Source organism: Phragmites australis, chromosome 2 (genome assembly GCF_958298935.1).
Source record: "Phragmites australis chromosome 2, lpPhrAust1.1, whole genome shotgun sequence".
In the NCBI taxonomy this organism is placed as follows: Eukaryota; Viridiplantae; Streptophyta; class Magnoliopsida; order Poales; family Poaceae; genus Phragmites; species Phragmites australis.
In genome coordinates this window covers 8,154,251-8,225,974 of record NC_084922.1, presented here as the reverse complement: position 1 = coordinate 8,225,974, position 71,724 = coordinate 8,154,251, and the positions used below count along the sequence as shown (strand labels likewise).

The 71,724-nt window shown below is 42.8% G+C and overlaps 4 protein-coding genes across 5 annotated transcripts; 1 reads left to right on the top strand and 3 right to left on the bottom strand.

Moving 5' to 3' along the window:
- Positions 1-11,778: 11,778 nt before the first annotated feature.
- Positions 11,779-27,690, bottom strand: LOC133897807 (protein SUBSTANDARD STARCH GRAIN 4, chloroplastic-like). 2 transcript variants are annotated; one of them, XM_062338638.1, is made up of 23 exons: positions 25,621-27,690; positions 24,937-25,135; positions 24,764-24,823; positions 24,416-24,520; positions 24,158-24,298; positions 23,993-24,055; positions 23,053-23,280; positions 22,882-22,965; positions 22,160-22,317; positions 21,542-22,067; positions 19,005-19,175; positions 18,829-18,888; positions 17,145-17,267; positions 16,172-16,447; positions 15,992-16,057; positions 15,726-15,857; positions 14,701-15,522; positions 14,190-14,470; positions 13,547-13,779; positions 13,072-13,310; positions 12,784-12,975; positions 12,260-12,532; positions 11,779-12,175 (listed from the first exon to the last, which is right to left on the bottom strand). In XM_062338638.1, exons 1-23 carry the CDS (start codon positions 27,498-27,500, stop codon positions 12,029-12,031), a joined length of 6,459 nt encoding a protein of 2,152 aa, XP_062194622.1. In that variant the 5' UTR covers positions 27,501-27,690; the 3' UTR covers positions 11,779-12,028. The 2 variants fall into 2 exon arrangements, with proteins under 2 accessions (XP_062194622.1, XP_062194630.1); XM_062338646.1 differs by having other exon boundaries at positions 13,072-13,292.
- A 2,441-nt stretch (positions 27,691-30,131) lies between these two features.
- Positions 30,132-34,207, bottom strand: LOC133897798 (uncharacterized). Its single transcript, XM_062338628.1, has 3 exons — positions 33,550-34,207; positions 30,895-31,144; positions 30,132-30,728 (listed from the first exon to the last, which is right to left on the bottom strand). Exons 1-3 carry the CDS (start codon positions 33,913-33,915, stop codon positions 30,361-30,363), a joined length of 984 nt encoding a protein of 327 aa, XP_062194612.1. The 5' UTR covers positions 33,916-34,207; the 3' UTR covers positions 30,132-30,360.
- Positions 34,208-42,757: 8,550 nt separating this feature from the next.
- LOC133897789 (syntaxin-32-like) lies at positions 42,758-47,314 on the bottom strand. The gene is made up of 5 exons (XM_062338616.1): positions 46,830-47,314; positions 45,730-45,980; positions 45,450-45,619; positions 44,003-44,203; positions 42,758-43,132 (listed from the first exon to the last, which is right to left on the bottom strand). Exons 1-5 carry the CDS (start codon positions 47,080-47,082, stop codon positions 42,973-42,975), a joined length of 1,035 nt encoding a protein of 344 aa, XP_062194600.1. The 5' UTR covers positions 47,083-47,314; the 3' UTR covers positions 42,758-42,972.
- Positions 47,315-69,501: 22,187 nt separating this feature from the next.
- On the top strand, positions 69,502-71,285 carry LOC133897780 (acyl transferase 7-like). The gene has a single exon (XM_062338607.1). It carries the CDS (start codon positions 69,640-69,642, stop codon positions 70,942-70,944), a length of 1,305 nt encoding a protein of 434 aa, XP_062194591.1. The 5' UTR covers positions 69,502-69,639; the 3' UTR covers positions 70,945-71,285.
- The last annotated feature ends 439 nt before the right edge of the window (positions 71,286-71,724 follow it).

The window sequence follows — 71,724 nt, the reverse complement described above, 5'->3', positions numbered from 1 at the left end:
AGGAGATAAATTAGGGCACTTAAAATTAATCGGTTCTAATAACTTTATAAGATAAATCTATTTTAATTTATATCTAAATATGTTTTAAATTTATCTAGTGTGTCTATTTTATTGTTTAAAAATATTTGTAACATATATCTAATCCTAACAAACTATTTAGGAAGGTAACAATGCAAATATAGATTGCAAATATGTAAATACGAAAATATAAAAATAGTAGGTAGAGTAAACTCGGTATAAGAGGTTTTTATCTCATAATATCGATGGTATAATGTTACTTTTAATCCACGTTGGAGCAGCCACCGAGGTTATAACTTCGGAACGACAACTGATCATGACCCTTGAGCCATATATGCCTAAAGTAGGTTGAGCCACCCAAGTCAATGTCTTACCATAGGTTTCTATTTCGGTCACTTGTTGTCGTATTCACTTCGGAGTTTGAGCCATCAAAACAAGAATATTTATGTCCTCATACAAAAGTATTATCGCCACTCCACACCAAATTGGAGGGTTGATAAGCTTGAGTCACTAAGGCTCAAGATACCAATGAGTCAATATGACTCCAAGACGTTGGCATACCACTTGGTACAATATAGGATTACTCATTAATTCTCTCTCTAGGCAGCAACACCTAACAACAACTTTTTCTTGACCTATTAGCACTAATCACTCACTAATCTTGTGTTTAATTGCCTTGGATGATCATGTTTAGCATTTTGCTGACTTAGATGTCTTCTGAAGTGTATATGAGTTTCATTGGATTCTAGCACACTCAAATGATCAAATGGTGGTATTTATAGCCTCAACCCTGCGAATTAGTCATTGCCCCCAACAGTGAAAAAGATTGTGAACACTGATGATCCAGAGTTAATAGCAATACAAACACCGGATCATCCGATATGTACAACAGTAAAAACTAGCCATTAACTTGCTGTTAGAACCGCACTCAAACTCATTATGAACACCGGATATTTTGGTGTTATCTTGAACTCCATCACCGGACTATTCGGTGTATAGAATTGAGCCGACTGAGCCACTTCTCACTGTGCATTTGTTCGACGTGTAAATCTTCTGATCACCGGAACATCTGGCGTGTGCAACCACGTCAAAACTTGTTGTTGCAACATCTTCTGGAAAATGATCTAGCGTGTACAAGCCTCTGAACATAGGACCATCCGGCGTGTTCAAAAACTTTCCTCCGAAGGATTTCCCAGGTTATGTAAAATGCTCTGGCATGTACTCAGTGCCTCAACGCTAGACCATCTAGTGTAATCTTGAATTTTCTCTTCTGAGTCAAAACACTTCGGCATGTACACTTTACTGAGCACCGGACCATCCGACGAATGCAATCTTTTCTGAATTCATCCAATTCAAACTTTCTTGAGTTCCGCTTCGGTGTCTTCTTCATATATTACATCCATGAGACCTACTAAAATATATACTTGACAAATATGTTAGTCTCATTAACTATGTTACCATTAATCATCAAAACTACATATATACCCTAAAAAGGCCATGTTCGCTACACTCACCTCGTTACATTATACGGATATGGAACTAGTTTTACTAATAAAAATAAATGAAAAAATTAGAAGAAAAAATAGCAGATAATCTCCTCTTTCTTTATTGGATCTCATCTGAAATTAAACTATAACATCGCTCCTAACATATGTTCGGCGGCACTTCCTTAGCGCATCCACATCTCTATATCTTGAGTTTGTATTTGATGTTATCATGTTTAATATTTATATTTTTGTTACAACATACTGACACTTAGCTAGTTCAGTTTATTGCCAAGTTGAACTGCAAGTGTCTCTAACTTTTGCTGTGGACTTCTTCTCTCTGTTCTTTTGGGGGGAAATACATAAGTTCAAGGAATTTTTATTGAATTGATGTGATTATGTAGTAAACCTACATGTTGTATATTAGTCGTGCATTGGCAAGCAACAACATAGAGTGGCAGAAGCTTTTGGGTCTTCCTTAGAGGCAGTTAAAATTAGAGAAGGCACTACAGCTCTTTTTATTTGAAATCAGTATTTATACCCCTCTAGAGACGGAGATGGCATCATTGTACTACTTTGATTGTATATATATGTGTAACGTAAGTTGCAACTATCAGTTGTTGGTTGAGCTTACTACAACTGCATTAATTTATGGAAATTAAGACATCGGTTATCATCACCACGAATCTCATTAGTTTACTACAATTATGCTTATCTATTATAGCGACAATAATATATTACTGAATATGGCAATTTCTTGTTACCATATAAAGTGTAGCATAAGGAGACCCAAGTAGAATCGTGATTAAGGATGTAGTTGTTTATAGTACATGTTAGCCCAAAAATTAACTAATCTAATCATTTCAATTTCCAAGTTAATACTAATGTTACTAATTTTGATGTTTTGTCACTACTATTTTCTTAATTTCTTATTGAGCTTTGCTACGACCAACCATCACAATTATGCAAGGCGTCTCCAAAGTCAGTATAAAGTGGGTACAATGTAGAGAGAATGCTTGGTCGCCCTTGAAAGGCATTAGGCCCCATAGTAAGCAAAAAAACATGAAGCTAGCCTCAATCTTGGGAAAAATTCAGGATTTTCCATCCTTATGGGGTGGGTGGCAAATTTTTTGCCACCTTGGGCTACGTGTCAGTGACTCAGGTGATTTCATGTGTCAGTGAGAGCGGAGAAAAGACGCTTCTTTAGGATGGTAAAAAATTAAATGGTCCTCAATCTTGAGGGCTTAGACTACTGTTAGTCAATAATCATAGTGCAACCGAAGAAACAATTGAAGAATCAAAAGGACATTCTACACTAAACCTATGGATGAATTAGATAAAAGCTAGTTGATGTGGTGGCTATAGCATTTGTCATCAGATAATGGGAAAGAAATGTGGCCCCGTGTTGCTCCCAGGGTGACTCGGGAGGCTCCACGCCTCGACGCTGCCAACCCCTCTCGCCTCCTCCCTCGTACCTCGCCATTACCTAAGCTGGCTGCCGGAAGCCCGCACAGTGGCGAGGACAACGGTGGCGAGGCTTCCCCCCGACAGGGTTGCTCCTCTAGCAGCGGTGACTCGTGATGGTAGGGCTTGAGGTCGCCGACCTAATCTCTGGCAGGGCTCGTGGTAGTGGGCAGATACAGGTGGTTGTCTCCTCTCCCCTCCCCTCCCTCTTCCCTCCATTTTCTCTTCTCCAACATTTATGTGCATCACATCTAGTTCTGGACGACGCGCGTGGTTTGGCGTCTTAGTGGTGATAGGATCTGCTCGGCTCCACCGAGATCCAGGCCGTCTTTGCTCGGCGGCACGTGTGGATGGTGGGATCTATGCCCTACCACCAATGGGCGCGTGTGGGTGGCAACTGCGCTCCTCCACCACCACCAGGATGTGCGCCTTCGGTCGGCGTGTTGACTGTCGCTGTGGGCATGCTGTGGTGGCCTGTGTCTGCCTACCGTTCTGCCAAGCCGAGCCACCCCTCTTTGTGTGGCCTGGTGGGGTGCGATGGTGATGGTTGTGGTTGCTAGCAGGCACAATTTCTGCAGAGGTCATGGTTGTGCATGGTGGCACGGTGGGGCGATGACCATGGACGGTCGGGTCTGCGCCCCGCCTCCAGGATCCTTTCGTGGGCGCACGTGGTAGATCTGGCGGCAGGTAGGTCCTGCGCTCCACCGTCGTGTGATGCCTTATTGGTCGGCACGTCTCTAGTTGCAGTGGACGCAGGCACAAGCATGGGTACGTGCCTGCCTGTGTTTTCTGTACTAAGCCGGGCCGCCCTCCATGTGTGACATGCTGGGTGGTGGTGGCAACGACGGCTGTGTGCGCTAGCGGGCATGCAGTTCTGTGGTGGAGGCGAACGCACTTGGCGGCATGGCAGCCAGATTTGCATGCCGTCGTTGTCCTCGTCGCGCCTCTTATTGTGGCTGATAGCGCCGTGATGAATGTACGTAATATCGCCTAGAGGGGGGAGGTGAATAGGTGATTCCTGAAAATTAAAACTTCGCAACGGATTAATAGAATCCGGACACTTCGGTTAAATCCAGAGACTCCGGGATCCAGAGACTCCGAGCTAACCCAGATAGTCTGGTCTGTACAAAAAATTGAAAACTGAGCACAACTAAGCAGGTCTAGTTGGATATAAAGGTTACCACATATTCTAATTGATGTAAAGCTTCTTTTATCCAACCACCTGCAGTTACAACCTCACAAACAAATAGATCGAGACAAACCCCCTAAAACAACTAGAACAAGGAAAACATACAAGAATATAAAGGAGACAAAAATTTGTTTCCTAAAGTTCGGATCAAATGACCATATGTCTCCAGGTTCTGGAGAAGGCAAGAACTGATTTTGAAGATGAAATTCGACGCGAATATTTTAGAGATTGGATAGTTGGACATATAAGATACTTTCATCACTTGTGATCATCCAACAAACAACAATACATAACTATGATTGCAAGTAGCAAATAAGATCAGGTTTTAGTCCCATTGAAAAAGGTTAAAAGAAGTCAACGTCCCTCAAAAGAAAAGAGAAGCGGCATGAAGAAACTCATAGGGTTCAATTTATTTTACTTTTGAATTTGAGTTTAGGAATGTCGTACTATAAAGAGAGATGCATTTTAGTAGTCTTGCTAGTGTCTTACTGCTCAAAGTATCTTGTTAAAACCAAGATTTGAGAGACATAATCACTCACGAACACTGGAAAAAAGGGCAGAGTTATATGAGCCCGGAGTCTTCGGGTTAGACCGGATACTCTGGACTGTGTAAGTGTTCCGGAGTCTCCGAGTGAGACTCCGAGAGAGTCTCTATCTCGCTTCAAAGCCTGAGCCCGTAGTCTCCGGGTTAGCCCGGATACTCCGGATGCTGTTAGTGTCCTGGAGTCTCCGAGTGAGACTCCAAGAAAGAGTCTCTGTCTGCCGAGGGTGCTAAAGCCGGAGTCTCCGAGTTGGTCCGGACTCTCCGGGTCTTGATGCTTCTAGACCTTCTGAGCATCCTCCGAACTAGTGTTTTGGCCGTTTTTCTCAAGTGTTACCCAGAGTTTCTAGGTGAACCCGGATACTCCGAGTCAGTGTAACGGCTAGTTCTGACAAGTTAGGTATGTGTATTTCTGTGCTACCCGGAGTCTCCGAGTGAATCCAGATACTCCAAGTCTGTTTGAAAAGCACAGTAACAGGTAGTTTTTTTGGGAAGAGTATAAATATCTCTTCACCCCCTCCATTCAATATTGTTGAGCTACCTGTGAACCAACTCTCTCAAGAGCATTCAATAGCCCTCCCAAACCCATCTAGTGCTTGATTTTTGCAAGATTTGAGAGTTAGGGTTTGGGGAGTGAGATTTAGAGCAAGAGAGCAACAAACAAACCTTTGAGCATTTTGAGTTCTCGCCAAGCTGCGATTTGCGTTCTTTACTCTTGAAGGTTCGTGCTTCTAGACGGCAAGAGGTCACCCGTAGAGCACCCAATCTTTGTAGAGTGTCACGGGAAGTTTGTATTACCTGTGAATTGAGTAAGAACTCTAGCTCGATCTTTGTGGTCACTTGGGTAAGGATATGGTTCAAAAAGACCCGGCTCTTTGTGAGCTCCTCAATGGAGAAGTAGACACTTCTTTGTGAGGTGGCCAAACTTCGGGAACAAATCTTGTCTCTATTTACTTTCTTGCACTTTACTCGTTCAAATTGTTATTTAGGGATTTGCCTCAATATTGTTGCTTGCGAGTATTTGAGTGCAGGTTATTGTTGAAAGGAGCATATACATCTTATAGAGACTGTGGTAACTCGTAGACTATATTAGACTTACTTAAATTTATTTTGATTTCGAGTTCCTATATAGTCCGAATAATCCGGGTTAACTTGGATACTCTGGAACCCGGAGTATCCGGATTAAGCCAGTGTCTCTGGACACTATCTGATCCACTGCAGAGTTTTAATTTTCAGAAATGACTATTCACCCCCCTCTAGTCGACATCAAATACTTTCACTTTGCAACCGGCATAATCGAAATCTGAATAGCCGATAAGGTTGGTATGAACTAAATATCTAAGAATTCTCTTAATGACCACTAAATGTCACTTTTTTGGAGCGATTTAAAATCTTGCACACATGCACACACTAAGCATAATATTGGGTCTAGATGTACAAAGGTAAAGTAAAGAACCAATCATGAAGTGATATACCTTTTGATCTACGACCTTTCCATCTTCATTGAGACCAAGGTGACCATTTGTTTGCATTGGAGTCTTGATGGGTTTGACATTTTTCATATCAAATTTCTTGAGCATATACTTGATGTATTCGGTTTGACATATGAATGTGCCTCCTCGAGTTGTTTGATTTGAAATCCTAGGAAAAACTTCAACTCCTCCATCATTGATATCTCAAACCTCTTAGTCATAATCCTACTAAAATTTTCACAAAAGAGTTTATTAGTAGAACCAAATATAATGTCATCAATATATATTTGGCAAACAAATAAATCATTATCAACTTTCTTAGTGAAAAGAGTAGTGTCGGCTTTGCCGATCTCAAACCACTTTTTAACAAAAAAAATCCTTAAGGAATTCATATCATGTTATAGGTGCTTGCTTAAGCCCGTAGAGCGTCTTATGGAGTTTATACACATGATGAGGATACTTGGGATCTTCAAATCCGGTAGTTGCTCCACAAATACCAATTTGGAGATTGTTTTATTAAGAAAAGTGTTCCTCACGTCCATTTGATATAACTTAAAATCATGATGAGTAACATAGGCAAGTAATATGCGAATTGACTCAAGCCTAGCTACAGGAGCATAAGTCTCATCAAAAACCAAACCTTCTATTTGTGTGAAACCTTGAGAAACTAATATCTTCTTGTTTCTTGTCACGATCCCGTTCTCATCTTGCTTGTTTCGAATAACCCATTTTGTGTCAATCACATTTTGATTGTGTCGTTTCACCAATGACTAAACTTCATTTCTATTGAAATTGTTGAGCTCTTCTTGCATGGCCATTACACAATCCAGATCTCCAAGTGCATCTTGTATTTTCAAAGGTTCCAAAAAAAGAGAGTAATATTCACAAAAAATTGTAATTTTTGAACGAGTTGTTATCCCATTTTATATATCAACAAGGATATTATCAATCGGGTGATATCTTTGGATGCTTTGATAAATTTTTTGATATGGCACTTGAGATTGAGGTTGAATGTCTTCCACTTCATCATAATCAAGAAATTTATATGTCTTGATGCACCCATACTAAGGTATTTTGCCTCTCATTCTCTTTTTGCAATGCTTGCAAGGATTGAGCATTGGTAGCACAAGTATTTATATCAATATTATAATAATGAGAGGAAATATTACTAGTGGAAGCATTAGAGAGTGAGGTTGCATCATTAGAAGAAGATGAGCTATTCCTAAGGGCATCAAATTGCACTTCAAAAATTTTATGAGTTTCATCCAAATATAAGAATTCTTTTTGAAGTGTAGTATTGCTACCCCTCTATACTAGCAATTGAGACATTAGCCAAATCAAGGTTTTTGATCAATTTCTCAACTTTCTCCTTCTCTTTAGTAAGGAGCTACTCGAGTTCAAGATTTCCCTCCTTTTTAAGGATGAGCAAGTCCTCTTACTTCTCAAGAATCTCCTCTTGACTCTCTATTATTTTTATTAGCTCTTTTAATTTAGACATAGATTTTTACTAAGACCTTTAAGCATATTTTCACAACCACTATCACTGTCACTATCACTATCTAGAAGCTTGTGTTGTGATTTTACCTTCCGCCTTTTTACCATGAGACACTTGGGAGTGTCATCGCTCATGTCACCAAAAAGTAACTTTGTCGGTGTAAAGGAGTGAATGACAATGGTGGCGACTCCATCATCATCGGAGTCGAAGTCGGAGTTAGAGTCCCACTCCTCGCCAATGTGAGTTTGATCCGAATATTTTTTCTTGTGGTTCTTAAACTTGTCCTTCTTGAAAGGCTTATTTTTCTTTCTTCCTTGTCCTTACTCTTCTTTTGTTAGGACAATCGGCGATGAAGTGGCTAACTTCGCCACACTATGTTCTTCTCTTGGCATATCTCTCTTGTACTTGCTATAGCCACCATTCTTCATGAATTTCTTAACGTTTCTTTAAAAAAAATGTTATTTCTTCATCATCCGAGCTCTCATCTTTACTTGACCTTGATTCTTTAACTTGCTTGCTTTGAATGCTACTTCTTCGTTCTTGGAGGTGTAACTTTGCTTGACAAGATTCTTGACTTTATTTACTTCCTCCTCCATGAGCTCATGAGCAAGAATTCTCCTAAGAACATCACTTGGTATGAGCCTCTTGTAATCCCTTCTCTCTTGGATGAGTGTGACCAATGTGAAATTTCTTGGTGCAAAAGATCTAAGCAATCTTCTCATCACCTTGTGTTCATTAAGCTCTTCACTTCTAAGCCCTCTAATCTTGTTCACCAACATCATCATGTGATCATACATTGCTTTAGGGGTTTCATCATCTTCTATCACAAGTCTTCTCAATTTGCCTTCAAGTAGCTCTATCTTAAATTCTCTCACGCTTGTGGTGCCTTCATGAGCAACTTGAAGTGTGTCACATGTTGTCTTAGCCTCTTCAAGTCCATCCACTTTGTTGAACTCCTCAGGACTCAAAGCACCGAGTAACACACTTGCGGCTTATGCATTGCGGTGGAAATTTTGCTCTTGCTTGGAAGCGAGTCCTTTTTCTTCATCCGATATCTCAAAACCTATTCACACAATCTTCCAAACACTTGGATGAAGAGAGATTAAATACAATTTCATTTTATGCCTCCAAGCGGCATAATGTGTACGATCGAAATAAGGTGCGCACCAAGATAGCACAGATATATGAGAATTAGAGACATTCAATTTATCATAATTGAATTCAATTGTGACTCCCTTGCCTTTACTGTTACCCGATGTTGAAAGATCATCTTTCAGACTTTTTGGGCTTGCCGAACCTTTCTTCCCGAACGTTAACATCTTCAAATCCTCTAAGTGGTAAAGCCTTGTAAAAGGTTAAGCTTTGATACCAATTGAATGTACTTGATGTCACTTAGAGGAAGGGGGTGAATAGGCGATTCCTAAAAATTAAAACTTCATAGTAGATTAGCAGAATCCGGACACTCCGGTTCAATTCGGAGACTCCAGGGTCTGGAGACTCTAAGCTAACCCGGATAGTTCAGCTTGTATAGGAAATTGAAAACTAAGCAAGTCTAGTTGGATATAAAGTTTACCACAAATTCTAATTGATGTAAGAGCTTCTTTTATCCAACCACCTGCAATTACAACCTCACAAACAAGTAGATCGAGGCAAACCCCTAAAGACAACTAGAACAAGGAAAAAATGCAAGAATGTGAAGGAGACAAAATTTGTTTCTTGAAGTTCGGATCAAACGACCCTATGTCTCCATTAAGGTGCTCACAAAGAGCTAGGTTTCTTTCAACCCTTGTCCTCACCAAGCGACCACTAAGGTCGAGCTTGATCTTACTCAAGAGTTCATCTTCCCTTGTGGAGGCGAGAAGAATCTTCACAAACTTTCTGGGGCACTCCACAAGCTTAGGTGCTATTCGGGCGACACCTAACCATCTAGGAGCTCCAAGGTCTAAGAGTAAACAACGTGAATCGACGACTTGACGATGAACTCAAGTGCTCAATGAATGAATTTAAGCTCACTAGCACTCAATCTCACTCTCCCAACTCAACTCTCAAAATCTAGCAAGACTTAAAGCATTAGAGGAATTGGAGGGACTATTGAATGACTATGAATGAGTTTGTCTCAATTTAGCTCAACAGCTCAGCATCAAATGAAGGAGGGGGTGAGAGGGGTATTTAAACCCAGCCCTCAAAACTAGCCGTTACAGTACTTTTTATACTAACCTGGAGTTTTCGGGTTCACCCGGAGACTCTAGGTTGGGCACTTAAGCCCAAACTGAGAGCTCGGCTCGAAGTCTAACTCGGAGACTCCGAACTACTGTCCACAATCCGGAGTATCCGGTTTGGGCTAGTATTCGTAGGTGATTGTGTCTCTTAACTTTTAGGTCTAAAAAGGTACTTTTGAGCATTGAGACACCTTCAAAACTATCATCACACATTCCTCTTGATAGTACGATATTCCTAAACACAAATTCGAAAATAAAATGAATTTAAACCTATGAGTAACTACATGCCACTTCTCTTTTCTTTTTGAGGGACGTCAATGCCTTTTAACTTTATCGATTAGACTAAAACATGTTCATAACCTCAATAAACTCATTAGTCACTTAATCTTTTGTCATCAATTATCCAAAACCCACATAGAAGGCCTAGATGCACTTTTCACGTGGTCGTGGTGCTCGTCGCGGGTGCCCTTCTGGCCTCACGGTGTTCGCCATGTCTCGACCTCCTGGTTGATTAGCCTCCTCGCCTTGCCGGTCTATCCTCTACTCCTGCCAGTTTCGGCCCGTGGGGAGACCATTCACCGGTAGTGGCCTTGTGGATGGCACGTGCATGTGGGGTCGGCTGCTGCTGCGTGGGCGGCGGCCTTGGCGTTTGCTCGGTTGTGTGGGAAGTTTGCGGAGGCGTGGTTGGTGCGGTGCGGGGAGTCACGGGCGAAAACCTAGCCTGATTAGTTGATCGGTGCTGACAATGGCGACACCATTGGGCGTCATTCTCCTTCCTGGAGGCGTTGTTGTGGCGACTCTCTCTCCCTCCACCCCTGCGGGACTCTCCAGGTGAAAACCCAGTCCGAGCTTCCAGACGGGTGACGGTGACGTTTTTGCATGGTCACGTCCTTCTTGGAGGTATCGCCTTGAAGGTCCATCTCTGATCCGAGAAGCTCGTTGGTCCGGTTGCATCTCTGGTCGCTCGTTGGTCTAGGCGCTCATCGGCGACGGCTTTCGCCACACCACACCTCGATAGAGGCTCTGGTGTTGTAGATAAGGATGCCGCTTCTCTCATTTCTCACTTTGTGTTCCAATGGTCAGCTGACTCACTGAGAGGAACGCGCGGTGGTGGAGTCAGAGCTGCTACGTTGATGGGGTCCGACTGAGCTCAGCAACAATGACATGAGGCATGTCTCCTTGTGGTGCCAATGGTGGCCGTGGACGCAGGCGTTATGACATCGAGGCAGTGGTTGAGGTACTCTACGGGAAGACGGAGCTGCTTGCCGCTGGAGCGACAAGCTCGCAACATTGACCTACTTTGGACTCCATCTTTTTTGAGTTGATTTTTGAGTGGTGTGCGAGCCGTGTTGTTTTAGTTGTTCCAGCGCTTGTTGTTGGGGGTTTTAGTCGGTTTTCTCTTAAATTAACTTTGCAGTTATAAGATTTTTAGATCCGATTTCTCCATAAACTAGATCAACTTTCTTCTATAATAAAATCGGCAAAGCTATCCTTTTAGGAAAAAAAAGTGGTGGTTATCATGGCAAGCCAGCCAACGAGGAGCCATCATCATTGGAACTTGGCACTGTTGCATCGTAGAAATTGCATAATGCCAAACACCCCAGTTTTCATGCTCTCAAACCTCTCAAAGAGCAAACTTCTTCAAAACTTGGAAACGGAGCCCAAAAGTCTGGGCAAAGCTTAGCCAGACTGGACCAAACCACGCCATCACACAGCCCGGAACCTGTCACGACCATATCATGAGGGTACCTGGTGGCAGAGACCCATTCGTTCGTAGCGACGGGGGAACGATCAGTCATTGTGAAATTTGTGATCTGCAAAAATGGTTGCACGTGTCAAGTCATGAGCGCACGAGCGAATTTTGTAAGCCAACACCACATGGGTGACGACGCAGCAGAGACCGGACAAGTTCATTTATACACGGGTTTCTTTACATCTGACGCTAAGATTGCTACCTATGTGGTATTTACAGCCTCAGAAACTTTTCCGAGAAAGAATTAATGTAGCTACAACAGAGCAAATGTACAGGTACAACTGCTTGTCAAAATTTGCGTTATCTACAAAAACAATTAATCGGGGCACCTAATCTTGTACTATAAGAGAGCTGCTACGCCCAGTTCTTGCTGTGTGCAATGGCAAAAACAAATCAATCTTGCGATGTTGCTGAGTACTCGAAGAGAAGCCTATTGGATGGTGTAGACTGGAAGAGAACCCGGAGCCTACTAGTTAGCTGATATATCAGCGTCCACTGCATTGCCATTTCTGAATCTTTCATTTGCCTGACAACAGAGACCTGCAGTTCGATGGCAGCAATTCAGGTCAGTTTCTATTCGTACATTAGCCTTTCTTTTTTTCTTTTTAAAAGAAGAGTTTATACCCGAAGGCGTCGTCCAAGCTGCACTTCAACCTCTGTAGCAAAAGAGATATTGTTTGCCAGTGATTTAAGTGGATCAACTGTTGGATCTAAAGATAGTAAACTCGGGATCTGAGGAGCATAAACCATCCGCCACCGTGCCTGTCCAAACTCACCCTTGCCTTCAATCCTTGGCATCAAAGTTTCCAGTGTAGCAGTTGCAAGCTTCTTGAATGCAAGCTGTCCGTCACCTTCTAATAGTGATTCTGCAAGCTGAGACTCAAAAACCTTTGCAGCCTAAAAGACAAACAAAGCAGGTTTCAGAACTACACGTGATAGGAAGAGAATGCAGTGAACCAATCATTTGATAACTTTAATCTCCCTGTGTTTTTGTCAAATGGATAGCTAGCAAACATCCAGAAAGAGGTATAGAAAGCATAAGCAGTTTTACCTGATTGAACGATAGTTGAAAATTTGAAACTAAAGCAAGGTGTTATCAGTCCTACAATAAACTCAGCTATATATAACTAGTTATAGAAGTGTCTCACCTCACTAGGTGACAGAACATCCTGGTCCACCGAGCGTGTTGAGGTTACCACCAGATTGTCTTGCCACATGCTTGCTCGACTTTGGATTTTGAATTTCCATTCAGATCCAACAAGAATGAGATCGAGAATGGGATCCAAACCAAGATCAGGTTCAAATTTTGCTACATTTAAATGATCATTTTTAAGTCTAACCTGCAATCAAGTAAAACCATCATAACCATATTAAGTGTATACTCTGTAAAATGAAGATATCCACTCCAAACAAGGGCTCAGGGCAGTTAGGCTTACCTGCGTGGCTACCAAGTTGACCTCACCATTTTCAAATGTTAAGATACCCTTAGGTCTTATGTACTTTGGATGAACCATGCCATTAAGCTCTAGATCACCACTGACTGCAAAATTCAGAATTAAAGGATAAACAATCCTTAATTCTGGTCCCAAGATGAGCTTCAGGTCATTGAGTCGAGCATCAATGTTTGGCTTAAAGCTTCCATGCTCAAGAGTCCTTTCTGTGTCAGATTGTTTTCCTAAACATATTAAGTTGGCTCATGAAGGAAACTAGCAAAATTGCTGGAGAAATATCGCATAAAAAGAAAAGAATGTGCCACTTATTTCACACCAAAACTGACTAGGCACTTCTTGTGACGTGCAACAACTCAATTAGTTTAAGCAAACTATTTTAGCTATTTTCCCACAAAATATTTTGGCCAAGAGAATTTGGCTGCAAAATATTAGCGAAGGTCAAATTTAATGGACTACTTACTGTCTGGCGAAGTTGACAGTGACCCCAGAATATGTGAGGCATCCTGTGAAGTGGTTGATTGGTCAAAACTAGCAGGAAGATAGCTGGACTTGTTTGAAACCAACCTAGTGGCAACAGCACCATTGCCTTTATCATGAGGCAAATATGCTTCACCATGGCTCAACCAGATCATCCCAGAGACATCTGGCCGCAGAATTGAGCCTGTAACCTGCAGTTGGCTGTCTACTTGGCCACTGCAAGTCAACACAAAAACAACATAAATAAATGTTAAAATGCCATAATTCCATGGATGATATGAGATGCATGTAAGGCCAGCCTATTACTGTTAATGAATAAAAGTCAATTTTAATAGATAATCAAAACGATCACACGGTATTACTACACCCAGCCCAGGGTTCTGAAAACCAACTAGGCTGAAAAGCTCGAATTTGGAAATAACTTAGTATTGATTGCATATCCATCTCTTTAATGCCACTATCAGTAAGCAACAGATAGGAGCATTTGGTGGAAAATATTACCCTGTAATCCAGAATGGCATCTAATTGCTAACCAAATAAATGAATGTTTCATTGGAGCGTATACCCTATAACTAAGAAGCAGCCAGTATGCAATCCTGCGTAAAGGATAAAGAAGCAACAATAACCTCAAAATATTTTTTGCCCGTACATCCAGAACTTCACATTTCAACTCAATCTTGTCGTTGGCAGATGGCTCACTATTTTTCAGGGGTAGTGTCCCTTTCATTGACAATCTTCCTTTCCTCCCAACCCTGCTTTCCATGGAACTGATACATAGTCTATTGGATATGACATGAATGGTACCAGCAAAATTCGTCAATGGTGTACGAAGGAAAGGAGAAGTCCCAGTTGCTCGGTGAAATGATGCGGACCCATCAACAACAGGCTGATCAACAGTGCCTTTAACCTTCCCGATGAAACAGAAAAAGCAAGGTATCAACCACACAATTTCATGAAAAAAAAAAGATTAAAACAAAAGAAACGGTATATAGACACAATATTTATGCTTGAATCATTTGATTTCACTATATATTATCACAAATGGGATATGGTAAGCCAAAGTGGGGACTAAATATTGTCCAACTAGTCATAGACTGGCTTAATGAAAATAATGGGAATTAAACAAGAATGGGCTACCTGAAGGAGAACATCAGCATAGCCTTGAAGCCAGTTTGCATAAGGACTCAATGCAGTTATCAACATCATACCCCCATCCTTTATATCTGCATTTATCCTCACTTCACCTGGTTCTAGCATGTTCCAACTTAAACCTTTTAGGCTTTCAGCTAATTGAAAATCCCAGCCCTCCTCCGTCTTGTCTCTCACAATTCTTGCTTCACTGATGTCATTCGATGATCCTCGGTCTTTTGCCCAAACAGGGATTCTTATGATACCTTGTTTACCATCTTCCTCTTCTAGACTTTCCTCTTTGGAGCTGCTGTCTACATAAGTGACTGGGATACTACCTTGAATGTTAACATGCCCACTTTGTATGGTTGGTTCGAAATTCGCATCAAATACAAAACGGCTTGTAGGGGTAACAGAAGCTAATACTTCTGCTCTTCCAAGATCAATGCCTCCAATAGTGCCATCAAGAAGCCTTATTTGAACATCACATTCTGGTTTTGCAAGAGTACCTCTCAAATCTCCCTCCATGTGCAAAATACCTTTGATAGGTGTCAACCATTGCCTCAGAAAGTGAATTGAGTCTGTTGTTGACGATTCTATAGCCTGAACTAAAGCTGGTATAAGACCAACTGGGAAATTAAGCACAGCAAAGTGAAGATTTGTTAGTGGCCCAAGAATTGATCCATCAGCATGAAGGGTGGCATTATCCTTCTGAATAAATAATTTATCAAACCGCAGGCCATCATTATTGCTGAATGAACCAGATGCCAGAACACGCTGGGTCATGTAGGTTCCCCATTCCCAATCTTCACCATTGAAATCAAAATCCACCTGTAGTACATAGGACATTACAAATCATTATTATGTACATGCAGCACATATTCAAAAGAATGTAAAATAAAATTGAACAAAATACATGTGCACTCAAGCCACTTCTCAATTGTTCTAGAAGTCTTAACAGAAAGACCACTATAAGGAGTCCATCAACAATTACTGAGACAAAAATGCAAGAGTCAATTCCTGAACATGCTAACCATAGTATCTCCATTTCCACCTCCACTGGCATCAAGAGAGCCACGCCAATAACCTCTCAGTTCAGCTAAGCCAGGAAGTGTTATATCTTCCATTGTGTCGTCATCCAACCAATCATGATACATTTCTAATGCCTGGATCAAGAAATGTGGTAAAGTTTAAAATAAAGTAGCAGATAATATCATAGTGGGACCATGGGATTAGGCAAGACATCAAACCCTATGCCTGTGGATCAATTTTGCTAAAATCACTAGCTTCAGTACAGTACCTTTCGCTGATCATGAAGGCTTTCAGCATTGAACCCAACAGAGTTCAGACATTGCATAAAAAGTTCCTGAAATAAATGGAGGGTTATATGGCTCTGTCATTTAACAGACCATAAAATACCAACACATACTTTGTCCAACCAAAGAAAAAGGGAACAGCAAATGAGAGACCAAATGTACACCTTTGATCTGGAACGAATAACTGGGTCTGTACTTCGTGAAAGAAGCCTTGCTAAAGGAAGCATTTCAGCTACTTCAGCACCCGGGACCTCTAGTCTCATCCTCCACCTGCCCATCGAAGACATTATGCTACCAAGATGCCCTCCCATTGCTTTCTCTATGAACCCATTACTCTGACTTTCCACAGGAAATCTATCACGTGTTCCGGGAAATACATACTCCCCTTGAACCTCATACTTGCTATTAGCTTGCTCTAGGACTGATTTCTCCAAAGTAATCTGGGTATTAAAAATACAAAGGAAAGGCTAGTAAGTAAAAGAAAAAAAAAGAGATGGTCACTAATTAATGATTAAAATAAGATAATAATCTCGCTAAAAAAAAGAATAACAATTGCGGGAAAAACTTATGGATGCAAAAACACATTTACACTATACACTAATTAGACAGTGGTAACTAATACAAATTACTGTAACTAACAGAAAATCAATAGCATTAAATGAGTTGTTTCTTTGGCGTACATATCAGTATACACCTCTTCCATGAATGTGTTACTACATATTGTCTTGCACTCCAGAATACAATTGTACAGATCCTCCCAGCCCCTAGCAGATAGATCTTCAACTATAAAATGCTGTGTCTAAATAGAGAGGGTTCATCGATCTTGGTTTCAGAACTGAAATAAAAACCCGTCCCACATGGCTTCATTATATATACTACATGATACGAAAAATGTTCTCTGATTTTTGTTTTTGAGAAAATCAAACATTGGAGACACTAGAAACCATAAAAAATGAGTTATAATTATGAGTGAAGTTTCCTCACAGCTACTATTCTATACTCAACAAGTGGCAAACATATGTAAAGCTATGGATACCAATATATCAAACATCTGCTAAAATGGTCAGTACACAGAACGTGATAGTAACATGCTAACCTTAGAAAACAAAGAAAAAAATTATTAAAAGAAAAACTCACAACATCGCCACTCCATCGAGCAGCTATATCAAGTGCTTCGCCAAGCATGCCACTAAATTTGGGACGAATTACTGACAACAAACCATGACCTCTTCTTTTTTGGAAATTAAGCTGAAGTTCTGCCTGTAAGCAAAAAAAATGTTGCATCAGATATTAATAGTAGATTGCTCCACTAGCTTAGCAATTTATTACATTAACAAAGGTTTATGATTTTGAAGTTTCCGGATTGAATCTGGATGTCTACAACTTTTCATTAAACGTAAGAAGGAAAAAACTAGAACTGGATGGTACAAAAAAAGTGACCAAAACTACAAAAAAAACATATTTTGTGATTAATAGACAGAACAGACATAGCAGTAAACCAGAAAGTTGCAGCACTGCAAATACCACATGTCACATTTTCAACTGAGAAGGTAAATAAAACTTTGTTAACATAATCACAACTAGAAAGGTGGCACACGCTAATAGCGTGGCTAGCCTCACTACAATATTTTGTCATGATAATCTTTTATTAAAAATAGTCTCTTTAGTTTTTTATGAGGTTAGTGTCATCTAGTTACGAAACACATAACATTAGAACAAATAAAAATTAAGTTAGTGGAAAAGAAAATTATTTATACTCCAAACTTGTACCCGAATCGTATACACATATTGGTTCAATTTGTATACATTTTGATCAACTGTGAAATCATGTGTCAGGTGTAGGTAGTCCAACTAAAATCAGAATATGTTTGTCTTACCTGCTACCTGCTTGATGTGACGACCTTGAGATAAACAATGCTTCTTAATCTATTATCTTAGTAAGAATTTTGATTTTTTTTTCATTATTTTTTATTATGAATTTTAGCTATTCATTAATTGTATTTTACATGGACTTTTTATTTAGGTATTTATTTTTTATAATAGTTTGATTTTTTATAAGACTATTTGATATGGATCCTTATTTCTTCTATTCTAACCCTAATTTTAATTATTATTAATTTTATTTTATTTGGATTCTTTATTTAGATATTTTGTTTCCCAAACTGTATGGCAATCGAATTGCTAATTTTCCATTTTTTTTAATTCCGAATTTAGGTATTTATTAATCGTATTTGATATGGACTCTTTTGTTTCCAAATTTAGCTATGTATTAATTGTATTTGATACTGGCTCTTTGGTTTAATTTAGACCGTTAGATGTTCAAAACAATGAATGGTCTAGATCATTTTTCTTTTTTTCTGATTAACATGGTAATTTCTTGACCTTGAGAGCGAACGTGATGACTCCTTTTTTCCCTCAAATAATAATATAATAGATATAACATTTTTACAGGATCACATATTGTCAATGGTTCGTGTGACTTTTGTTGGGTTCCATATCTAGCCTGCCAACAACAACCTGCTTGGGACTAAAGGCTTTGTTGTTGTTCTTGTAGTTGCATATTGTTGATGGTTGAAGTAACACAACATAACCTAAGAGGCTAAGACAATATATCTTAGAGAATGTAAAGCACAGCAACCTCAAGAAAAAATGTACCCAAACTTAGATATGTCAGTAATTTAGTTATAAGTACATGATACCGAGCAGCACCAACCAAAGAGATCTAGACAGAAATAATAGAAAAACCATAGTACAAAACCTGCCATAGCATTACCCCAAAAAAAACACAATAGGGCGTATTATTATGCAGAACAAAGGTTACCTTCTGAATAAATCCACGCAATGAAGCAAACTCCAGCTCATCAAGTGGCAAATTCCGAACCTTTAAAATCAGGAAACAAGGCTAAAAAAAATTGATATTGAAATGGCCTTTGTGAAATCTGTAATGCTCTTGAATAATCTGTTGGCAAGCAAAGTACAAACATGCCAGTAATGTACCTCTAGACTAGTCAAACTTTCAGGATGATAACAGATGTTAGATCTGAGCTGCCCCTTTTGGAGGAAAACTGACAGAAGCCTTACATCTTGAATAGCCTTGTTTGTACTGAAAAACAATGGCCCATTCACTTCTATGGAAATTTTTTCATCAGGCCTGCCAGTAGCATTTAACTGTTGACCAGGGAATAGAGATTGTAAGAGAAAAATGGACAGGGAGCACACTGAAGTCCATACAGATACAATACTAAAAATCAACATAAACAAAAATGATTGCATGCTCTAACCAAATTTTGAGAGCAAAACTTCATGTCGGAAACTATCAAAACCATATGCATTCAAGAAGACAAGCTTCATTTCTTGTAGAACCAGTGACTGTGTACATGGTACTAAAGACTATTAAAGTCTTAAAATTACAATGTACCGTTGTTTCAATGAAATCTCTGTTGCAATGTTTGTTTACTTGGAAATTTCTATAGTATTGCTCTTTTCGCGGATGCTTCGTGGTTAAAAACAAACTTGCAGAAGTGTTCAGTCTCTCTTATTCAGTGCAACGGCACTGATTTGGAGGTCTCTCAAGCGGCTCTGCAGTGTGACATTGCCAACTTTCCTTGCAAATATCTGGGCTTGCCTCTCTCTATTACGAAACTTACAAAGGCTGATGTGATGCCGCTGATTGATGAAGTGACGGACAAACTACCGGGGTGGAAGGCATCACTTTTGATGAGGCCTGGTCGAGCAACTCTTGTGCAAGCGATTCTGACTTCAATTCCCATATACCAACTAATTGCAATGGATCTCCCTAAATGGGCTCTGAAAGCCATTGATAAAGCACGTTAGGCATTTCTCTGGAAGGGCCGCAAGGAGGTCAATGGTGGCCATTGCCTTGTCTCATGGGACAAAACTTGCAGGTTGTTGGAGCTTGATGGGTTGGGGATTCATAACTTGGAAATGCTTGGTTGGGCTCTATGAATGAGGTGGCTTTGGCTTAAGAAAACCCAACCTGATCAGCCTTGGCAAGGATTGCAGCTGCCTGTCCATAGCAACTCAATAGCATTTTTTGCAATCTCGGTTACCACACAGGTTGGTAATGGTCTCTCAACTTTTTTCTGGTCGGATAGGTGGCTACATGGGCGTTCTATTGCAGAGCTTGCTCCATCCTTGATCTCCATAATTCCAAAGCGTGCTCTCCGGCAGAGAATGGTTGCTGAAGCCCTTAAGGATCGATGTTGGGTCTGGGACGTTGGGGGGGGGGGGGGGGGGCTTTCCGTGCCCATCCTCATTGAGTATCTACACCTATGGGATTTACTTGATGATGTGGTATTACTACCTCAGGAGCAAGATCAACACTTTTGGATTCATTCTGCCTCCGGACAATTCTCCGCCAAGTCTGCTTATAAAATGCTTTTTACTGGAGCCATCACCTTTGAGCCATGGGAAAGAATATGGAGATCTTGGGCACCACCACGTTGCAATTTCTTTCTCTGGTTGGCCAACTGGAATAGATGTTGGACATCAGATCGACTTCAACATCGAAACCTTCCCCATCCGGAATCATGTCCTTTGTGTGACCAAGAAGAAGAAACGGTACAGCATATCCTAACAAACTGCGTTTTCGCCCGCGAGTTTTGGTTCCATCTCCTTCATCGTGTTGGCTTGCAGGAGCTTGCACCAGCCCAACACAATATTGTTTTTGCTAATTGGTGGAGGGAGGCGTTTGGTAAGGTAGACAATTCTTACCGGAAGGGGTTGAATTCTCTAATCATATTGGGCACCTTGTGCTTGTGGAAACACCAAAATGATTGCGTTTTTAATGGAGCAACGCCACGGATTGAGGTTGTATTGCAAAAGGTTTCAGATGAAGCCAATCTGTGGTGTATTGTTTTGGTCGGGTCAAGTTTTACTTATTAGTGGTGAGTACCCTATTTTTTATGTGTGTGTGTGGGTTTATGTAGTATCTTCGTGCCTTTCCCTCTTTGGGAGGTACTTTTATTTCAAATCAACTCTTTTCTTCTTAATACAAAGATACACAGCTCTCTTGTGTGTTCGAGAAACAAAAAATGGTATTGTCGAAATGTAATTTGTTAAAGTAGTACAAATATTGTAGTAATTAGAAAGAGAAGTATGTTGGTTCAAGAAAGAGAAGTGTGTCAACTTGGAAAGCAAAATATACTTTGAGTGGATATAGACCCCCAAAGCTTACATAAAAATAAACAAATCAAGGATATGGATTATTCAGAAATTCAATTCTTATCATATTTACTACTTGCCTCTTGATTTGTGTTGCAAAATAGATATGGGATATCTTGTAATTGAAAAGGCAAAGTATAGGAAGTAAATAAATATTCTTTATAGAGTACGGCAGATCTGTTTGGCACATAGTACCATTATTGTTTCCAATCATGGTGTGAAGTAAACACAACTAATACATGTGCAATAAGAAAAGAAAAATGAATTTGACTACAATATCATCTACAAGCAAACAAAGTTGAATATGGTGGATGAAAACAACGAAAAAAACTATTTTGATAAGAAATTACCATCATAGAATCCCGTGATATGGAAAGGGAACCAGTAGACTGTGGCGATAGCATGAGTTGGTTTAGTTTTATTCCAGATAGAGATATGTTGCCAACAAGCCTTGACACATCAGTCTCAAGCTTATTTTGGTCAATGATATTTTGCAGGATACCATTCATCTTGCCATCGACTATATTGATAGATTTCATAACTTTTCCTTGAAATTTGACCCTTCCAGATGCTTTCAAATGTAATGGCCGTGGCGAATCAAAAGGTATTGAGGAAGCTATATGAGCAAACTCAAAGCCTCGCATACGTAAATCCAAATCAACACCCTCCACAATTAGTGGCATGATTTTTTTCATTTGATAGGTATCCTTGTTCAGCAAGTAGTCATCAATATATGATGTTTGAACTCGAGTATTTAAATCAAAGGCAACTGATGATGAGTTGACCATAATATAATCATGTGCGATAACAATACTGCCACGTGCATCTGAAAAAGAATCTTCTGCATTTGGGGCAGCCCACTTGATATCAAATTTCCTGTAATAGATTTTTGTTGTTGTTAGATGGTCAGAAAAATACTAAATCTGCTTGGCCATTAGGACTGCAGAAGTTACATCTATGATACTCACGGTCTAATAAAAGAACCAGAAAGTCTAGTCTCTCCATTGAGCTCTCCAATTTTGACTGGAATCAGCTGGATTCCTCCAGGAATGTAACGATGCAAAACCTTATCAAGTAAAATGCTCCCAGACAAATTAATATCCATAGCAGAATCATCACCTCCCCCCTGCAAAGATCTAAATCTGTAACTATATTTTACATAAGGTGATTACTTGTACTCATGAGAAATGGTAGACTATCGATTGGAGTAATATATATACTTGCCTTTCTTAGGAGCGCATTGCTATTATTCCATTTGTTAGGAACTTTCAAAAAAAAAAAATCTGTTGTTGGCAGTTGTTTGGTAGGCTCTCAGAAATGCTCATTTACTGTAACTCCAGAAAATTGAGCGATAGAATGACTTTGCCGGGCTGCAATCATATTTGTGGCATGGCCAAAGTTGTGAACAACATATGGACCTAAGGAATGCCCTTTGCGAATACATTGCATTCTAACATTCCATTGGCATTTTCATTTTATGAGTTGTTATTGTATCACCATCTATTCAGCATAATAAAATAAAAAATCATCCACTTTGTTCTGAGTATTGAGTGCGCAATGAATAATGATTAGGCAATGTGAGGCAAACTGAAGCCACTATGGTAGAAGTGGAAAGAAGTTAGTGTGCTCAAGTTTAACTCAAACATGGAATGTCTGGAAGTTTAAGACTATAAGTATGTAACAACAATACCTCTGGGCAAATCCATGCATTACCAGCCCCTCGAATTTCTCCACCATCCAATAGGCATGCTCTGATACCATATAGATCAGCAACCTGCAGCCAGTGATGGTGACTAAGAGAATAGTTGCTAAATTCATACACTTCCAAAATTGCAAAAATGATGGTTATATTTGTACTCACACAGTTATCGAGGTTGAAAGTGAAATTGGCTGATACATGAGAGAATGGAATATGGTCAAATGCAGCCACTGCACCAGCCTCTTTGTTTTGCATCACAGCTTCAGAAGCTGCAGATGGAGGCATACCAGATATTGAAGGGGACTTCCTTGAGACAATCCCACTTCCAACAAAAACAGGAGCATCAAGGGGTCCTTGACAGTTAAATACAGCAGTAACAGCACCAGCCAACTGAATATATTAGGTTATTGTATCAAAAATCAAGTTTTAAAGGGCAAACAAAAACATGAGGCATAAAGGTGTTCCAACACATCTACACCATAACTAGAGATCATTCTAAATTATTGCTTAAGAAATAAATGTGAAATCCCTAGCTCAAAATGATAATTTAAAATGAACATTTTGCCTTATCCAAGGATAATTCTTTATATGCTAAGAAGCAAGGTGATTTGCATTTTTGAGGTGAAGCACAGCAACCATGACCAGGCAAATAAGTGAATTTAGCCATCAATATTCACCTAAATGGGTTAGTAAGTTAATTAATCTATCCATACAACGAGGCCCATACAAATAGATTATATATATTAATATCTAGCTATTTTTTTCTCGTTCTACAAAATAAGTTAACTCAATTTAGCTAATTCTGTATATGGGATTAGAGGGTAAACTACCACATTGAATTGAGCAGTGCAAAACTAGTTTGTAACATGTTCTTTCTTTACAAAACTAATCAATATTCTTGCCTCTTTTATATTTAACACTAGAATATCTAGAATTGATTTCAAGCACACTATAGTTAAACCATCCATAATGTGTCCAAATATTACAAGGCAATTGAATCAAAGCAAACAAATCCAACTGCATGCAGGACTTGAATATAATACCAAACAAGGCCTGCAGCACCCAAAAGGCCAAAAGAAATCACAGAGAGACTAAGTTGTACCGGGAACATAAGAGATCTCATTTTCATTGTCCTCATAAGTGCATTAACTTCAACGGATGGAACCTGGAAAGAGAATCAAAATTATCAAATAATGTAAGCATTGTTGTTTAGGAGACTTTGTGTATGATATAAACCTATATATGCAATCAGAACATTTCAATATACCTGGCACAACAGATGAAACTCTCCGTCCTCAGGATTTAAACCAAAATCTCCTGAAGCTTCAACTGGAGCATCACCAAACCAACCACTTGCATTATGTAGAAATACTCTTTGACCACGAAAAGATAGAGTTGCAACTATATCCTGAATGTATTCAAGCTTTTTGTTAAAAAGTAGTAACTAAACACTTGAAATGTTTCCAGCACTAACATTTCCAAATACTCTATTCTATATAACATATTGGGTTAAGCATAAACGTACTGAAAATGATGATGGAGCATCTAATATCTGAAAAGCTAGGCCTTTCACATCAAGCTGACCATGAATGCTCGGGAAACTATCACCCTTTGACATACAGATATGCACCTGGAAGAGGAAAAGGCAAAACGCTGTAAGCATTTCATACGTTCAAGCATGGAAAAAGAAATGTTTCATGAGACATGGATGTCTTGATGTAGGTAGCAGACTAACAGTAAGCCCTATTAATTCCAGCCACTCATTGAGTGCATGTGAAAGTCACATCTCAAAACATGTCTTCAAAAATATGAATGTGTAACAATGCGAGCAGTGGGAAAAAGAACATGTAAGAGATCATGCTTAGAGAATTACCTCACCGGTAGTTCTTCCTTTGTGCCAAATAACAGGTATTTGTAGAATCCTTTCAAACAGCTGCACATGAAAACCTCCTTTCAACACAAAAATTAAACTTCCAACATCCTTGTTTTGTGAAATTCTATAATAAAGTTACAATCAAACAGAAATCATAAAAGTAGTTGCATTACCGGAACAAAAGCATTGAGTACATTGAGATTAGCATGCCATGTTTGCTCAGCTATGTCAACAAAAACATCTGTAGAAAGATAACCCCCTCCTTGAGAGGTCCGATCTTGCCTCCACTCCATGCAGTTCCCAGTTACATGCACATGTACACGATTATAACTGTTTTTGAACTTGATGTGTCCATTTGCGTGTTTCATTTCTCTACAATACGGAGGCAATCAGTCCAAACTAAGTAGAGGGATCATTTAAAATGCCATTAGTGGATATTAATATATTATAATCAAATGTGTAGCGCTTTGAAGCTGAAATTAGTTTGGAATTATCAAACTCTATATCCACTGCTGAAGAATTATTCACATTTCAAAAGCCTACAAAATTGTGTTGACAAACTAAGATAAAGTGAAGTGCATGTTGCATACTCTACCCAGACTCTGAGTGCTATGCTTTAATATATTCGCTCTGGAGTGATGACTCCGGGTTATAATATCTAAAAATATGAATTTGAAGGCCTACATTGAGAATATTTATCATTCACAATGTTGAAGGTTGATTGCTGACAAACGGAGCAAATTCATGGGCAGAGAGAAATGGTCACAAAAATATCCCAATATAGACAATGCACTAGAAAGGACAGAACTATATAAGAGCACATATTTGCAATGGAGATGGAAAAGAAGAGGTCAAACCTGGGTTCCTGATCACCATATCCCAGAAGCATCAAGTTCCCTCCATTGAAATAAACAGAATCAAGGGTGATGGGAAGTGCCTGCTGAACACCACCAGGATGGATCTGGCTAACCCCTTCTGAAAGTTCAGCAGAGATGTCTCCAGGACCAATGGCAAATTGTGACTTCAACTTCTGAATTTGAACATCTAGAGATGCACATGGTGCATTAAGACTGACAGGGAACCCTTTTAATTGGAAAGGCCAAAATGATACCCAGTTGTGAGAATGCGTGCATGAACCGAAATTCCCAAAAATGATTTCCTGCTGAGGACCAAGTTTATCTTCGGAACAATTCTCAAATTTTCCCAATACAGGGCACTGGGAGAAGTTGGCCTGACCAAGCTGCAGATCTTCCAAATGGTGGCACACTAACCTGCTGCTATCCAAATTACATGAACTACACTGACTAAATAGTTGATTATGAGAACGCCCATTAAAGGCATCATCTGAACTGATGATCGGCACTGCACTTGAATATTTTCCTTTACCTGAATAATCCATACTGTGAAAAGTATTGGATGGTGATTCAGAAAAGTTCGTTGATGCAGTCTTGGAGCTGCCAATAGGTCGTCCAACATTAGAAGCAGTTTCATCACAACCAAAATTCGTATGACCTCCATCTGATGAGCTTTTTCCTTGACCAGGGGATGAATCATCAAGATTACTGCGACCTATTTTGCTCTGAAAACATGCTACAGCAGCATCTGCACTGCGTCTAAGAATCCTTTGCTGGGAAGAATTGTCAATATCTGATACCACCTTACCGTGAGCCTTTCTCCTATACCTGAGCTTCCTAGGGCTTGAAATCATCCTAGACCAGAGGTTGATCCCTGGAATGCGAGATTTCACACCAAAAGATTTCTCCAAATCCGCATGCTTCGAGCCGGAGTCAATGCCTGTCGCCATGTGATGATCCTTCTTGTGCATTTCATCAGCGCAAAGGGGTGGACTGGACTTCCCAATCTCGGTAGACCCATCAACCTCCAGCATCTGATCAGTGGACGGAGAAACTGATTGGCCACACGGAATGGTGTATCCCCTTTCAGCGGCTTCCCTTGCAGCTTTATCCCTCTCCTCGTTCCATTGCTTCGCGGCCTTCTCCCTTGCGAGCCTCCTGGTCTTGGTGCGGTAGTCTATGCCCTCCTCCCCCGAGTGCCTCTTGAGCGTGCCCTCGGACGGCGCGGGAATCCCAAGCCACGAGAAATCCTTCTTCTGCGCCACCAGCGCGGTGGGCTCGGACAGCACGGCGTCGACGACGACCCTCCCCCTCCTAAGGCTGGCGAAGGGCCTGACCCTAATCTTCATGACGGGCACCTCGGCGCAGGAGAACTCCTCCGCGTGCGGGCCGATGGAGCAGGTCTGCAGCGTGATCCCGAGCGGCGAGACGCTGCGCACCTTGCCGAGGCGGACCTCCCGCTGGAGGTATTCGCCGAGCGCGGCGCACGCGGCGGGGAGGAGCCGCGCCTCGACGAAGGAACGGGCGCGGAGCTGCGCGAACCAGGAGAGCGCGGCGGCAACGGAGACCACGGCGGCGAAGACGGAGCAGCGCACGAGGAAGAGCCCCTCCCGCCATACGGGCGCGAGGGAGCCGATCAGGGCCCGCGGCCTCGGGAGCAGCGGCGCGTGGTGGTTGCTGTGGTGGGCGTGGGCGGCGTCCCCGGGGAAGTCGCTGGAGTCGGCGACCTTGAGGCGGAGCAGCGGCGGCGGGTCGAAGCGGGCGAGGGTGAGGAGGGGCCTCGAGATCGGGTGGCCGCTGCGGCGGCGGCGCGCCGGGTGTTGGAGGAGGAAGAGGGGCGGCGGCGGCGCGAGGAAGGGCGAGACGCGGAGGCAGTGCGACATTGCGGCGCGGCGGCCTCGCCGCCTAAGTGTCCATTTGCGTGCGGCGAGAGGAAGAGACGACGGAGTGGTGGGCGCCTAGAGTGGCGGACTAGGCGACGAGGCGAGAGAGATGCTTTTGCCTTCCGCTGGGCCCGTTTCGTCGTCGTGCTGCTTCCTCCTCGGCTGCAATGTTTTCGCTATCGCGAAAGCGCAACATAGCCATCTCTTCCCCGCATCAGTTTGTTTGTTTTTTCCCCCGAAGGGCAGGGACGGGATTATGTGTTAAAATTTCAGTACGATCTCTTTTACACAAAGGATCCTGAAAAAAAATAAGAAATTACAAAGAAGACCTTCAGATACTGTTCACCTTCCTCCCATCTTCATAATTCCTCACGCCGCCTCACAGAGCCGAAGCGGGAGAGTCAAATCCTCTTACCAAATCCAACTAAGGATCTCACTCCTTGAATCACCGCAGGAGACAGCACCATGAAACCCTTGTTAAGATGCATCTATAACATTGAACCATCATCGACAATCTTGTCATCGGAGCTATAAGAGAAGCATAAATCCAACGCCACCACCGTTGGAATCATTGGAGATGGTAGCCCAAAAACGGTCTTCATCGCCACCGTCAAAGCCAACGACATGAAAAATCAAGAATTAATTGATGAGCTGGCACTCAAAGGATTAACCTTTTGATTATGATATCACTCATGTTAATAAAATATAAAATTATCTGAGTTAATGACTGTGGATCAAAATAACAAATAAGCGAAGACACCTCTTGACAGTAGCAAAAAATCAATTGGCTTGTTGCCGCACATGGGGATTGCACAAAACTCCTACCCATTCACATACAAGTAAAGCATAACTGACCTCTTCCAAGCAACACTAGGGGAGTTGTCAGTGCAGATGCCTTTACCGTCACTAGAGATGCTTTGAAGGAGCAAAATCCTCTCTAGACCTTTACCGGCGGCAACACCATTAGGACAGATAAAAAGGAGGCAAAACGTCACCACAAGCTTGGCAGCTGAGAACGTGTTATAACCGATGACTTCCCTAGTACCCTGCATCCTCAATGAAGTTGTCGCCATCACCCCCAAAAAAGGAGCAGGAGGTACCAGACGCCCCCCACCAAATAAATCGGCATGGAGAAACATAATCCTAACTAACAGGAATTATGTATATCGGGTCACGAAGATTCAGATTCTCCTTTCCCTCCGGCGACGGTATGATGGAGAACCCAAAAAAATCATAACCGGATTGTGGTTTACCTTTGGATCACCCACTCTCTATCGTAGAAGAGGAGATGGGATGCTAACATGTGTGCATGGGTTCTACTTTTGGAGGATTTGGTTTTCCTCTCTTACCTCTCACTATTTGAATGTTGTGTTTATATTTTTGTCAGTTTATGATTTCATTGCAGTAGGAATTGTTTGCATCCAGACATTGCAATATTGTGCCAATTTGTCAAGTGGTCAGCACACAAGAATCCCAACAAAAATGACAGCATCTTTTATATAAAAAATAGAAAAGTATAGCATCAACATAGTTAAGCCTCTTGCAGAAACATGTGAGCAACACTCTCTAGGTGAGCGACTATTGCTAATAAGGGCATCCAAGCAGAGTCAACATCCCTACCGCGTCATTGTGCATCTACTATCATAGGGAGATGATGATCCGTAGCTGCTACCGCATCCTACTAATATAGTGATGTGGTTAGGGTTCTACTTCAAATTTGGAGTAGTCTCTTCTCCCATATCATTGTTCACTGTAGATAATTATAGACATGAAAGAAGAAAAGGGTAATAGAAAATAAAAAAAAAGTTGTTAAAGATTATAGAGCGCTATGATATCATTAAAGAATATTATAGAAAATAAAATTTAAAAATATCAGCTAAAGATAACCGATCTTAAAGATGCATCATCGTGCTGTCGTGCATCTACCAGTGATATCACCCCTATCCATTAGTTTAATACGATGCTACAGTAACCGGTGAAAAGATGATTACACGTCAGGACGCCATCTGTTACATTCAATGAGCAGTAAAACATCCACGCAAAAAAGTCAAATATTCGTGGCTGGAAGGAGCGTATCTGTAGTTCTGTTTATGACCTTATTTTATTTTAGCTTGTAGACAGATTATTCAATATAATTTTAATAACCAGTTTCTATATTATAATAATCTAACAATATATTTTTCACCCGCTTATATAAATTATACAATATAACTTCTTAGATCATCTCCAACAGATACTATAAAAATCCGTCTCCTATAATATTATTACATTATCTCTTAACACTAGTATCCTTTATTTTTTTATCTATAATAGCTACCCTATTTCTTACCTTCTGTTACTCTCCTTTTCACCTCAAACCTACATACATACGCTATAAACAATGATAGTCTTCGGTATCCATCCGAAAAATACTGCCACCCACCTCTCATCCGTAACACTGCTTACCCAACATGGATTCTGTTGGAATCCGATGCCAGACGTTACCATCCCTTATCCATAATCTATAAACTATTTTTATTATCCATAATCTATAAACTATTTTTATGATCTCAAACAGACCCTAAGTAAAGCAAGCTGAGGATAATTCTGACGCAGAAATCCCAGCCACCACAGGAAGAGGGACACATGAAGTATCCGAGTAGCCCTCGATGGCCATGTTGTCCCATGAAGTTCCATTGGATGAACAATTCAAAACACAATTACACGACCGTATAGCGACCAGAAAGGCCATCATGAATTCTGAAATGAATCTCAGAACGGCGCTTCAAGGTCATAAATACGACAACTCAAAAAAAGTTTTATTGGGAATCCAAAATGAACAAGGGGATATCAAACTGAGCATTCAAAACTTTTTGCCCATTTACCGCACGGGCTGCTGGTTGTAATGACTCTTCTCTTTTTTCTTGGCTGCAGCAAGCCTCGCATTCCTTGCGGCGGCCTCAGCAGCAGCAATTTTTGCAGCCATATCCGACTCTTTGCTTGATTTCTTCCTCTTCATTGACGCCATCTTCTTTAGGCGCTCCTTCACATCCACCGAAGCAGTATTTTCATCAGGTTCTGCACTGGCAGTGTCCTCTGTCCCATCAGCTGCTTCCTGTGTTTCTTTTGCCTCCTTTGAACTTTTGTCTTTCTTGTTTTTCTTCTTCTTGGAGGTCTTGCTCTCTGAGGGGGCAGGAGCATCTTCCTTTTTCTCTCCATCAGCAGTTTGATTTGCGCCTTTCTTCTCAGCTGCAAGAACATACAGCATAAAGAAAATCTATACAAACAACCCAACCACATAGAGAGATGTTGAGATCAGGCATTCAGATTCTCTTTAATCCAGAGTGAGCCTCCAAGCATGATTCCAGCACAATAAAAAGGGGAAAACAGTATGTACTGTAGCATTTTCCATTACCATCCTGTGCAGCATTGCTTGAATTCCCAGAAAGTCCCAGCTCAGCCAGTACAGCATCAAGTTCTGCCAGTTCCTTCCTTTTCAACTCCTTTTTAGATAGCTGCCTTTCTGTATCTTTAGGTGGCGCAGTCGGAGCTGCAGCTGTCTTCATTGCAGGTTCTGCTGAGACATCTTCCACTTCATGCTCATGCTCATCCTCAGCACCATCATCAACCTCATCATCAAGGTCCTCATCATCACTCTCAATTTCCTGAAACAAGTAGAAGCAAATACATCTAAGAACACTATCAGTGAGGCTTCTAATAAAGATAAGCAAACATTGTCATGGTTGTTACAGCGGCGTGGAGAGGTGCGGCTTCCCACCACTTTCACAACTTTAAAGTGCCATGGCATGTAGCATGGCGCCGCCATACACACATGACGAATACACGCATTATAGTCCAGGATATTAGCAAATGACAATGTAAATGTAGCTCAACAGTTATAGTCTAGGATATTAGGCAATGCAAATGTAGCACAAAAGACAAATAGCAATGTAAATGTACAAAAGACATAAAGTTCTCTCATCTCTCAAAAGTTTCAAATCTCTCATCTCTCAAAAGTCATCCAATGCAAACTCATCGAGATCGTTAGAAGCATCCACGTTCTCCGCACCATGTTCAGTAGCGCTCTAAGACAGCTCTTAAAAGTCTAGCTGAAAAGTAGTATGACATTAGCTTGTGCAACAAAGAAGTTTACCAAACGTTGGGATTGAGTTTGTCATTCTCAGCCATGGAATAAACTAGATCAAGACAAATGGCAGTATCATTGTGAACATTAGCTTCCCAGGGAGCAAGATTTAAAGCCAGCACTAGAGCAAGCCATCCCACACATGTACTAGAGCAGCAAGCCAGCAGCCCAGCACTAGAGAAGCAGCTAGATCCCAGTCATCCCACACATGTATTAGAGCAGTAGAGCAGCAAGAGTAATAGAGCTAGAGCAGATCACAGTTCACACGACACAAGAGAGAAGAGAGGAAGAGAGGGCGGCGGAAAGAGATACGCTTACTGAGCTGGCCTGCGCAGGGGCGGACAGGGCAATGGCGGCGGTGGGATCTCGGGCACGGGCAGGTGGAACAGTCTCGGGCGGACGGATGGAGTGACGGAGGCAGACGGATCTAGCGGCGTCACAGCTCACAGATCTGAGCAGAGGCGGCGGACGGCGAGGTCTCAACAGCGGCGGTGGCGACCCGTGATTTGCCAGTCGCCAAATCGGGCTAGGTCACGAAAACGGTATGCTCTCACGGTCTCGCCTCGGTCTGTGACCCACTCGTGACCTGACCTCTCCTCCCCCTTCTCATCCCCTTGATTGACAGGTATGGCGCCCGCCGCAAGGAAAAGGCCACCACACGACGCCTTATCGGCGCCATGGCAGCCATGCCGATACGGCGGATGCCATACACTCTGTCGTCATGGCGAGGGGCAGATCACCACCACGCCGCCATACGCCATGACAACTATGAACATTGTTATATTCTCAATTTCCCTTGACCTATTGTAGCATTCTACATCAGTAAATCATGCTTCCACTCGACAAAGTTCAAGTGCAAACAAGAAGATTTCTGGTAGAGATCGAATAGAACAATTACCAGGGTCTACTGAGACAAAAAGGAAGCACTTGTCATTTATATCCAACCACTTGCCTATATTCATTCCATATCACTTGCCAAGTCAAGCTAAAAAGGAACTTGCAATAACTCCCTGTCTAGGGTGCTTTTTTTCCTCATTGCTTTTGATGGGTGGTTTCTCTCCCACAGTCCAGCGCAGCCAATAAAAGCAGATCTTGTAACGAGATTCACCGATGCTCGAAGATGAACTATACGCTTCTCTAGACTCCAGTTAACAAGAAGTGAAGTCGTAAGAAGCGAAAAATCGCAGGCATTATGTGCCCGGGTGCACCTTTAGGTATTTACTGCTGGTCTGCTATATTATACCCTTTACCAGGGTACACAGCATTCTCTTGCTCATTGCTGAATTTATTCCATTAGTTGCCAAAAATAAGTAAATAGCGATCTGGGCAATAATTACACCAATTTGCCAATCCCGTGTGTACAGTTATGTCATGCCAACTTCTAAGTTAAGCATATGTTGCAGATAACAAGGGGAACACACTACATATATGGCCTTTAGGAAAAATAATATGCTGTACATCAAAACGTAAGCATGCATCAAGTCATTCCCATGGCAATTTACCGTTTCCATACCTACACTAAAAACCGAATTGCTATATTGAGCGTGCATTGCATCCGTTACCAACATTAATCAACCGGCATCTTCCATTACCGACATGAATCAACCAGCATCTTACACCTAAGCCTACAAGAGGTCCCATGCCTCACTCCAACTATTCCATGCAAACAATCGACAAGCTAACTGATCAGTATTCATAGGTGAAACTTTTTTCTAGAATCGGCCCCCCTTCCCGGAGCCTTAACAGAGGCTATTTGACAGGGCTTGTGCGGCACGGGGGCTCTGACTAGCTCCTCCATGGAGCTCTACCACGGCGCGACGCGCACGTCCGCACATAGGTGAAACTTAAAAAACAGAAAAAACAAAAAAGCGCATTTTCTTCCACAAGCGAAATCACGAGGCATATATATATAGAGGGGGAATAGACCTCCTGGAGGGCAGCGCGCACAGCGTCCTCGACGTCCTTCCCCGCGTCATTGCCGTGGCCGGCGGCACCCCAGACGGGGCGCGGCGGCGCGGTGGTGGCGAAGTAGTCGTCGTCGTCGTCGTCCTCGACGTCGGCCCAGGATTTGGTGGTGAGCGGCGCAGGCGCCCAGAAGACCTCCTTCTGCTGCGGCGCCTGCTGCTGCGCGGCCCCCTCGCCGTGCTTGTTCCTGGAGGATGGCGAGGACCCGCCCGCCTTGCCCTTGTCACCCTTCTTCTTCTTCTTGAGAGACTCGAGCGCCGCGAACACGTTGCCGGTGTTGAGCTTCACCTCCTCCGCTGCTCCGCCCCGCCTCCCCCCGCCCACCATACTCTCAGGCGCCCGCGACGCGAACCCGACGAGGAACCCCAACCGATTCCGAATCTGAATCTAGCGGGTCCCGGCCCGCCCGCCGATCTGCCGCGGCAAATCGAGGCGGGGACTCCTCGCCGCCGGGGATCGGACTGGGATTCGGGTAGCGGCACAGGCGTGAGTGCTAGGGTTTTGAGATGGGTTGGGTGGGGTGGAGGACACGCGTGCCGCCGTTTTGCCTCGCGTTTGTTAAAGCAGCCCGCAGCGCAATGGAAAACGAGGGGGTTGCTCGCTCGGTTGCGCGCGTTTACCTATCGCTAGCTACAACTCTATACGCATTTAGGGCAAAAATTCGATTTTGTACAACATACGTGACCATATTTGCTTAAATGGATAACTATTTTTCGTATTTACAATTTTAGCACATATATTCGGCACACGGTGTACCAAAAATGACTGTATTCGGCACACCGTGTGCCGAATACAACCAAAAAGCGTATTCGGCACACGGTGTGCCGAATACAGTTGATATTCGACACACCGTGTGCCGAAATACACTTTTGTCACGTCAAGTCACGTCGTTCTTTTTACTTTTCTCTTTTCTTTTCCTTTTGCTTTTGTCCTTTTGTGCCCACGATTTTTGGCCGGCTGCAGCCAACTGCATGGCGCATGTGCTCACCCATGTGTTGTTGTCTGCTCGGTGAGGTTTTAAATGGGGAGAGCAAGGAGGCATCAGCGAGCAGAGAAGAGCAAGGAGGCATCAGCGAGCAGAGAAGAGCAAGGAGGAGAGCAAGGAGGAGAGCAGGGAGAGCAGAGCAGAGAGGAGAGAAGAGCAGAGCAACAAATTAGTGTGAGCAGTCGAGCCCGAAGAGCTGCGGTGCAGCAGGACAGCCTTCCTTAGTAGTAGGTACTTATATTTATTTGAATCATAGATTATGTATGTACTTATATTTAGATTAGAAAATATAGTTATAGCATGTAGATATTAAGTTGCTAAAATAGAGTAGGTGTAAGATTTGCATATTCTATGATCTTGTAATAATAGATGGTACTATAGTGTAATAGTAATCGTAATATTTAGATTAGAAAATGTAATTAGAGCAAGTGGACAGTTCGAATAAATTGGATAAACGATATTAAGTTGGTAAAGTAGAGTAGGTATACTATTTGTATTCTATTATCTCGCAACAAAAGCAACTATAGTGTAACATTAACTGTAATACTTAGAATAAAAAATGTAATTAGAGCAAATATAGTATTTATTCTGCTCGAATACATTGGATAAGTAATATTAAGTTGGAAAAACAGAGTAGGTACAATATTTGCATATTTTATGATCGCACAACAAAAGCAACTATAGTGTAATATTAATCGTAATATTTAGATTACAAAATGTAATTAGAGCAAGTAGATCGTTCAAATCATTTAGATAAATGATATTAAGTTGGTAAAATAGAGTAGGTATACTATTTGTATATTCTATTATCTCACAACAGAAGCAACTATAGTGTAACATTAACTGTAATACTTAGAATAAAAAAAGGAATTACAGCAAGTATAGTATTTATTCCGTGCTAATGCATTAGCTAAAATAGAGTACGTATGTAACATACATCTAATTAGTTATTTGGTCATTTATGTTTGTTTAGCAGAGACGCTATGACTATCCATATTTATTATGGAGAACGTCCCGCTGTTTTGCATGGGAGACTCGTGTCCATTCAGAACTGTCAGCACGTAGAGAGTACGGTTGAGCTACCAATTGATCTAAAAGGCTTACAAACACATGTTATGAGCCTTTTGTGTCTAAACCAGCAGTCCTACAATGTTATCCTAGAGGGTGTTAGGCCACGGCCTGTACCAAACAGCTCGCTCATTGTCCATACGTTGTTCGATTTGAGAACGAACAACGCTTGGGCCTTGTACTCACGTAAGGTATTAGAGGAGAACTTTGAAATGGGAGTGTACGTAACTATAGTATCACGACCGGTGCATGGTGAAGAGGTGGCTACTGTGGAAGGATTAGACCATAATGTGATGCATGATGAGGCGGGAGGGAATGTCGGGGAGGGCACTTCGGGTACGGATGGACCCGAAGTGGACCATGGTGAGGTAGATGCACAATGCATGGAGGATGAAGCCGGTGGTAGTGGCGACGAAGAAGGTGCTGACAATGATGACCCGGTACCGGCGATCCAGTACTTTCATGGTGCTGGGCTGCTAAATTGTACCATCAGTGAGTATAACACCCTATCTAATTGGGGATATCAGAATAGCGACATCCAGGTGGGGCAACGGTTTCGGAACAGGGAAGAGGTCATCCACTTTATCAGCAACTATGCTGTAATCACAAGAAGGGACCACAAGTGTGCCCGATCTAACCATACAGAGTATGAGGTTAGGTGTACGAAGCATCCGACTTGTCCTTACTTCGTACGAGCCCATAAGCCAAAGCACGAGAACTATTTTGTGCTGAGTAGACACACCCCACATACATGCAGCAAAGAGGCTATTAGGAATGTGAGCCACGCGGTTGATGTGAGGTTCATAGCCCAACTACTCATCACCCTTGTTGGCACAAACATATGTTTGTCGCCAAAATCCATTATGGAGGAGGTGCAGACTAAGACGGGTATGCTGATCAATTACCACACCGCGTGGCGAGCAAAGCAGAAGGCATTGAAGATGTTGTTTGGAAGTTTCGAAGATTCGTACCACTACGCACCGAGGCTGATGCAGAAGATTGCTATGACCAACCCCGGGACCCAGTGGGCCATGGCGGATGAGCCGATCAGGCTGGATGATGGGTCATACAGCAACACTGATCGATACCTCATTAGGTTTTTCTGGTCCTTTGGCCAATGCATCGAAGCTTTCAGGCATTGCAAACCGGTGGTATGTGTGGATGCCACATTTCTTAGTGGCAAGTACCATGGTAACCTAATGACAGCGATGGCGGCGGATGCAAACAATCAGATAATTCCTCTTGCTTATGCATTGGTTGAGAGTGAGAACAATGATAGTTGGTTGTGGTTCCTTACCTTGGTGAGGACACGTGTGGTCGGTAATAGGGAACGAGTCTGCATCATATCAGACTGCAATAAGGGCCTCTTGCATGCATTGGATGTGCTGCATGCCAGCACAAACCCCTCCATTGCGTGGCCTGATGTGGAGAGAAGGTGGTGCATGCGACACTTAGGTGCGAACCTTTACTCAAGGTATCACAACAAGGGTCTTGTGAAGAGGTTCAAATGGTTATGTCTTCAGAACCAGCAGGCGAAGTTCAACGAGATATGGCGAGAGTTAAATGAGACCACTCGTAAGATGATGGCACAGCAAGAAGCACAGGAGGACCATCTACGGACGCAAATGGTGGGGGGCCAAACCATCATTAGTCGTTCGCGTGGTACGTTTAGCCAGTGGATAGCGGGAAAGTCGGCGGAGCGTTGGGCCCTATTCCATGATACTCACGGTTCCAGGTGAGAACATAGCATTTTAAAGATCGTAATTTCCTTTTGGTTACGCAAAAAATTGTATCTAAAATTGTTGTATCTTATAATAGGTATACGATTATGACAACGAACATAGCTGAGGCATTCAACAATGTCCTAAAGGGTGTACGCGGCCTCCCATTGTGTGCCATAATTGAGCTCACATTCTATAGGACGGCTGACTACTTTCGAGACCGTGGTATAGCTGCAATGGAGTGCAGCACGCGGTTCGCACCTAAGGTGGAGGAAATCCTATCCAGAAGGAGGAGTAAGGCACACTTTCATCGGACTAGGATCTACGACCGGACCAATAATGAATTTGAGGTCATGTGTCGTCGTCGGTACACTTCTGGATACAGTGCGGGTGACACCGTGCAACAATGTCAAATTGGTCCTCACGAGGTGAAGTGCACATGCAATAAGCCAAAGCTACATCATATCCCGTGCTCCCATATCTTGGCCGCTTGCAGGGACATGGGCGGGAACGACGGATCACAATACGTATCACCCTATTTCACTATCGATGCATTGAGAAGCACATGGCTTCCAAAGATGCGTTCATTTAACATCGGATCCAGCTACAAAGCAATCGAGGGGCCTAAGTGGGTACCTTATCCCAGGGCCAGACGCACGGATCCTGGAAGGCCTAGAGCCACGAGGCTTCAAGGTGACATGGATGCAGCAGATGTTGTTGATGGACTACGTAGGTGCAAAATATGCAAGCAATCCGGCCATGACAGGAGGACTTGTCCGACCTGACGGTAAACTATTAGGCTATGATCAAATTGGATTGTATTAGCTTTGGTGCTAGTGAGTTTGTTATATGAAGTATGTTGGAAACATGGATTGTATTGTAATTTGTTATGAACGTATTAGGTGTTGTACCCATTTTGTAATAGCTATTATCTTACTTTATTTCATAATTGAACCATGAGGCTTGAAATCATTGGCATGGCTCACATTCATCTTCCCGAGCTTCTTCAACTACGGTATGACGAGAACCACAGGGGAAGGATGATTTTCGCAGGGCAACAGGTACATCGATATTACGTGAATTTCATTTGCTCTAATACCTTGGTACTTACTCTAAAAATGTATTGCATACATTTGCAGTTGCTCCCATTGCGTTCCAGGAGTGTGCGCAAGCTTAAGAAGTTAGACCCTCGATTCCACGAGCCCCTCGCACAGGCCGGACTCCTACCGTTTGCACTTATGATGGCAGGAGCTCCCATGGAGGGTGGTGGCAGGACTCCACTGTCGCCGATCGAGGTCTCACTGCTCACAGGCCTGGTCGACCGCTGGCGTCCTAAGACGCACACATTCCACTTTCCTTGCGGAGAGATGACCGTTACTTTACGGGACGTTGCCATGCTGACCGGGCTCCCGATAAGGGGCACCCCGTTAGTACTTCCACGACCAAGAAAGGAGCAGTGGAAGAGTTATATTCACGGCAGGTAATTATTTGTTACATAAAGCATTTTATACGTTGGAGTGTTGTTCATGGTTCATTGATTCTCTGTATCTTGTAGGTTTAACATGCATTATGACATGAAGGATGTAGGGCTCTCCATGACATGGATTCATGGCCTACCACAGTTCAGCCCTTGCCCACTGGATGCGGACGAGGCAACAGTTATGCAGCATTATGAGGTGTACTTGTATATCTTGCTTGGAGGCATAATGTTTTGCAACACGGCAGGTGATTATGTACTTCCGCATATTTTATGGTTAGCGCGTGAGCTCACATCACGTCCGTACGAGCCGACACATTACAGTTGGGGATCTGCTATGTTGGCTGCTACATACAAAGGATTGTGTGCCGCAACCCAACGGTCAACAAACATGGGATCTATTTCTGGTTGCCTACACCTTCTACAACTCTGGAGCTGGGATTATCTCCCGGTGTGTCGACCGTGGGTGAGCAAGACCTACTATCCAGTTCCCATCTCTGATGGCGTCGCCGACGACATGAGGCCAACGATGGGTTATAGGTGGCTTCATGCCAGGCTGCGATGGAGTCACCACCAAGACCATGGAAACTACTCCCGGGTGATCAGTGACCTTGATGTCCTCAGTGCCGATCTTGTGGAGTGGGATCCATGGCGTAGTGAACGAGTGGCCGAAATTGCGACTAGTGGCCGAAATTGCGAGTTGGAACACATCATGAAGACGAAGATGAGGACCAAGAGCACACATGGCAGGGGCCAGCTCAGGCGGCTGGGATGAGGGCCACACACCCGCCAGACGCTTACACTCCTGAGGATTTCTTGCGGCGTAGGCATCGTTAAAGAGCCATTTGTACTATGCCATACACTATATTATGTACTCATTTGTACTATGCCATACACTTCAGTGTTCAAGTAATTATATTTAGTTTACATAATCTTTTTTAACTAATTATGACACATAACTTATTTATCAGTAACTTATTAAGTATTTGTATATATCATTTTCGACATTTCATACATGTTTATTGTTTGTTAAATAACCAGCGAATCGTGCTTTGGTGCAGACCAAAAAAGTTGCAGGGAAATCTCAATATGGCGAGAAATTCTACTACTGCATTCCCATGGACATATACAACGATCGATATAGCATTAACTGCCTGCTTGCAGGTTGTACGTGGAGGGAAGGATGATCCCTTCAAAGAGAGCAACCTAATCCAAGCTGTGTCTAAATTAAATACAAGACCGCCATGTTCTGCGTTCACCGTTCCACTTCTACATGTAACAACCGACGACCTTAGGGCCCTATTACATGAGCGCCGCCGAATATACCTCAGGGTTTGCGAACTAGCCGACCATCCTTCTTTACTGGGTTTCTGTATGAGGCAACGAAGGATGGCGATGTTGCCCGACTAGTATGCATTCCACATACAGGTTCGTCATTTTCTATTTCATCACCATAGTTGTCTTATTGTTTTTTATTCGAATACCCCTCTTCTGCTTTAGGCATTCCCAGAAGACGCGGAGTTAATCAACAAAGAAATACCACACCTCTTGGCAATGCAAATGCTCTTCGGCGGGGGTGTGCTGCCTGGTTCGCGTCGAATACGACGAAGATCAGCGAACCCAAGGGGTACAAGAGCTGATGAAAATTTGATGCCACTAATGCCTCGGCGTTCCACCAGCCACACAGGAGAAGGTTCAACTCTTACTACAAGAGCACATCCTACTACCGCGATACCTGAAGACGACGACGACGACGATTTCATGCCACCAATGCCTCGGCGTTCCATCAGCCACATAGGAGAAGGTTCAACGAACAATACAAGAGCACGTGCTCGAACCGTGATACCTCCGGACGACGACGATGACGACGATTTCATGTCATCAATGCCTCGACGTTCCACCAGCCACAGCCACACGGTTCAAGGTTCAACGAACCATACAAGACCACGTGCTCCAATCGTGATACCTCCAGACGATGACGACGACGATTTCATGCCACCAATGCCTCGGCGTTCCACCAGCCACACAGGAGAAGATTCAACGCACAATACAAGAGCACGTGCTCGAACCGTGATACCTCCGGACGACGACGATGACGACGATTTCATGCCATCTATGCCTCGACGTTCCACCAGCCACAGCCACACGGTACAAGGTTCAACGAACCATACAAGAGCACGTGCTCCAATCGTGATACCTCCAGATGATGACGATGACGATTTCATACCACCAATGCCTCGACGATTTCGTTAATCTACATCATCACTTTCTATTGCCATTTTAAGATGATCACTGATACCTTATTAATCTTGCGCATGTTCGAATATACCCTGTTAAGACTATTGGTCGCCTTAAAGACTGTTTTTTTACTCATGCATTTTAAAATATTTTAGATTAGCAAATTTTTAATTTTGTTACATAAATTACACAGGCAAATCACATAATGGGAGGAGTACGGAAAAAAGGTATTTCGGCACACGGTGTGCCGAATACCAACTGTATTCGGCACACCGTGTGCCGAATATGCTTTTTGGTTGTATTTGGCACACCGTGTGCCGAATACAGTCATTTTCGGCACACCGTGTATTCGGCACACGATGTGCCGAAAATGCCTTTTTCGGTACACCGTGTACCGAAAAATCGTTTTCGGCACACCGTGTGCCGAATACATGTGCTAAAATTGTAAATACGAAAAATAGTTGTTCATTTAAGCAAATACGGTCACGTATGTTGTACAAAATCGAATTTTTGCTCGCATTTAGGCATTGCACACGCCTAGTAGGCTGTCAAAGGAGCTAGTCGTATCAGACTCGAGCTTAACAAAATATCTAAGCTAAGCTCGAGCAAACCTACGATGATAATTAAGTTTGGAATGAGCTCGAGCGATTTGTCTAAACTCGGTAACAGAAGAAACCCTGTAGGCTATGCCGTTTTAGTAGGCTTTGCAACATTTATTTATGTCTTAGAGATACATAAAAAAGGTTAAGATTGTATATATTTAATAGGTGATAAATTAAAATAAAATTATAATCCTCATCAATTCGAGTCTTGATGTAGGCTCAAGTTTGACTCGTTTTGAGATCAAACTGAACTCGGCTTGAGCCTAAAACAAGTTATGGTCTTTGAACTTTTTTTATAGCTCTACACACGCCACGCAGGTCAGGAACTCTAATATGGTACTCTCTCTAACTATAATTATTTATCATTTTGATTCAAATCTAGTTAAAATTTTAAAACGTTTATCACCAATAGCTTTCAAAATATTTGATTTGAAAACATAAAAATTGCGCATATAGATTTGTATTGAAAAATACTTTTAGAATATTCCTCCTATATTTTTATTAAATATTATAACTATATTCTAATAAAAATAATGATCAAATTTAAAATTTTAAAAAATCAAAAGCGATAGATAAATATTTATGACAGGAGAGTAGTACCGTGCCACCGCCCCCCTCAGTTTGCGTCTGGCTCTCTGCAACTTGTGCGCCTGACGTGTGGCATTGAACGAACTGCAGAACTGAGCTAGAGCAGTAGAGCACCTACGTTGGCACGGACCTGGACACATGGAAGAAAATGGAGATGGCTCAACTGGTGCTAGAATGTTCTTGGTCTCGGTGCCACCGTGACGTCACTCGACTTTTAGTTTTTTATAAAAAAAACGTGTTAAAAGCTTATCAGACAAGCTTAGGAAGATCGTAATGGATACACCCATGTTTACCGAAATTACTGAACAGAAGCGGCAGAGACCACAGGAACACTCAGAATGGCTATACACTTCCGTGGTTCTGTTCTGTATAAAGGCCGCATGACCATATTAGGGTCCGGGTGCACAATCAGACAATGACAGGATCAGACAATGACAGGTAGTGATTTGCAACGTTGCTATCACCGATCACTGCTTGCCGTGTCAAGAAATGGTACATCAAACATATTCCAGAAATATCACCACTCGAAAGTAATATACCAGTACTGGAGCTTCTCACAATTTACATTACCACAAAGGCTGATGAACGGTTGCTTATCATCTGGGTGAAAATTGTGTACATGGTGTAGTATGAGTAGAAATAAAAGAATACTACGCATAGCAGTCAACTACACAGCTCGTGTGGGGCGAGATGATACAAAAGGAATCATGCGACGAAGAATATGAAGATCATGAGGAACACCATCAGCACAAAGAATATCTTCATCATCAGCCACCTATTCGATGAAATGCTGTTAAGATACTTCAGTAGTTGGCCCTGAGCTCCCTCTACGTTGACCAGTGTGTCATCCATGTTCTCATCAATTCTGTCATTGATAGTGCAACATTTAATCCAAGATTGTAGGCAATAGAAAAGAATAAGTACAATTCCACAAATTTGCTTTTGAACTTCAGTGACTGTTATAGGAGAGGGTGTAAACAAGGCTTCTGGCAAACTACTCAGATTTATCACTAACATTACAGACACCTTTCATCTCTAGGTTGTAGAGGTGAAATCGGATCGGATACGGATGGATATAGCTTATCTTATATCCTATCCTACATTTTTTCTCAGAATTGGAGTCAGACACGGATAGTGCCAGATAATTATTTCTTCGTCATATATCCTATCCTATATTTTTTTCTCGGAGTCAGAGTCGGAGCGGATAGTGCCGCAAGATTTCAGTTAGTCAGATAGATGAAAAAATTTCACATCATTTGCATCCCCACACAACACATTAACAGTATAGGTGTACAATCAAAGTGAGCACACAGAGAGTGATCACTAAGATATAAAAATAAAAACATTCAGTATTATCTGTCTACGGACGTGTGACAATCTACTTATATATTATCATATTTTTTAAGTGAAATCATAACAAATTTTCTCATAACACCTAACATTCGGCTACTTCGGACGCATACCAACCATCATGTATCCTATCTTATTTTTTTCTCAGATCCGGAGTCGGACACGGATAGTGTTGAATAGTGCCAGACACAGATATCAGTCATCCTATATTTGCTTAGCAAGCCTTCGAGCGGGTGGACAAGAAATATCCGTCCCGTTTTCGACTCTAGAAATTAGCACTTAAACAAGATGGAGATATGGATTTGACTTCAAGGGTAAGCTATTCGACTCTAGAAATTAGATAGAATAACACCAATAGAATAAACTTTGTGTGAGTAAGGTTCACCTGATTGCTAGCTCTCCTTGTTGAGAAACCATGGTTGCCAACTGTGTAAAGATGTTGCTCAGCTCATGGATAGTTGATTCAACATTTTGAAGAGCTTCAGCTCTGCTCTGCATGTAAGTGTCTTGCTGTACTGCCAATTGCTGCTGCTGCATGAAAGGCTGGGATGATGATGATGCTCCATGGTCTCCATTAGTCTTCTTCCTGGTAAATGGGATCACAAAATTTAAAGTAGAACTCATAAAGCACACTGACAAAGTTTTACATGGTGCAACAGATACATTCTGTCAAAAGTGTTAGTCTAACCGATTTATATTTTAATTGTTGCACCACCATAGAGACAGAAAACTAATAAGAATAGTTTGTTTCAATACAAATATGTGTGCTGGTATTTATGCACAAAAACAACAATACAGACAGGAAGGTGAACCCCACTGAACTACCCTGCGTCTGGCACATGCACATTAACAAATTTCGTGAGTAATCACTGAGGTTGTACCATCACGCGAAAATCTAGAAAATACTCATCTCCAGCGGATACAGCAAGCAATACATCTGATTTCAGTGTATCAGCATTAAATTGTTGTAAATGAGGTTAACACCGAGTTTGCTCTGGAACCAGCTACTTTTGACCACTTATTTTCTTGTGTCTCTGGTGCCAGTCGGGTATGCTGTGGCTTGGGATTTGTGGATTGTTCCTGAGGTTGTAGCTGTGCTCAACAGGTGGACGAGGCTTGTAACCTCGTCTCCCCGGAGCTATGGTGGAAGGATAGTGCAGAGCACCGAGAGGAAGGGAAATAGATTAGGAGGTCTAACTTTGCTTGCTTTATTCCTTGATGCCACCAGATCACCTCTCTTTACATAGAGAAGGTCGGATGAAAACAAATAGCTAACAACTTAACAAATTGAATACTTGATCCTAACAAACCAAACTTATCTAATGATTTGACTTAACTGGCAAGCACATATATTAACCGACCTACTCTGCCTTGGCCGTGTCGGGCTTCTTGTGGCGTTGGCTGTATGCACGGCCCCACAAAACTGGGTAGGGGTGTGTGTGTAGTGGGCAGGGTGGGTGGAGGCTGGTTGTTGCTTGTTTACTAAGTGCAAGCACTAAATAGTTTTGCAAGCCCAGATTGATTTTCTAAAGCTTACGAACTAGTAACCACAGGCGCTACGTACTTTTGGTCAGACATGACGAATCTTATGGAAAAGTCTATCATTTGTACAATATTAGGTACACGATAACGGACACTGGACAATGGAAGTACCACGTGAGACAGTGGGAAACTAAGGTGGTTGTGAAAAGATCAAACCAAGTGAGATATTAGCAGCTCTACGCCCTACCTACAGCTAGCATAGCATGTGAAAGGACTAAACTAAGGTGGCTGTGAATGACTACTGAAAGGTAAAAGTACAATAACATCAAGTTTTGTATGTGCAACAGTACCTCTGAAACAATGGGGTAGATGCAGAGTCGCTGGCCCATGGTGCTGGTGTCACAGATGACTCAGATGTGTCCCTAGCAACAAGGGGACGCTGACGAATGAATGGATTTGATGCATCCTTTGCAGCTGACGAGGAGAACATTTGCCTTCTATTTTCATGAACCTTCAAATTCTGCACATTAGGGAAGAAAGGCTTTAATCCATCCATTTGCACTTAATATAAAAGGGGAGAGCAGTGCAATTGAGAGTGGGGAAAGCAAGTATTATGAAATTTTATCTGACCTCTGTCCGCATGGTAAGAACTTCCTTAAACTCTTTTGTTGCACTCATCAGACGATTTTTTAGGTTGTCCACTACTGTAGTGGAATGATTTGTAGTGTCCTTGGAAAGATTCCCACTCTCATTTTGTGAATTGCAGAGAACTTGTAGGTCCACAACAGCAGAATTCAGAGCAGTGATATCCTTCTTGATAACTGCAGTCAGCTCTTGTATCTCCATGGTAGGGTCATCAAAAACAGATGTCCTCTTTGCCACTGCAACCATTCGTTTTATAATATCAGTATCATACAGATAGCACATTTTTTTAATAAAAAATAATAATATGCGAGCATTCATGATAGAGAGGTTCATAGCGCCAGATCATTGTTGAGGTTTTGTGGTAATAAATCACATGCAATGCCATTAAAACTAATGTACAGCATTTCAAGAATGAATGGATTTGAAAGCACTAAAACACTTTGTAAGAAATGCAACCGCATTCATTATCAGAGCAGCTCTAACCAACCACTATCAGATCTGACACTATCATAGGAGCTCCAACCAACCATTGGCGAGAAAGTAATTGAGCAGACACAAACATTTCATGAATGGTTCATTACATGCACACCACCGAAGCATCTAAAGTAACTAGTTGAAAGAATGTTCATCTTAGCTCGCTTGAGTACGTGGTTGATACCAAAGAAGCATACTACTAGCAATTAGCTGATCGAGTAATGAAAAGAAGTCCACACAACATGCTAATGGCATCCTTGGCATCATCAAAACACAAGTGCAGTAGCCACAAAGAAGCCTCCGCGAATAGATTCGCAAATAACATGGCGCTGAAGAATCGACAAAAAAATATAGCAGACATCTATGCCAAACAATCAAACAACATGGAAGCACTGCGGGCGAACGTGTTCCTACGGAAACTGCAAGCACAAACACGGAGCAATCATAATCAACTACAGAGTAAATCACTAATCAAGCATCCCATACACCACTCGCGTCTCGAGATCTCACCGCCAATAGCGCTCACGGGGACTAGCAGTTCAACTAATTGGCGATATCACAATAGTGTGCAAATCCAGAGCTACGGGAGGGGAAGGAGGGCAGGGCAATACATTTGGCGAGGCGCGCGAGCTTCTGGGAGGTCTGGTGGATCCCGAGCCCGATCTTGGACGCGCGGTTGTTGAACTCCGAGCGCGCCGACGTGGCCACGATCGAACCATCGAGGGGCCCGGCGCCGGCGCTGCCGTTGGCCGAGGCCGCGGCGGCGGGGGACGGGGTGGTGTGGCGGCGCGCGCTCTCGATGGCGGCGCGGAACTCGTTGGTGCGGTCACGGAACGACGCCTGCGTGGACCGCGTCGGGTTCATGGCCGGCGGCGGTGGATCCGGACCGGGATCTGGATCTCGCGCTCGCCCTCGGCCTCGGTGGTTGGGTGGGCTGGGGAGGACAGGAGCACGCGGAGGGAGGGAGGGACACGCGGTGGACGGGAGCTCGGTCGGTTTGGTGGGAATCGAGATGGAAATTGGGGGAGAATTTTTCTGCCCGGAGGAGTAGAGAGTGGGAATGGGATTTCGCCGTTACGGAGGAGCCGGGGAGGGGAAACGGCTGGGACCCGTCTGCTAATCTGACCCATGCTCGAATTGCTAATTAGATTGAAATATGTTACGTATCTAAACCTGTAGAGATCTATAGGGTCTTATCAATAGAGAAGCGGTACGGAGGATGTCGATTACAGAAGGAGCAGCGTAGAAAGGCGATGTCGGGCACGAAGGAGGCGCTCGGCGACATCGAGACAAAGGGAGGGGTAGATGGCGGCGTGAAGTAGGGATTTCAGGGTGGGGCTGATGGGTTAAGGATTTGAGAGAGGCGGGAAGGATCATTTTATTAGGCTGTTAGAAACTTAGCTGAGTTAAGATATTTAGTGACTTATAATTATCTATAGAGAAATATATAAATCGGTGTGCTCCGGTGTCACTCCATAGAAAGGGAGGGACGGCTTTAGACGCTTCAGAAGTACCTGCAGTTTCTTAACGTCTCTTAGGATAAGAAGTTTAAGCATGTATCTCCGTCGATCAGCACTCGGCTGACCTTCATATTGCAGATGGTGGGACGGCCGACGGCTGGCGGCGGGCGGCCAAACTGGCCAGCCCTCAGGAGCAGATTCTGGGGGCGGATGCTGGGACCAGTTCACAACAGCCTGGGGGCGAGTGCTCGAGACTAAAAGCAGTTAGTCCTCGAGAACCCGAGAAGCCCCATACCGGTGAACCCTGCTGGCGCTGCCGCTAACGATGATAGACCGCCGAGCCGGAGCGACAAAGAGAAGCGTCCCGGACGTTTATCCCCCAACCATCCTCATCTACTATAGATCAAATACCCGATTCGTTAAACCTGTGAGCAAAATTTATAACATAAACCCGCACAAGGTGAAGAACACGCTGTCTGGCTGCCATCCGTGGAATCTGTCGTCCGTTTGGCGGCAAAGCAACGGCTTCGATGACTGCCACAGTACATAGGCAAAATCACAGCCCCACGATATGGGCCGGGCCTATAACGAACCTGTTATGCATGACCGGCCCAGGAGGCTAGTGGCCCAACTGACATTCGCATGCCAGAAATCCGAGAGCTACCAAGCAGGGCCCAAAATGGAAATAAGAATTGCACAGCTGCAGGGCCCGTCTCTCAGAAAAGAAAAGAAAAGAAAAAAGATTGCAGGCTGCAGGCCCTTCGTCATTCTCTCTCTAAAAAAGAAAAGAAAAACTACAGACCCTTTTAGACCAAAGGCATGGATCTGCTTTTTATAGAAAGTAAAATATCGTCTCTAGGTTACGAGTTTATTGCACGGGATCTTAACTCCCTATCACAGCTCTATTTCACACACAACTCTAGTTTAAACACCAGCAAGAGGGCAGAGAATTAGAAGACAAACTAAAGGGTTTCATTACATGCCTACACCGGTCGGTAACACACTATCTGATGACGAAAAACCAAGTCATTTCTTGTCTGCCACAAAGTCCAACTATTGCACATTGCACCCTAGCAAGAAAAACATCATCCCATTTGAACCATGTCCCCTTTGCTTCAGGCAATTTTCATGGAAGGTATTCAGATCATCAGGGACAGGAGGCCAATGGAGAACATCTCTAGAAATGCACCAAATGAATTTGGCAATGGGACAAACAAACATAATATGGTCAGCCGTTTCATCAGCTCCACACAGCTTACAACATTCACTACCTTGCCATTTCTTCTTTATGAGTTGGTCTGTTGATTTAAATCTATTTCTATATAGCAACCAGAGAAAAAAAATAATTTTCAAAGGGTATTGATGTTTCTATAGAGGGAGGAAGTAGTACACCAGATTTTCCTAAGCTCCATAAAATTCTATCACATGAGTCATTCAACTGAATGTGTTAGCAAGGAAATCTAGCAGCTCATTCCAATCCTCCACTTCCCTGGGCCCAAACGATCGTCTAAACTATATATTAACGTTCCTTCCTTCCAGCACATACAAACCAACATTTTTTTTATCACTGCATATTCTACAGAGCCTGAAAAAAGAAACACTTAAGGGACAAGTGCCAATCCATGCATCTGCCCAAAATCTACTCTTTTTTTTCATTGCCCACTACATATTTCACACCTCTCTGGTACTCATTCTCAATAACATTCAGTCCTTTCCAAAACTGAGAACTGCCTTCAGGTATACTATTTAAAAAACTTTTTGTCTTCAGGGTATTTATTTCTTAGCAGGTCAGTGCATAAGTCCGTGTCTCCCTTTCCTAATTTATAGATCCATTTAGTCAGGAGGCAGACATTCTTTTTCATTCTTGATGGAGGAAACTACAGGCCCCTGATCCGCTCAAAAGAAAAAATTCGCAGGCCCTTCACAATGCAGGCACACACACTTCTTCTTTTCCATTCTTGATTCCCAAATCCAGCCATGTCAGTCGACCTGACGTTACGATCAGTCTTTTTTTGTTTGTCTTGCTGATCTAAACTTAGTTTTGCTGTCTTTCTGTAATCGGTCGAGTTTCTTATCGCTTCAGCCTTTAGGCGTGAAGCTTTTTCTCTGAACTTGATGCAGTAAACTAGTACGTAATCACACGCAACAGTGATGAGACACTGAAACGCAGAAACTTTTGACCTGCGCGCGCAGTTGTTCGCGCGTGTATCACACTGGCCGACGAGTTCTTTTGGCCACCTTGTTTACTGCTTCGTTAGCCAACAAACCGCACGGCAGTGCTGAGCGGTCGAGGCATCAGTTGGGTAGGCAGCAGCCCATCATCCCAAGTTTAAGCACAATGAGACTTCAGTTGGCAGGATCAATCTCATCAGACTGCAGAAGCCGGATGCAGGCTGCGTGCTTCCAGTTGCATTCTTAACGTTATCTACTTAGAATAACGGTAACGTCTAATAAGATTAAATTAGGACACATAGAAATCTAAAACAATATATTTTTAAAAAATTTATAAGATAAATCTATATTAATTTCTATCTAAATATTCTTTAGTTTATCCAGTGTGTCTATTCTACTGCTAAAAAGGATTATAATCTACTCTGACAAAGTAAATTGTAAGTATATAAATACGAAAATATAAATAAGGTAGAGAGACAAACTCGCTATAAGAGATTTTTATTCCGTAGTATCGATAACATGAATGTCACTTATAATTCACGTTAGAGCTCCACAAAGGATATGCTCTCAGTCACTAAGTCTCTTCCGGTCACGGCTAAGCTACCAAGTCACCAAGATAAGATCTCAAATACGATAAGCCACCAAGGCAAGATCTCACTATTAGTCTCTCTTCCGATCACTTACCGTCGTGATTACTTCAGAGCTTGAGCCACCAAGGCAAAGGTCTCCGCATCCCTATACACGTGTCTTACCGTCACTCCACACTAAGTCAAAAGGTCAACAAGCTTGAGTCACCAAGGTCCAAGATGTCGGTGAGTCAACAAGACGCTGACGTACCACTTGGTACAAGCTACGATCACTTCTTGATCCATTCGTTAAGCTACATCACCTACCTACAACTCACTCTAGACCTATAAATACTAAACACTCTTTAATCTTATGCTTAATTGTCATGGATGACCACTTTAAGTACTTTGGTGGCTTGGATGTCTTCTCAAGTGTATATAAGCTTCTCCTTTAGACTCCAGTAGCATGTCCCATGTTAAATGAATGAGTAGAGGGGTATTTATAGCTGTTAACACCGGATGATCCGGTGAGAGCAGTAGTACTAACACTGGATCATCAGGTGAGTACAAACTCAGAAACTAGCAGTTGGAACTCCACTCAAAGCCTCTGTGGATATCGGTTATTCCGATATGCCTTCAAATCTATTACCAGACCTTTTCGTGAGTTACCTTAAGCCAGACCACGCCACTTCTTCTCTGTGTAAAATACTTCGGTGCATTCATCTTTATGATCACCAGACTATCCGATGAGTTGATCTTCATTCTTCAGCACTTGTAGTCACCTCTGCAAGAAATGATCAGGTACTATACTTCGGTGTGCACAAAAAAAGCACTGGACCTTCCGGTGGGTTGATCTTCAGTCTTTGCACTTGCATTTTTCTTTGCAAGAAATGCTCCAGTGCTATCCAGTACAGATCACCGGACTATCCGGTGAGATTCCCAGTTTTTTCCCTTTGTCATAAATGCTCCAGTGAGTTCAACACACAGAGCACCGAACTATCCGGTGAGGCTATTAGCCTCTGTGCACAATACTCTGGTGAGTGCAAACTCTACTGCGCTGGACTATCCGGTGAGGTCAATTCTCCCGAGACTCCTCCAATTCAATCAAACTTTGTACCAGCTGCAATAGCTTCTTGATTTATTGCATTCATGAGACCTACTAATAGATATTCTTGACAAACATGTTAGTCCCAATAACTATGTTGTTATTAATCACTAAAATCACAATCATGGCTTAACATAGCTATTTTTACTATCACACCTTCAAAGGACTAAGTGGAGGCGTATTTATAGCCTCAAACCCGCCAACTAATTATTTTTTCAACGGCTCAGAAAAGTTGTTAACACCGGATGATTCGGTGAGAATAGTAATACTAACACCGGATCATCAAGTGAGTACAAACTTAAAAACTAGCCATTGAAATTCTACTCACAGCCTCTGTGAACACCATACAATCTGATGTGCCTTCAAATTCATCACCGAATCTTCTGGTCAGTTATCTTGAGCCACCTGAGCCTTTGAAACCTATCTGTGTAAAATACTCCGATGCATTCATCCGATGTTCATTCCATTCACACCGGACCATCTGGTGAGTTAAACATTTTCTTCTTTTCCCTAAAAATACTTCGATACAACTATCTCTGTGATCACCAGACTATCCAGTAAGTTAATCTTTATTCTTCAGCAATTACAGTCGCCTCTGCAAGAAATACTCCAGTGCCATACTCCGGTGTGCACAGACCAAGCATCGGACCATTCGGTAGGTTGATATTCAGTCTTCTGCATTTGTATTCTTCTCTGCAAGAAATACTCTGGTGTTACCCTATGCAGATCACCGGATTATCCGGTGAGGTCTTCAATATTCTCACCTTTTGTCAGAAATACTCCGATGATGTCAGCACACAGAGCACCGGACTATCCGGTGAGGTCCTCAGTCTTCTCCTCCTTTGTCAGAAATACTTCGGTAAGTTCAACACATAGAACATCGGTGAGACTATCAACCTCTGTGCATAATACTCCGGCGGAGTGCAAACTCTGCTGCATTGGACTATCCGGTGAGGTCAATTCTCCTGAGACTTCTTCAGTTCAATCAAATTTTATCTCGACTACGGTGACTTCTTCATGTATTGCATCTATAAAATCTACTAATATATATTCTTGACAAATATATTAGTCTCAATTAATATATTATCATTAATCACTAAAATCACAATCATGATCTAATCTGATCATTTTCGCTACATCTCCAACTCCACATGTAAAATGCAAGACCACAATGGTGTGTGCACACCTGCTATCTTGAGTCGTTGAAGTGCTTTGATATGGGAACTGATGAATAAATCTTAAAAAAGGCTATCCTACCAGAACAAACATATAAAAAATAAAAACATTTACACATCATGCACAAAAACCAAAAAAATAGATATCCTACCGGAACAAACATATAACAAACTAGAACATTAAAAACCAGAAAGTGTGGCTATCCTACCCAAACAAACACATAAAAACCAGAACATTTACACATCATAAAAAACCTAAAATGTGTGGCTGATAAAACCATAATAGTAACGTATTTCACGGGAATATGGCTATAGAGACAGATATATTTATAAATCTGTCCTTTTCAGCATTTTATTTTATTTGCTTCAAGATTAGTACATAAAACGTACAGACGACCAAATAGCCGGTGTGTACACTTCACGTTCAAAAAAATTCCCTTTCATCTCCACATGGATGGATAGATCATAGATATGTAGGCCACACCCACACTCCTGTACCAAAGGCAGCCATATCTATGCACATTCAGACTTCAGAGCTATGAACACATGCTTGAATTCCATACCAGATCAGATGCATGCATGCACTGGTGGGAGTAACCTTTTTAGCTTTATACATGAGACAAGTTCCCCATTGATGCTAACTCCATTTAGGCAGAGTGGTTAGTGGAGTACAGGCACAGTAAGATGAGACAAGCCTTCTGCAGTGGGAGCCAGATTGACCTTTCTTGGCAACTACTCTCCAAATCACATTTTTCTCGAGGTCGATCGCTCGGGCAGTTGACTATGGAAAAGTATTCGAAAAGCATGAAAAGTAGGGATCAAGCGTTTAATTGTTTATTCATAGAGAAATCAGAGAACTAAGGCTCCATTTTTAATTATACGCAAGTGTCTGCAAGCGTAAGCTAAACTTAACACTACACGGCCACTGAACAAGCAGCCAGATGGACGGATTGGATACATTATCGCTCGTTCAGATGCGCCATTACGGGGAAGGCAACCATGATTGCCATGCCACCAAACACTTTTTCGTATATTTGATTCATTCATGTGTTAAGTATGAACGTGATATCGGCATCTCTGATTCCTGTAGTTGCCAAGCAGCCATTGAGGAAGGTGCAGGCGCATTTTGTTGTTGGCGTTGGCATCATCGTTGTCATCAGTAAAGTCTTGTTCTTGCTACTACATCGGTTCCTAAATATAAATTTATTTATATTTATCTAAGCTAAACATGTTTAGCTCTATCATCAATAGGTAAATTTTTTTATAGATTAACCATACTAGATTTATCATAAAAAATACTTCACAATATATTATCTTTCTATTTGAAATAATATGTTTTAATAAATATTATTAGTCAAAATATTATATTAGAGACCGTATAAATATTATTAGTACGTATCTATATGAATAGCTTAAATTAATATCCACCTCTGTATAAGTATGTACGGTTAGAATTATTGGATCGATTCATATAATAATTCTTAATAAATCTCAAAGGCCTATATTATGGAGAAATGAGTCATATTGAGGCTCACCCTCTATTTAGTATTATATTGTTAATAGAGATAAAGGTGAGGGATTTTCTCTATATATATATACAAGGACTCCACCTCATTGGGTACACGTACATTATAGACTACTAATTGAGAGTGGAACTAAAATTAAGAATGCTCTCATTACGTGAGTCTATATAAGAGTTAAGGTTTTTGCCTCTTTCTCTTTCGGTTACGTTGTTGTTGTAGTCTACTTCATCCCGACGTCGATGTGCACTGGCAATCGGGAGAGCAAGTCTTTAAAACCCTCGCTCTTGAGATTTTGCACCGGGAGAGGGCGAATAAGGTTTTTGGGAAGTCTTCACACGACTGCTCAAGTTCTTCACCATAGCTCATCTTTTTGGTCGCTTGGGCACTGCTTGCTGTCATCGTCAACAAATTTGGCGCGTCGTCAGCGGGATCGATCGTGCTGGTGCAACCAGCATCTTCAACAACCTCCACAACGCAGGACCAGTATGTAAAAACCGTGTTACTTGTACTTTATTCTTTGTGGTTCCTAATTTCAAGTATAGTAGATCTAGGCATATGTAGTACTTTCATACACGTGACTAGATTATGCTCGGGTAATATGAACATATTAGTTTATGCTCACGAATTGTTTCTGGATTAAATTAAACCTAAAAGTGTCTTATTTTTCAACAATCCAAAAACCTTATTGTAGGTACTTAGGTTTATCAATGGTTGGATTTGTTGATGCACTGAAGCCAGACAAGTTTTCTGGTGTGCATTTTAAAAGATGACAAGTCAAGGTCACTCTGTAGCTGATGGTTATGAATGTCTATTGGGTGGCTAATGGCAAGCCAGAGAAAATCCTTACTGCTGAGCAGGAGAACACGTTCACGAATGCCAATACACTCTTTGAAGGATGTATTCTTAGTGTTCTGGGTGATCGTCTTTGCGATGTGTTCATGCACATACAAAGCACGAAGGAGCAGTGGGATACACTGAATGCTAAATTCGGTGCATCAGATGCAGAAACTGAACTTTATATGATAGAGAAGTATCATGACTACAAGATGGTTGAAAATCTTTCTGTAGTCGAGCAGGCTCATGACGTTCAATGCATCGTGAATGAACTTGAACTCCTCAAGATCAATGCACCCGATAAGTTTGTGGCCGGAGGCATCGTTGCCAAGTTACCTCCTTTGTGGAGAAACTTTGCCATTGTTCTAAAGCACAAGAGACAAGAGATTACTGTTGAGAGTTCGATCATGTCTCTTGATGTTGAGGAGAAAGCTCAGGCTAAGGATGTAAGTCTAAAAGGAGGTGAGGAATAGACTAGCACCAATATATTGCAAAAATCCTTCCACAACAAGAACAAAGAGAAAGATAATAAGTTAAACAAAACTACTACCTTCAAGAAGAAGATGAACACATAAACCATAAGCCTATGTTATGAATAGTAGATGAACTGTCTCCACCACCGTTTGTTAATATCTTTGTTATTCATGAAATGCTTTCTTAGTCTGCCTCCGCCTCTTATCTGCTTCTACGACATGCTGTAGTCGTCACCATATTCACAAAACTGTCTTGCTTTGTGTGCGGTGAGATTGGGTATTTCGCTAAGAATTGTCCCGACCGTAAGGGAAGAAATGCTCCATAAAAGCAGAACTCGAAGATTGCTAATGTGATGACTATTGGCGAAGTTGTAAACGGAGCTACATGGTATATAAATTTACCTTCAGTGTTTCTAGTATTCGAATCTACTAATTGGTGGATTGATACATGGGCCAATGTTCATATGTGTGCTGATATCCCAATATTCTCTTCTTATCAGATCACCTATGATTCTTTCGTCCTAATAGAAAATGGGTCATATGCTTCTGTTCATGGTGTTGGTACGATAGGTCTAAAGTTTACTTCAGGAAAGATTATGCAGCTGAGTAACATGTAGCATGTCCGTACAATGAACAAGAATCTAGTTAGTGGCTACCTTCTCTGTAGAGATGGGTTTCAGATGGTGTTCGAGTCCAATAAATTAGTAGTGTCAAAGTATGGATAAATTATTGGTAAAGACTATAAGTGCAGAGGCTTATTCCATTTTTCCCTTTCTAATTCAATAATAAGTATTTGAACCATATTTGTGGCGATGTTAATGATGATGCTAGTGTTTGGCATTCACGGTTATGTCATTTGAATTTTGGTTCCATGACTCGACTTTCCGGTATGACTTTAATATTTTTCCATAGTCAAAGGTTCTAAGTGCCATAGTTGTGTGCAATTAAAACAATCTCGTAAGCCCCATAAGGTAGCCGAGGAGAGAGATTTGGCACATATAGAACTCATACATTCAGATCTGTGTGAAATGAATGGTGTGTTGATGAATGGTGGAAAAAATATTTCATGACTTTATTTGATGATGCGGCTAGATACTGCTATGTTTATTTGTTGAAAATGAAAGATGAGGCTCTAGATCACTTTAAATCTATAAGGCAGAAGAGGAGAATCAAATAGAGAGAAAGATCGAAAGAATTAGATCGGATTTTGGTGAAGAGTATTTCTCTAGTGATTTCGACTTATTCTGTAAGAAACATGATATTATTCATGAGAGGATGTCTCCCTATCACCCTAATCAAACGAGGTTACCGAAAGAAAGAACCGCACATTGCCTGACTTGGTTAATGCCATGTTAGACACTACGGGATTATCTAAGGTATGGTAGGAGGCCCTATTGACTTTGTATCATATCTGAATAAAATTCCTCTCAAGGATAAGGAGAAAACCCCATATGACGAATGGGAAGGGAGAAAGTCATCACTTTCTTATTTGCGCACTTGAGGATGATTGGTGAAAATCAATGTACCAATAACTAAGAAGCGCAGGCTCAGACCTAAAATAGTGGATTGTGTCTTTTTAAATATGCTCATCGGGGTATTGTTTATAGGTTTTTAGTGATTAAATCTAAGGTACCTGACGTGCATGTCGATACAATGATGGAGCCTCGTGATACAATATTTTTTGAGCACATATTTCCTATGAAAGATTTACATAGCATGTCTAAACTATCTTCTGAGATAATTTCTGAACCTACTACACTCTTGAGTTTATTGAACAAACACATGAACATAGGACTGTAAAGTCTTTTAGTGATGATTTCACTGTGAACCTTATGTATGACACTCCTAAGTTTATTTCAGAAGCGTTTGTATCTCCAGATGCAGACTACTGGAAGGAAGATGTTCGAAGTGAAATGGATTCCATCCTCACAAATGGGATTTGGGAGGTCACAGAACAACCCTATGGTTACAAACTCGTGGGTTGCAAGTGGGTGTTCAAGAAGAAGCTTAGATCCGATGGTACTATTGAAAAGTACAAGGCTTGGTTTGTAGCCCATGGTTATACCCAAAAGGAAGGTGGAGACTTTTTTTTGACACTTATTCAACTATTGCGAGTTTGACTACTATTCGAGTGCTATTTTCTTTGGCTACCTCATATGGTCTTATCATTAATCAGATGAATGTTAAGATAGATTTTCTTAATGAAGAGTTGGACGAGGATATATTATATGGAATAGCCTGATGGGTTTGTAGTAAAAGGTCAAGAAGGCATGGTGTGTAAGTTGTTGAAGTCCTTGCATAGCCTTAAACAAACTTCTAAGTAATGGCATGAGAAGTTCGACAGAACTTTAACATCTGCAGGCTTTTCGCTCAATGAGGTAGATAAATATGTGTACTATCGTCATGGTGGGGGTGAGAGAGTTATATTGTGCTTGTATGTTGATGATATACAAATATTTGGGACAAACCTTGGACGTGGTTAATGAGATCAAGTCTTTCTTATCTCAAAATTTTGATATGAAAAATTTGGGTGAGACTGATGTAATCTTAAACATCAAGTTAATCAAATGAGAGAATGAGATTACTCTTACACAATCTCGTTATGAGAAGGTCTTGAGCCGCTTTGGCTACCAGGACAGCAAGCCTTCTCCAACACCTTATGATCCCAGTATGATACTTCAAAAGAATAAGAAAAGTGGCAGGGATTAACTGAGATACTCTCATATTATTGAATCACTCGTGTACTTAGCTGGTGCTATAAGATTTGACATCTCATTTTCTGTGAGCAAATTGAGCTAGTTTACTTCAAACCAGGCGATGAACAATGGCGTGTGCTTGAGCGAGTCATGCACTATTTACTTGGTACTATGAGTTATGGTCTTCATTATTTTGGGTACCCATCGGTACTGGAGGGCTGTAGTGATTCAAACTGGATATCGGATGCTAATAAGATTTATGCCATAAGTGGATATGTATTTTCACTCTAGGTGGTGCTGTTGTTTCATGGAGGTCTTGCAAGCAGACTATCTTGACGAGATCAAATATGGAAGTAGAACTCATTGCATTAAACACAGCCACTATTGAGGCAAAATGGCTGCATGAGTTGTTGATGAACTTACCCGTGGTTGAGAAATTGATACTGACTATTCTTATGAACTATGATAATTAGACGATTATTATCAAAGTAAACAGTTTTAAGGATAATGACAAGTACTCAAGGTACGTAAAGAGATGGGAGAAGTATGTTAGGAAATTGAGAAACTCCGAAGTGCTAACTTTGGATTATATCCAAACATCTAATAACCTGACAGATCCCTTTACAAAAGAACTATCATGGAATGCGATAGATAATGCATCAAAGAAGATGGGTATTTGACCCATATGAGTTATGCCATAGTGGTAATCCAACCTATGTGATCCGAGATCCCGTGAATTAGGATCTAGGAAGAACAAGCTATTGGTCTAACTGGAGGAGAGTACCTTTGATGTTTGACCCACTCGAGTGAAAATGCAATACTCTCAGAGATCTGTAAGGTAGGTTGGATATTGCCTTAATGTTCTGTTGGATTTAAGTATCGAAGATGCTGACCTATAGGGCATTCTTGAAAGAACACACCGATATGAGTCTGACTGTTGGTCGCAGTGTATGAGGTTTGGATGATCTCTAATAAACTCATAAAGAGACTATAGAGTATGACTTATATACTTTACCCGCTGGGTAGCCTTATGGCAGCCAAGTATCAGTTGTAATTTTAAATGAAACTTGTTTGTACAAAACCTACAATTCAAGGCATAGTACATTGTTCAAGTTGTGATTGAGTGTAGCTTTATATTCTAGGTGGATATTTAACTTAACAGTCTTTACTGAAACACTGGTATATCAAACAACAGTCAAAGACTGACAATTCTCTATGTGACTTTGAGATATGGTGGATGATTGTTAGAATTATTGGGGCCGGTCTATGTAATCATTTCTAATAAATCTCAAAGGCTCATATTGTGAAGAGATGACCCATATTGAGGTCTACCCTTTATTAGTACTATATTACTAATGGAGGTAGAAGTAGGAGGTTTTTCGCCCTATATATATACAAGTACTCCTACCTTATTAGATACATGTACAATATAGACTTTAAGATTAGCTTTAGAATTAGGAATACTTTCATTACGTGAGTCTATATAAGAGTTAGAGTTTTGCATCTTTATGTTTCTGTTGCACTAATGCTATAGTCTACTTCATCCTGGCATCAGCGTGCACCGGCAACCGAGAGAGCAAGTCTCTAAAACCCTCGCTCTTGAGATCTTTTACCGGGAGAGGATGAATAAGGCTTTTAAGAAGCGCTTCATGCGACTGCTCAAGTTTTTCACCACAGCTCGTCTTTCTAGTCGTTTGGACGTTGCTCGTTGTCATCATCAATAAATTTGGCGCATCATTAGCAGGATCGATCGTGTCGATGCAGCCACATCTTCAGCAATCTCCACAGCACATGACTAATAGTAAAAATAATTTACTCGTACTTTATTTTCTACGGTTCCTAATTCCGAGTATAATAGATCTAGCATACGTAGTTTATGAATTTCGAGCATTTCATGCGGTTCCTGCTTTCATATACACGACTAGACTATACTTGGCTAATATGAACATATTAGTTTATCCGTTTATGCTCATAAATTATTTATAAATTAAATTAAATTTAAAAGTGCCTTATTTTTCAACCCGTACTTATGAAAGCTAATAATTGCGTTGAAGGACGCGAATTTTAGTTCAACCATCATTCCTGTCGTAAGAGGTTGATCTCTGTCGATTTCCCTGGTCATTGTAATGGAGATTCGTTTCCAGATGGATAATCGTAGAGTTGACGACATGCGTCTCACGTAGGACTATACTAAACTTTCTGTTGGGCCTGGAATAAAAGATGCCTGATAACATATATGACGAAACGAGTGAGAAGTAGTGCAGGGTAAACTAACGCATATTTGTTTTGATTTCTTTTATTGTCTCCACGCATTCTGCGTGCATGCTTGTAATTTTTGTTTTCAAATCAAACTATCCTTTATTTTATGACGATCGTATCTTAGAGAACCTAGAGCATTGCTTATCCACCCACCACTTGAAAAAGTTGAGATATACCACACCATGCTTCCTATACTTCAATCGCCTGAAAATCTTGCGAGCTTCTTCGAATTTCTGGATTAGATCATCTCCAACCATATTCTTTTCATTTCGTCTTTTTTCCGGCTCTCTTCCTCGTTCCTACTCTCTTTATTTTTTCTTATCTCCAACAGCTTCATTTCGAGGGGAATCGTGAAGGGAAAGGAGAGATAATAACGTCATAAAGGGAATGACTTTGAGAATACTTTCGTGATAGGAACCGTGAAGGGAAATCATTAGAGCGTTGAAGGGAACGAAAATTCCGTCGTGAAGAGAATTTAGATCCCGAAGAAAACGGTTGGGCATAGTCTTAGGAGGGAAGTTTTTCAGTAGGATTTCTCTGCTCCTCAAGATTAGAAGAAGTTCTCGGTAACAGGCTGGCCTAGCGGTGAAGACGGGCACAAGTGTAGGGCGGTGGGAAGAAAGGAAATTCTATGAGATTACATATGTTGCGTATTCTTTTATTCTTCTCAGTTGTAGGTATCAGCTATTAGATCAGAAAAGAATAGTATAGATCTGAGTCTCGTAGAGATCTTTCGATAAATAGTCTGAAAGAATTTCTTTTCACGGTGGGAATACCGCCGACCAAGGGCAGCTAAGGATAACTGGATGGAGAGGATCAGGGCAGGAGCAACAGCGCAGCCGGCCGGGTGGTGGGCTTCGATTTGGCGCCGGGACGCCATTGGAGACCGAGGCAGGTGGGCGGGCAGGACGGGAGAAAGAGAAACACGACGCGACGAGGAAAGAGAGAGAGAGCAACAGCTTGACTGGAGGAAGAATATAAACAATCTAGTGCGTTCGGATGGAGATTGGACCGATACGTTGATCAACTGAAGAAAAGGAAAAATTCCATAGCATCACCCGTACCCCACACACACACCTGACAGAACAAAAAGACAAAAGCGAACGGCGTCTTTCTTCTTCAGAAACCGATGCAAGCTTCACCTAGCTCCATCTATCAACGCAAACTCCCGTGCATCGGTGCATGCATATGAACTGCATGCTGGAAGCTCCGGCTGCTGCTGCGAGGTGATGACCATGCACGCACCCAGCTAATTAAACAAGTCAGAGCTCAACAAGTAAACACCTACTCCATGCTGCTGCGCGCGCTTTATACCGGTTCGATTAGCGACGCTCTCGATCACGCGTAGTCCTTTTCGTGTTAAATTAGTGCGCCACTTTGCTTTTCTTTTCTATTGCGAGTGGACTTGTCTCTATCTCGATAATCTGCTCCCTGATGATGACCAGATTAATAATTTGCCACCAGCTAGCTATGCCACTCGCTTCTCCAATTAGAGGAGTGACAGCACGCCTTAATTTGGACCGGGTCCATGGACCCGGTAGCTTTCGTGCCACGCTTGGAGGAAGCATGCGTGCATGGCTTCACATTGGAACGTGTCATCTCAGCTCCGAAAATGCAAAATCGTATGTGTTTTATTTCAATGGTCCACCTTTTTCATCTAATACTTATTCATTCATTAATTATATCTATTTTATAATTTTTTATCTACTTCTATAACACGATGAGAGTTTAATGAGACTGTCATTTATTTTTGGTGAAATATTTAGTAAAAAATTATTATATTTTCTAGGGACAATTGACCTGGAGATAGTGGCCATATTGATGAGAACAGATATAGATAGGCCAAAGGAAAATAGTTTGGTGTGAGTAACCTCTTATGTAAGGTGTACATTTTTTAGTGATTTTTGTTGCTCATCGGCTGTTTTTTCTCTTGTTGTTTTCATAGTTCCCTGCTGGTTGGTGAGGAATTGTTATTCCAAACTTCTTTCTTTTATTAATAATATACGGTAATCCTCTTGTCATCGTTTGTTTTTTTAAAAAAATATGTGCGCATGCACGTGCATATGAAAATTTTCCTTCCGTCTCAGCCCCGAATCATTTGCTGATGGGGAAATACTGATCGAGAAAGATATGCAGGATAGTATAAAGACTTCAAGAGCACCGGTTACTCCAAATAAGCTGGAGAAGCATGCATGTCAGCAGCTGCATCGTCTCTGAAATTCTTGCTCCTGGCTTCTGTCAGAATAGACAGATGATGGATCAGTTTCAGCCACTACTAGTTATCTAAAGTGGGATAACCAGAAATATTGCATCGTATTTTTTTTGTTTTACTGCTTAATTGACCAATTATCTTATTTTTCAAAAAAGAATAACTGGCCACTTATAGGGCCAGACGAAGGGGCTACGTGCTTCTTTTGTACCCTGATATCATAACGCCTCTGGCTGCAAGTTGTTGAGGATTTATTTCTCATAATATGATCCGAAAATAATATGGTTATTTTTTATCAGAAATTAAATATGAAGGGAGGTACACGTGATGTATATATGTTTGGATTTTTGATTGGAGTAATACTCTACGTCCTGTGTGGATGATTATGTATATGTATTCACCCGAGTACAAACAATGTGGCTAACCTATTACAAGGAGTAGATCGGATCTAATCTAACCTATGGTTAAAGTCTTGAGTTCCTCTTATGTTAAGGTCCTGATGCTTGACTTGAATAGCCGAAAAAAAGCCTTCCCTAGAGGATCTGGCCCCACCTTATATAAAGGTAATGTATCACCTTCTATCCATCCGTAGTTGACAAGAAGTCCTTCTTGTTGCTCAAGTAGATAAATCTGTTATGGATATTAGTCTTCTCAAGTTGGGTAATTAATCGAAACCTTTTTAATATACACATTCTAGAATCCAGGAGTATTAGATACCGCAGATTCAGTTCCGTAATATCCGTAGATGTTAAGTATGCATATGATATACCCCGTTCTTTTATGGTATACTCCTTATGCATATATATCCTATAGTTAGATATTCGATAGTAGTCCACTAACTCTATTCAATAGTAGCCCCATAACCCTATAGTCCTCGTGATGTGCGTTACTTCTAGCCCTTTGAACTTTTCCTCGAGCTTTCTCACCTCGTTCAAGTACAACCTCAAGCTAATTTGGTGATACCCCGAATAGGCATCTAGAAAATACAGCAATGTATAACCCGTTGTAGAGTCGACGATCTGGTTGATGCGTGGAAGAGGAAAAGGATATTTTGGACAGGTTTTGTTGAGGTCGGTGAAGTTGACACATATTATCCATCTACCATTAGCTTTCTTGATGAGGATGGGATTTGTGAGCCACGTGGGGTGACAAACTTCTTGAATAAATCCCGCCCTAAGGAGTTTGTCTACGTCCTCCTGGATAGCTTGCTACCTATCCTCTGCGAATCTTTGCTACTTCTGTACCACATGTTTGGAGTCAGACTTAACAGCTAGTCGATACTCGATCACTTCCTTGCAGACTCCAGGCATATCGGATGGTTGCCACGCGTACATGTCTTGGTTTGCCCAGAGAAAAATGATGAGCTTGAATTCCTATTTGGGGTCGAAGTTAGCCCCAACCTTAACCGTCTTGGCTGGTTCAGATGGGTCAAGGGGGATTGCCTTGACGCCAACATCAATCTTTTTGTTGCTAGCATCATCGTTGGTCTCACCTTCGGTGACATCGTTAGACTAGGAGGTGTCAACAAGACTTACAAGTTTGGAGTCCTTAACCTCAATGGTGGCTTGATACTTCTGGCACTTGGAAACTGTGCCTTTAGAAGTGGTTGTTGCTCGACTAGGGTGTTCAATCATACCTAGACTTTGCTTGTCGCATTTGACCGTTGTGTGTTGATCTCCAATGATAGTTATGACCCCTTTGGGACCCGAAATCTTGAGCGTCTGGTATGCATAGTGCACCACTGCCATAAACTTGTTCGGTATTGGGCGGCCTAGGATCATGTTGTATGTTGTCTTGAAGTATGCGACATCGAAGGTAAGCTTCTTTGTACAGAAGTTGTCGGACGTGCCAAACATGATCGGCAACTCGATCTGGCCCAGGGCACGGTCGATGAGTTAGGGGTTATACCATGGAAAGTCTCAACTCCTACCTTAAACTCCAACCTCTAAACTCCCATCTTGTTTAGGGTCTTGGCGTAGATAAGGTTAAGCAAACTACCCCTGTCGACCAAAGTTTTTTGTGATTTTGATGTTGAGGATAGTCGGTTGGACCACAACCGGGTATCGACCAAGGTGTGGAATTGTGGCTGGGTGGTCAACTTGATTGAAGGTGATCAGAACCTCCGACCACATGAAATATCGAGTAGGCCCAGTCAGAGCCAAATTAACCTCTCGTTTGACTGCCTTGTACTTCCTTTTACATTAATACATGACAGATCCTCCCAAGATATGTGCTAGACTTTGGTTGGCCTCGTGGAATTCGAGCTCATCACCATTAATGTTTGGCTTGGCCTGTTTGTTGTTATGCTCAGCAACAACAGTCTTGAACTTTTCAACGACCTTCTATTTGATGACATGGTATTCATCAAAATCGTGTTGGCTGGTCCGATGAACGGGACACCACTTCCCACCACCTCAACTTAGGCCTTTGTTTTCCCCAATATTGCGTGACTTTCTCCTGTCAACGACATCTATGGTTGTATCTGGACCCTTGCTCTTATCACCGAGTTTGTTCTTTTTCCCCGTTCTTCGAGGACTCAGACTTGTACTTGACAAATTGAGGATTTTTGGTGCGTACCTAGGCTTCTGCTTGCTTTGCACACTTGTCGGCTAACTCGAAGAGCTCTTTGACCATGCAGATCTTTCGAGTAGCCATCTTCCCAAGCAGAATCATGTCCTGGACGCCTCGCTTGAAGGCGATGATGACTGACTCGTTAGAGATGTTTGGGATCGTGTTATGCTTGTCGTTGAACCGACATATGAAATCTCAGAGTGACTCGTCCTCACCCTAGTCCAGTTGATGGAGATCGTTCTCCGTTCCTAGGCACTTGAATGTGCCTTGGAAGTTGGCTATGAACTGAGCCTTTAATTTGGGCCACGATCGGATCGAGTTAGGAGGCATGTTCAACAACTAGGACCTGACGAGACCATCAAGCGCGATCAGTAGATAATTGACCATTACCTTGTTGTCGCCACTTGCGGATTGAATAATAGTGGTATAGATCTGTAGCCACTGGTTGGGGTTGATCTTCCCATCATATTTCTAGATCGAGCCCGCCTTGAACTTCTTGGGCCACCATATCGATCGAAGCTTATGTACGAAAGTTTTGCAGCCTCCATCAAATTCTTTAGGAGGTGGGGGAGGACTATCATGCCTATTCCTTCGAGCAGGGGAGTCACGTCGACCATCTCATCCTGGAGATCTATGATCTTAATGGTGGAGGTCATCCTCGCGACGTTCCTCGTGACGGTTGTCCATCACTATACGTAGATCATGCCAAATATGAGGAATGTGATTTCTTAGGTCTTCCTGGTTCCTATGCCTATAGGTAGGGCAATTATAGTTTGACCCGCAAAGTGGTGCTCGGGCTCGATCACCTGAGATTCTCGCCTAGGATCCCTCGACTCGAGGATACTCGCGTCTGTGGCTCCTCGATCCAGCGCCTTACCGACTGGGGCACCTAGAGTTACTAGGATTGTTTTCTCTAGCGGCTTGGATTTGGGTCACATCGAGTAAGGTCCTGACCTGGTTAACCATAGGGGTTAAATGACTCACCGGATCTGTCGGAGGATGAACTCCTGTCGCAGGGATCCCGAGAGACCCCTTTTTAGAGATTCGGCCGGGGGGATGATCCTGGATAAGCTTGTTTGGGAAATAAGCGGGAACGGAAACAAATGCAGTGGCTGGTGGGAGATGATCACCCTAGTGCGAGAAAAATGGGTGCACCGGGGTTTAGACAGGTTCGGGCCGCACGGAGGCGTAACACCCTACTCCTGTGTGAGTGCTATATTTATCCTTGAAGGGAATTCTTCAAGGATGTATCTGGTTACAGGGGAGAGCCGTTTACAGAGAGCTTGAGGCTCTCGTGTTCTAGCTCGGCTTGAGCTGGTTCGAGCGTGGGCGTTGTCGGGCTTTTCTTTGCCTTGTTCTTCGGTCTGTGTCTCTAGAGAGCTTCCTCTTTTCCACCCTTTTTTACGTGTTCTTCATCCTTTCCTTTTATAGGCGCGCCGACCTCAACATATCCTGAATGGGAAAGAGGGGGTGCGAGTGCCAAGGCGCCACGGAGAAAGGTGCCATCATTCTGTCTTGGCGAAGATGCGGCGTGCATCCGACCACCCGCCACTGTGGAGGCCCTTCGGCGCCATTGAGGGGGCCCACCGGGCAGCCTCAGAGGTGCCCAGTGCGCCCACCCTGTCTTGTTCTTCCGCTAGGGCAGGGTGGCAGGCGGAGCGCTTCGATTCTGGCAACGTTATCCCGAGGCACCCGGATGAAACGGGACGGGACCCGTGCATTTAATGGACCCACGCCCCCCTGCCAGTGCATGGCAGGGTCTGACACTGGGGCGTGGGCAGCTGAGAATGTCAGGATGTCAGGCTGCGCGTGCCCATTAAATGCGGTATTGGGCCTTTTGACTGGCTGACACCCCGACGATGGGACTCTTCGAGTCGTCGGACGATCTTGCGCGAACCTTCAGGGAACCGAGTCCTCGGGGGCTGCCACGTGCAGCCCCGAGCACTCTCTCCCGAGTACTTGGGTGAGACCTTCGGGGAACCGAGCCCTCGGGGGCTGCCACGTGCAGCCCCGAGTACTCTCTCCCGAGCACTTCGGTGGGACCTTCGGGGAACCGAGTCCTCGGGGGCTGCCATGTGCAGCCCCGAGCACTCTCTCCCGAGTACTTCGGTGGGACCTTCGGGGAACCGAGTTCTCGGGGGCTGCCACGTGCAGCCCCGAGCACTCTCTCCCGAGCACTTGGGCGAGACCTTCGGGGAACCGAGTCCTCGGGGGCTGCCACGTGCAGCCCCGAGCACTCTCTCCCGAGCACTTGTTTTGGATCATCGGGGGACTACAGTACTCGGGGGTAAGTGAGAAACCTTTCCGAGCACTTCCTTCCCGGTATTTGGGCTCTGCGGATCATCGGGGAACTGGGGTGCTCGGGAACCAGAGGCGACGGCCCCGAGCACCTTCTCCCGGGACTTAGCTTCTTCTTATCTTGCAGGGTGGACCTTGCGGGATGGTGACATGTGGCGGATGACCGGCCTGGTCTCGGGACTTAGGGACCCCTGGTTCCGAATACACCGACAGGATCCAACTCTGGAAGAGATCTTAGAATCAAAATGGGCTTCCTGGACATTAGCAACCAGAGTGCTAAAAACATCGCTGCCCAAACTTGGCTAGGGTCGAGATGATGTTGTTCTGCGGTTCCTATTCTAGGGGAGCTTGTCCCTTGGTGCTGGCGGTGGAGGTGTGTCCACCGGAAGTCATCGTTAAAGACCAGGAGGTATATGACCTCCTACGGTCCGTCGATGGAGAGTTGTGTCAAGGACACATAAGTCTCTAGTTGTAGATGTTTCCGGTAGCATGTCACCGGCAATGCTGGTACCATGAGGGATGGCTACCACCATTGGATCCTTAGGGATTTCCGTGCCATTGTTTACCATGGCGTGTGGATCTACCACCATCGGGTTAGCAGGTGGGGTATTATCTCATTTAGCCATGAACACGAATTGACCTGTTCAGCTGCTCTAGCTAGAGGTGGAGTCATCATCGCCATCCTCATCGTTGTCAGTGTCCATGCATTAAAGAACATTGAGCTCCTTGGGATTTCACTCGAGATGTCTCACCTCACAGTATGCGTCAAATAGTCTAAACTTGATAATACCGGTGTGGATCAGTTCATCTTGATGGTACCAACAAAAGATCGTAGTTCCGAACGTGATCTTCGACCTGGCTAGGGGTGATTCGAGGGTGATCACAGTTGACCTGAAATGGTCGTTAAAGCTGACGTCAGAAAATCTAGTGCCGATGTGCACTCGAGACATAGTCGATAGGGAGTTCTTCTTGTCGCTCAAGTAGATAAATCTGTTATGGATACTAGTCTTCTCGAGTTGGGTAAGTAATCGAGGACTTCTTAGTATACACCTTCTAGATTCTGAGAGTATTAGATACCGCATATTCGGTTCTGTAATATCCAGAGTTGTTAAGTATGCATATGATATACTCTTCACATATATGGTATACTTCTTATACGTATATACACTATACTTAGATATTCGACACAAGTTTCAGAAGCTATTAGTATTTTTTTAGGGAGAAGGGATCATTATTAAATTATTACATCAAGCTGATATAATTACAAGAGTTTATTCCCGATCTCTACATAACAAATATGCACACAACCACAATTAAAGAAACAACAACCTAGAACATATGACACAAAATAAAAGGAAGTCTAACCAGATGGAAATACATCTTCTCAGCTATGATTATTTTGCTTTTGCTTCAATGCGGAATCTAGACTGTCATTTAAACTGAATAAAGAGCTCTCTGTCCACTTGCTACAATTGCATACATGCTATAGTAACTAGCTCGTGATGTTCTTATTGATGTAATATATATCACGAATAGAGCTAGTGTGTATAAGTAAAAATAACCTGTTGAGGAGAAACTATTAGTACTATACAGTTAAGTATGCAGGTTTAAAAAACACTGTACTGAATTAGGTCGGAAATAGGAACGCATGATTGCAGCAAGCTGAAGAACAGGAGCTGATGCAGCGCACACGTGTGCACAGTGTTGTGTTCCTCCGTCTTCTATGGAGCACGAGGCTGGAATTGGTTAGTGCTGGGAAAGCCCCAGCTAGCTCGGCTCCACCATGGCACCATCTTTGACCCCGACGTAGGAACTCACAGGAGCAGACATCCTTGACATGTGGGTCCGTGGACGCGTTCCGTCCGACTCCCATCCTCGTCACCCAACCCTCCCTTTCCCTCTATAAATACCCTCCCTCCCTTCCCTTCCGAGCCAAGTCAAGGCAACAACCAAATCAGAGCAAGAAAGAGCAAGGAGCACTAGCTGCTACCTGGTCAGTCTCGGAATCTCTGCTACCCCCTCCCCGTCTCCCGTCCTTCCAGCAAGCAAGCAAGCAGCAGCTCGATCCATTCTGCGCCTCATGGCGGCGGCGAAGTCCATCGAGCGGCTCGCGCAACGCCGGGTGGCCCCGGCCGAGCCCACGCCGGTCGGACCACTCCGGCTGTCGTGGCTCGACCGGTACCCCACCCAGATGGCGCTGATCGAGTCGCTCCACGTGTTCAAGCCGGATCTAGACCGCGACATTGATGCCGCTGCTAGCCCAGCCAAGACGATTGAGACGGCCCTGGCTCGGGCCTTGGTCCATTACTACCCGCTCGCCGGCCGCTTGGTCCTCTCAGACGCCGGCGCGCAGCAGGAGGTGGACTGCAGCAACGCTGGCGTCTGGTTCACCGAGGCCGCGGCTGCTTGCAGCCTCGAGGACGTGGACTACCTGGAGGCCCCGCTCATGATCCCCAAGGACGAGCTCCTCCCGCCCACGCCCGCCCAGGAGGACGAGCGCGAGCTTGTGCTGCTCGTCCAGGTCACCTCCTTCGCGTGCGGCGGCTTCGTCGTCGGCTTCCGGTTCAGCCACGCGGTGGCCGACGGCCCAGGCGCCGCGCAGTTCATGAACGCCATCGGCGAGTTGGCGCGCGGCACGGAGAGCGTGTCGGTCGTGCCGCAGTGGGGCCGCGAGGCGATCCCGGACCCGTCCTGCGCCCTGATCGGGAGCCTTCCGGAGCCCGCGGGCGCCAAGCGGCTCGAGTACCTCGCCATCGACATCTCGGCGGACTACATCGACCACTTCAAGAGCCAGTACAACGCGGCGCACGCGGGCGTGGGCGGCTGGTGCTCGGCGTTCGAGGTGCTGATCGCCAAGGCGTGGCAGAGCCGCACCCGCGCGGCGGGGTTCGAGCCGGATTCCCCCGTCCATCTCTGCTTCGCCATGAACGCGCGCCCAATGCTGCACGCTTCCCTCCCGCGCGGCGGCGCCGGGTTCTACGGCAACTGCTACTACATCATGCGCGTGTCGGCGCCCGCGGGCAAGGTGGCGGGGTCCTCGGTGACGGAGGTGGTGAAGCTCATCAAGGACGGGAAACGGCGGATGCCAACGGATTTCGGGCGGTGGGCGGCGGGGGAGATGGGCGCCGGCGGCGTGGACCCGTACCAGATCACGTCGGACTACCGGACGCTGCTGGTGTCCGACTGGACGCGGCTCGGGTTCGCCGAGGTGGACTATGGGTGGGGCCCGCCCGCGCATGTAGTGCCACTGACAAACCTGGACTACATCGCCACGTGTATTCTGGTGAGACCGTGGGCCCACAAGCCAGGTGCGCGGCTGATCACGCAGTGCGTCACCCCCGACCGCGTCGCCGCCTTCCACGAGGGCATGCTCGACATGAGCTGAAGGAGTCTCAAGGAGAGCGAGTCAGAGAAGCCCAAGGCGAAGGAAAATGGTTAAGGTTAATTGCGTGATTAGGCCGGTAATTAGATATGATTGGTATTGGATTACATAACTAATAGGTGGATTGATGAGTGTTCTTGGTGGTGTGTACGTAGCTCCTGAATTCGGAGATTTTTTTCAAAATTGTATTGCATTTGGTGGGAAGCTACCAGCTACTTTGACCAATATTGGATTTGGTGATTGCATTTGGTAAGGGCAAGCTAGGGCTTCAAAACTGTGTGCACACTTCAATATATCTGGAACTAGATGGTACATATGTTTTGAATAAAACACGATTTTCAATACATGGTTTTGACCACTATTTTTATTAAAATATATTTATAAAATCCATTGTATTTATAATAATATAAAAGTTTTTTTCAAGACACATCTACAGTATGATTTAAAGGTCTTCAAACTAAATATTTTGAAAGCCACTGTTAGTCAAAATTTTAAAAGTTTGACTGAACCTTCTACTATCTCGATTCTCAAATAGATATCGTTTTAATAATTTGATTTCGTTCTCAAATAGATGTCGTTTTAGGTTTTTAATATGGTGTTTTATTAGAGTGCTCATATTAAAGGTTATTAGAAAATAAAATTTCAATTCAATGAGTGTGTTGGATTGTTGGCTTATGTGTCATTGATTTAATGTAAGAGAAATAAAAAGTATAAACATATCATACATGAAAAAAATTATTACAACCTTATTTATATGTTAAATACTAAAATATCTAAAAAGAA

Excerpts from the sequence above, each read along its gene's own strand:
- LOC133897780 (XM_062338607.1), top strand. The coding sequence starts at position 69,640 with ATGGCGGCGGCGAAGTCCATCGAGCGGCTCGCGCAACGCCGGGTGGCC.
- LOC133897798 (XM_062338628.1), bottom strand. The coding sequence starts at position 33,915 with ATGGTGGGCGGGGGGAGGCGGGGCGGAGCAGCGGAGGAGGTGAAGCTC. Across the intron at positions 31,145-33,549 it reads TGCGCGCTGCCCTCCAGGAG|GAAATTGAGAGTGATGATGA; the intron begins GTCTATTCCCCC and ends TACTTGTTTCAG. Across the intron at positions 30,729-30,894 it reads AAGCAATGCTGCACAGGATG|CTGAGAAGAAAGGCGCAAAT; the intron begins GTAATGGAAAAT and ends ATGTTCTTGCAG.
- LOC133897807 (XM_062338638.1), bottom strand. The coding sequence starts at position 27,500 with ATGTCGCACTGCCTCCGCGTCTCGCCCTTCCTCGCGCCGCCGCCGCCC. Across the intron at positions 24,824-24,936 it reads TACTCAATGCTTTTGTTCCG|CTGTTTGAAAGGATTCTACA; the intron begins GTAATGCAACTA and ends TTTCATGTGCAG. Across the intron at positions 13,311-13,546 it reads ACTGTCAACTTCGCCAGACA|GAAAACAATCTGACACAGAA; the intron begins GTAAGTAGTCCA and ends TAATATGTTTAG.
- LOC133897789 (XM_062338616.1), bottom strand. The coding sequence starts at position 47,082 with ATGAACCCGACGCGGTCCACGCAGGCGTCGTTCCGTGACCGCACCAAC. Across the intron at positions 45,981-46,829 it reads GCTCGCGCGCCTCGCCAAAT|TGGCAAAGAGGACATCTGTT; the intron begins GTATTGCCCTGC and ends GAATGGTTGCAG. Across the intron at positions 45,620-45,729 it reads TTCTTACCATGCGGACAGAG|AATTTGAAGGTTCATGAAAA; the intron begins GTCAGATAAAAT and ends CCTAATGTGCAG.